Below are 60948 nucleotides of genomic sequence, written 5' to 3'. Positions count from 1 at the left end.
TGAAAGACAATCCAGACATAACCACTTCTGGCTCAAATTTGTGAGATGGGAAAAAAAAAAAAAAAGACAATCAGTGGTGGTTAGGAAAGTACTCTGAGTAAAGAGATGATTGGGCCATCTTCATCTTCCTTCCAAGGTATCAACAGGGAGAAAATCCAGTGGGCCAGATGGATTTTTGGTCTGATGCAGTAGAGCCATTCCTACTGCTCAGCAATCTGTCACCATTCCCAATAGAAGGCAGAATGATTGGCTTGAATTTGCTCTTTTTTATTATTATTTCAGTTAAGCCAGAGAAGTGAAAGCTTCAGTGTAAGTTCCTCAGTCATAGCCCAAGTATGTGAGGATATGAGATGTGTCTACTGGACTGAGATAAAGTTTATGGACGATGTACTGACAATGCCTGAGGAGGAAAAAGTGGACGCCTGCAGGGGCCCCTTGCAACAAGCAGAATAAAACAGTTCAGTACATTAATGTGAAATCCATGTTTATAAATCTGAGAAAGAGACACACAGAAGAACAGGAAAAGTATATTTAATTTTCTATTAAACTTCCAACCAGAATACATTTTCCCAAAACAGAACTTAAAGCTTTTACATAACTGACAAGAATTTCATCATGATCAACACCAGATTTTACCAGGAGAAAACAGGTAACATACTGATTATATTCCTTCTCTGCTCTCCTGGCACATCTAATCTGTTTTCAAAGTGAAATATTATCAAATCCTGTGAACCTCAAAGCAGCATTCTAGTTCCTGCTTACTTCTGGATATTTTATTTATTTTTTAATTCCAAAGTAGTAATAAGAAAAGTATTTTATAGCAAATTCCTAAAACCTATTCTAAAAAAATGTTGTTAGAGATCCCCTTTACAAGATCATTTTAATGTAAGCAGCAGCAAATTGGTTAGAATGGAAGTCTGAAAGCATTTGTATGACCTGCTATTACAGTCTTTAAAAAATGCTCATTCCATTGATAGGCCAAACTATTTATAACTTTCCTCTCTTCCTTCCAACTAACCTCAACAACAGTAAGCAGCCTAATTCAGCTCTAATTTTTACAAAATTGTCCACATTGATTAGAACAAAAGCTGTCACAAAGCCCCACCATGTACCATTTGTGTTAGTGCCTCAAGCTTAGCCATAGAGAAACCAATGGAAATTGTTAAGAGAATTAAGATCTCTAACCACAGAATTTAGGTGAGAGAGGTCCAATCAAACCCAGCCTGTGCCATATTATTGATAATGTCTAGTTTTATTCTACTTTTTTTGTCAAGAATATCAAGTACTGACTGTTTACTGAGCTCAAAGTTTAGCTTTGCCTGGCTGAAGCTGTAGATTCTGAAGTTTCATTGCCATGCCCATGTTCCCAGAAATCTTCAATTTGCCTTGAAAGAATGCCTGAAAAGAAAGCAAGATTCTGTGAAATGCAGTACGATATATTATCCCAAATGCACCCCTCCAGACAGTTATGGGTTATTATGGATGAGCAGTTTGGTAATTCCAACAGTTCTTGCACACACCTCACATCCAGCAACAAATGCATTGTCTGACTGTAGAACTGTAGAACAGTAAACTGAGGAACTCTTATTCTCATTGTACTTGTGATACCTAAAGAGAATAAATTTGCTTGTTTCTTAAAGATTGTCACAGCATGTACCTGGAGCAGGCAGAGCACCCCATGTTTGGGTGGTGACTGTTCATAGCAGACAAGCTGATTATTTCAACTGCACACAATAAAGCCACAGTGACAGCAGGTGCCACAACTGATTTCTCAGCTCAAATCCTCCTCAGCCTTAACTGGCTTTGTTCCTGATCAATTCAATTTTACAGATCTCGTTTGTGAAGCAGACATGCAAAAAATTTGGATTTTTTCCTCCAGACCTTGTAGGGAGATAAACTGCATGCACCAAAATATCCAAACTGTAAAGCTGGAGTTGCTTCTGAATTTTCTACATGTATATTACAACATTTCTCTAATGTGCTTTATCTTAAAACTTCTACTAGACACATTTCAGTTTGCAAAATTTACCCCATAATTACCAGACCAAAATCATGAAACAGTTACCCAGAGCATTTCAAATTTGGAGGCACAGCAGAGCAACTTAAAATTAACTTAAACATCTGGTTTACTTATACACTATGACTATTTTTGGCATACAGAAGAAAAAAAAATATGAAACCAACCAAACAAACAAACCCCCCCAAACTCCCCACTCAACAACTACAAATAATCACAGACATTCAGTGGATGCTCACCTCAATTTCTACTTTTCAGCATCAAGATGACACCTTACACTAATGCTAACTTTGGGGGTAAAGCCCTCCAAACAGAGGTCCACATTCATTATTTCTTATAGCATGCTGCAAAAACTGGATTGCCCCTCTTCTTTGCAAACCAAGCACCATTGTATCTCCTTCTGGGATATAACACAGGACATATCCCTGCAGGATGTTTGACATAAATCCCTGTCCTTCTTGATGAATCTCACATTGGCCGATTTGTTCAGAGCACACCATTAATTGTTATTTTTCAAATCAGCCATGGCAGTTTTGGATGAAAACATTCAAATGATTTCAACTTAAACACATTCAAAACAAATCAACCAGTTCCCTGATCAGATCATCTTTGCTGCACTTACTGTCTGAGGGTTCATTTTGCCAGTCATGAGTGCCAGGAGATCAGCATCAGCCATTGTGATTGTACAATCTGCCTTCTTATCTGCAAGACAGGAGTTGAACAAAGACTCAAACTGAGAAATTAAACAGTTATAGGAGCTACAACTACGTGGAGCATCCCTTCAGACCACAGATCAGCAAATGGTACCTGAAGTACGTACAAGTAAGAGCCATTAAAAAATATCAGCAAGAGGCCACCCAAAGCCAACAGGCAGCTGGGCCACCTTGTAGAACAGACCACCCCAACACTGAAGAAAGATGGGCCTTCCTGAGAAGCTAGGCAAATTCATTCCTTGAAAATAATCTACTTGTATCCAGACAGAATGTTCATTGCAAGCACTGATAATCATCTTTCAGTTTTATCAAGCTTATATTTGCTAGTATGAAGATGAGCTTGGAATAGATGAGTTTTCCCCTGTGACACTTCCTGAGGTATTCATTACTGACATTTCAGGCATTTCCTGCCCTCTCCTTCCATGGGAACAACATGTGCATTCTAAAAGCACTCATTTGAATTAATTCAAGTACAGAAGTTTCTAGGATCTTTGTAACAGAAGCTGGAAAATTATTTCAATAAGCTCTGATATAAATACTGATACATAAATCAAAGGGCTAAAACCTGCACACATCGTTTCCTACACTCATCTTATTATTAGATTGAAATCTTCGATAAATTATTGTCCATGCAACAGAAGACTGTGGTCTTCTTTTTGTAATAACATAACAATGAATTTCTGAATCAAATCCCCTGTCATGTTTTTCATTAGAACTTTGTGATGCAAGTTCATGGATATATCAGATTTTGAAGACTGTCTCTCATCTTCATTTTTTTCATTTTCATTACTAGGGTGTGTGACTTCAGATTTGAAACAAGACATTTTCATGGCAAGGGTACAAATCCTGTGTTTTCAATATTTTTATGGGGTTCCCCAACACTACCCAGTCTGTTTCTTATTTCTGCTGTTTTCAAAATGGAACTTCAAGTTTACGTCAGCTGGTACAGCACTGAAACCAATCAAGTTTTGTTGCTTAACTACCTGCAGAGGAGAAGTAACTTGACAAGGCAAACCAGTTTACTGCTTACCAGTGTCTCCAACAAAGCAACTGAAGAAACAGCTGCAAATTACTTTTTTGGCCCAAATTTTAAGAGGTGAGAGCAACAAAATCCCTGAGGTTTGATTTCCACTTTTTTTTCCATTCTGATTCCTGTGAAATCATATGACAGATCTGCCTGTAGCCTCTAAGAAAACACACTATTACCTCTAGACACATTCAGAATAGAAGATGTTTATCTTGGTCTGAAACACCATGGATTAGAAGTGTCAGTAATGAGAAAAGTTTAAAATTAAGGTAGCTCTACATCATTTTTGCTCAAGGTCACTACAGCCTGAACAGAACATGAGTCTGTATTCATTAGTTTTATGTGTGTTCTGCAATGACATAATGCAAGAGCACTGACCTGAATTAAGTGCCACAGAGCCTTTACCATTTTTCACATCTACTACCCAAGTTGCTTCTTTCCCATCAGGACCATCTTTTACTTTGAAGGCAAAGACTCCACCAATTTTCTTGACAAATTGCTCTCCTTCCTGTAATGACCATGGAATAAGAAAGTAATTTACTTCAACATAATTTTCAGCTAGTCTTAATTTAACAGAAGTAATCAAAAAACTTTCACCATTTCTACCAATATAAAAATATCTATTGCCCCATTAGGCATCATTTAAGCAACCATCAAAAAAATCTAAACAAACAACTCAAACTATGACTCTGTTGAAATCTATTAAACTAAGAATAATCCCAATAGCCTTGTCCTGACATAAGTTTGACAAAATGTGATTTCTTCCTCTGACCACACTTACAAAGCAAGCACCTAAAACAAAGTTTCTTTGGCTAGTTAGCTCCTCACATACAATCTAGATTTGCCTCCACTGAAATACCCTTATGCAAGTAGGAACTATCTGGAAAAAAAGTAATTTAAAATCATGGCACAGTGTTAAAAGTTTCTGGCAAAATCCAAATCTGTAACATCTGCTTCAATGAGCAGTCCTGAAGAAGTGATGGATGCTAATACATTCCCAACAGGTTTCACACACATTCTGCTATCAATTAAAAATCTGTCATAGGTAAAAGAAGTAGTCAGATACCTCTTGGAGCCTCTTTTCAATCTCTTTGAAGACCAGGTGTGCCTTAAATCCATCAACAGCTGCACTGAGAGGCACAGCCGCAATACGGCTGTTGCTGAAACAAAAACCCCATTAATTTAAACACTTTAAACACATTTTCAGCATCTTCAAATGATCACAAATAGGCCTAACACCAGCAAGAAACATTTTAGCAGTACAGAGCAACTCTAGTATCAAAGTAAAGCTTGCTTTCTTGACAGCTTGAATTACATTCACTCCAGATATCTGGGTGTTCCGTGTGTATAAACTGAAGATTAATTTTATAATGAAAGTAAATCATTAATCTTATTCCTGATACTCTGGAGAAATCACCCTGCATGGCCTGATAGCAACACAGAACCCAATTCTTGATTTCTGCAGGGCACACAGAGCCAAAGTGCAGAGAAATGTCCAAAGAAATGTGAATTCAAGCAGCAGAAGGAACAAGTTCACCACTATTACCATCTCTTGGCAGCAGAATCCAAAATTGTGGTGAGGTTTGATACTGCAAAAGTGACAGAATTGCTCAAGAAATGTTGCTGGAACTTACTGAGGTGGTACTGGCACTGCCCTGCAGATGTGTGACAGGACAGCAAGAGTGGGCACAGTCTTGTCTGAAGGAGACACATCCATTTTGCCAACAAACCACGGCTCTAAGGCTCAGAAAAAGCCACCAGACAAAAAGCAGAACCGTTTCAAAAACTAATGCAAAACGATCAATTCCTGCTGCCTTCATGCACATTCTTGCCAGCTATTACTAAAGCCACAGGCTTGACCTGGAACCAGTGATTAACTGTATGTCCACTGCTGAAGGGAACTGGTGTGAAGGATATTCATAAACATGGAGGCTCACCACCTTTCCCTTAATTACACAACAAACATCATCTCAGTTACATAAGGGGTGTCTGAGCACATCAGCCACACTGTTCCATTCCAAAGTCTGACACACATTGGTGCAACTCCCTGTGTCAGGGATCTCCCACACAGAGCCTTTGGGAGAACTAAAGGGTTTTAAGCTTCTCTTGTGTAAGAAATGAGTATTGCTAAGATTTCTGTGGATTGAGTTGTACTTAAAGTATTTTTAAAATTCTGAACACCAGTGAAGGTGAAATGACCCATAGTAAATTAAATTTAAGCTCTCACTGACTGGAAGGACTACTTCTAGCAGGACCTCAAGGCTGATGATATAAAAATAGCAACAGTCTTTTTCCATAATATGAAATATATTTTTTATAGACATAATATAGACATTATAATATAATTATTATTATAGACATTATAATATAATTTTTATAGACAAAGCTCAAAGCAATGGAAAAAGGTGTACCCTGTAAGAGTCTTTTCCCCTCAGATGTAAAACTGTACCAACACCCACTGATTTTGTGAGCATGTTTGAAGAGAATCCTTGAGAAGACATATTTTTCCTTTTTTTTTCCTCACATGGTATAACCTTTCTTATGGATTTAAAAAAAGAGACAGAATTATCACTCCTGACACTACAAAAAGTCACTGCTGCAGCCCATCAAAGGTCAGTGGCTTCTCTCATCACCTCTTCCACAGGTTATATTGTCACCTCCCAGGAATTGCACAGTTCACAATTAGCTGAAACAGATGTCAGAAATATGAGCTAGAAGAGAGGGGTATGTTTATTTCTGAAAGGCCAGCACATGACAAATTCTGCTGTTCACAGGTTTTCAGACAAAATAAAGCACTGGGATGGAGCTTTAAAATCTATAATGCCCATAAGAAGCAGGTCAGTCTTTCTAAGGAAAGCTGAGAGTGAAAACGTAAAGGTAACTGTATTGTAAGTCTTCCCAGAAATACCAGAATAATACAAATTTTAAGTGCTTTCCTCTCGATTCCTGTCCATTTGAGCACCGAGCTACAGCAGAGTGCAGACAGCTTCACAGCAGTGTTCTCTCACTCTCAAACAGGCTACAATTGCAAGTGCAAATTCTGTAGCCAGTAACACATCTGAATTCTAAGGAATTACAATATCACATGAAACAAGGTGAAAGCAATCCTTCATAGAGCTAAACCAGTAACAATTTTAGCAGTGAAAGCAGTGGTTTCTCTGTTCCCATGGATATCTTGCTCGTTTTGGCAGATCCATAATTTCAACTGGATTCATTTTAACGTGGCCTGTTTTATTCTTGGAATGGTTTTAATTTGTTTGGTGGCTTTTTTCCTCCGAGCATTACTCTTGCTTACGGACAATCACATGAGCCATTTCTACAAGCCAACTGGAGCTTCTCAATAACTCTCAGTGCACAGTGTGGCACAAGAGTGTGAGTTTTAACCTCACTACAGACCTGCAGTTCTGCAAGTACACAGGAGTTAAACGTGCTGGGTGTTTTAGTTTATAGAGCAGTCTTCTCCTTGAGCAGCGGCAATAACTCTAAAACAGCCAAGTTTGGAGGGCACAGGAAGCCGCACATCCAGGCTGGGCCAGCTGCGCTCTGCCCCAGCTGAGCGCTCCGGAAGGCCTGGCGGTGCAGCCCGCGGTTCTCCCCGTGCCGGGTGAAGCCCCGGCGTGTGTCAGCCCCGGCTCACCTGCTCTCCCGGGGGAAGCCCATCCTGTAGAGCGTCAAGACCACGGCCCCGCCGATGCCCAGGTTGTGCTGCAGCGCGACCTTCGCCCCCGGCACCTGCCGCCGCCCCGCCAGCCCGCGCAGCTGCCAGCAGAGCTCCACGCACTGCGCCAGCCCTGAAACATCGAGCGCAGAGCGCGCCGTCAGCCAGCCGCCTTCCCCCGCCACCCCGCGAGGGACGCGGGATTTGGGAAACTTCCAGGGATCCGAGCTGCCAGGAGTGAGCTGGGTGTCCTTGGGAAACCCGAGGGAACGGGAAGCCCTTTGCATCGCAAGCCTGACACTCTCCGATTATGCTCGCCCTCAGTCTCCCCCCGCTATTCCATCAGCTCTCTCTGCTGTCAGGGTCCCACCGCACGCACAGAATCACAGAGTTAATCAGGTTGGAAAAGAGCTCCAAGATCATCGAGTCCAACTTACGACCAAGCACTGGGTGCCAATCATTCCTGCAGCACTCCACCACCTCCCAGGGCAGCCCATTCCAATGTTTAACCATCTTTTCTGTGTAAAAACTCCTCTTGATGTCCGGCCTAAACCTCTCCTAGCACAGATTGAGGCTCATCCTGTCTCTGGCTGTCTGGGTCTCAACCTTTCCTCAGGGAGTTGGAGAGAGTGAGAAGGGCTTCCCTGAGCCTCCTTTTCTCCAGGCTGAGTCCCCCACAGCTGCCTCCGCCATTCCTCCCAGGATTTGTGCTCCAGACCTTCCCCCAGCTCCATTGCCCTCCTCTGGACATTCCTCACACATCTCATTTCCCCCATCCCTTCCTCCCCCTTCCTCTGGACAATTGCACAGGTCTTTGGACAAGGCAGACAAGGAATCTGCATTTCATGCACTGAATTTTACACATTGCCAACTAGAACATTATGAAGGAGTAAAGGAGTTTTAAAATTCCAGTCATAGATGAGAATGAACAGGTTTCATTCATATTCTCTCGGCCTCGAGGAGAGAGTGTGTACTGTGGTGCAGCCTGCCCTGGAATGGTTTGAATATTTAAGAGGATTTACATGGCCCTTGTTTAGCATGTAACTGGCCCCAACACTGTTTCCAAGGGAAATGAAGCTGACAGGCTGAAGAATTTACTGACTTTTTCTCCATCCCATGGCAATGCCAGTAAGTGCCTCTGCTTTTATCACTGTGTAACAGACAAAAATTAACACAAACCTGGCAATGCAGTACTCTCATGCTGTTACAGATACCCACAGCATCATTTATCTGGAATCCTTTTCCCCCAAAGTTTCCTAAACTTCCCCTGGCCCCCACACTTAACTGCATATTGTATCTCACTGTTACAACTGTTTAGATTAAGCTTTGGTGTTTTACAAAGTTTCATTTTCTCCAGTTTTCTGACAGCTTCTCATTTACAAACAAGGAGGGTGAATGATCTCCAAAAATCCAAACACATTTTGTCCAAGAGCCAACTAATTTAGAAACAAGCACAGCAGTTTAAAAAAAGAAAAAAAAACACAAACCAAAAAAAGGGAAAACCTGTGTTGGTGGGAAATGGTGACCAAGTGAGTTTCTGTTGTAAACATCAGATAAATATTTTGACATCCAAGACGTAACAAAATTGGCTTCTAGTACAGCTAACAATGGTACAAGGCTATTCAGAGACACTATAAATCTCCGAAACCAGAATTTTAAGGATGACATCATATTAGAATAGTTATTCAAATACTATTCAGGAGTTGTACTACTGAGCAATTATTTAGGAAAGGTTAGGCTGTGTTAACCTGCCCCAACACTTGGATTACTTGGCAAGAAAACTGGGAAGAAGCTTTGAGGCCCTCATGTGTCAAGCACAGGTGGGAAGCACCTGCCTGCTCAAGAGCTGTGTCTCTTATCTAATGATAATAATCTTTTATCTAATGGGTGTGATTAAATGAAGTGGTTTTGCATACCTGTGGCACCAAGAGGATGTCCCTTGGAAATCAAGCCACCACTGGGATTAATAACCCATTTTCCTCCATAAGTATTGTCTCCTCTGTCGATCAGGTCACATGCTCTTCCTATAAAACAGTACTTATGTAAGAAAAATGCTCTTTTTTAAATTATTATTTGTAAGTGATTTTTCAGTTCTGCTGTAACTCACCAGAGATGCTGCATGTCAGTCAAACCCTAGGAAATGTTACAGCTCATATTTCACAAAGAGCAAAAATTAGCCAAACTACACCGAGACATGCTCATACCACTGAAGGAAGCATAACATGGAAGAGAAGCATTTGGTACAAAAGTTGTTTTTAATTTGCAGTTGAATTGTTCTGTTGGTATATACAGCATTATGATATAATCAGTTTAATGAAGCTATTTATATTTTGTTCATTAAACTGCAGTGATAATTATGGTTTTGGTTAGCTGTAATTTGTGACCCCCAGGACTTGCAGGGTGAACACACCACAAGCCCTTGCCACAAAGGCCAACTAACAGTACCTTGGGCTGTATTAAGACCTTAAAATAGTAAATAAAACCACTCAGAAGACTAATGCTTGGAAATATTTAGCTTTGCAGACTACAGACAATTCTCCCTTTTAACCAGGCTTTTACTCATTTCTTCTTGTACCAGCTTCTTCAGCTTACATTATTAACAATGAAGTCTAAAAAAGATCTGTGATGGTTCCATGGTGCCACTAAATGAGAATACCAGGTTAGATTTGCCCATCTAAATCTACAGTGGTTTGTACCATTTCATTAATCTTTAGGCCTCATTAGTCTATCATTCCAAGATAAGTTTCATATAATATTAAGGCCAGACCGACTAAGGGTTGTGAGAACAGCACTATTAAATAACTATGCACAAGGCTAATTAATCAAATAGACAAGTACCACCAGGATTATTCTGCATCAATTAAAGGAATGAACCTAAAGAGTTTAATGTACCTGTTTAAATATGTCAAACATTCACCATTTTTGCTGCAGATACCATAAAAACACAGCAAAAATGACAGTAGAAAGCAAACATTCAAAGGCAAACACATAAGTCTTCCTGGAGTTCCAAAAATGTCTGTTTCAGTAAGAAAGCTCAGACTTAATATACCACCTAGTGCCAGAATATGGTATTTTCTCACAATTTAAACAAATTAAAGAAAGATTATATGAGGTGATAATCTATGCAAAGCAAGAATATTTTTAGAATTTAAATATATCATGAACTGAAATAGCAGTTCAATGCATTATTTATTTGAAATCATAAAACACCCTCTTCAGCAGAAAATTTTAATGATTTTACTTACACAGAGCTAAATTCCATGGCCATTGAATCTGTTGTAAATTCAGCAAATTCACTGACATTAAACTGATCTGGACAGACTGAGCATATTTACACAGTTGACTTTAGATGTATGTTGACAATTTGCCAACAACTCTAAGGCAAAGATGTTCCAAAGATCAGTGTCTTGCTAAGGCCCCCCACAGGCAATTCTTGTCCTATTTTTATCTTCTTAAAAGGAAATACATAGATGGAGGGAAATCTTGGGATAAGATTGTAATAGAATACAGCTCCAAAAAAAGGACCTTAAGATTGAGATCACAGGAGTTCTTAATTTGGGTATTTTTGGTGCTTTCCATTTTAATAGAACAATTATCTCCATTGCTGCTATTACCTTCTGGACACAGTCCCAGAGCTTCATAGGTGATTAACTCATTAACTGAGAAGCAGTCATGAAGTTCAATCACATCAACATCTGTAGGTTTCAGCCCTGCTTTTTCAAAACATTTTACTGCAGCTCTTTTAGTCATATCATAGCCAACCTGAAAAAAAAGGAGAAATTCTATATTAAAATATCATTACAGAAATATAGCTCACAGTTTAATTTTTACACTTAATTTTAACTGTGCTTCTATAGATCCTGTCTGTGAAAGAAGGAGAAGGTATTCTGGTTTATTTTAATGCATCACATGTCAGAGTTTGATATTCATACAATAAAAACTGTCTAGAAAGAAGTAACACATTCTAAGGCTTATTGCTGGCATGCAAAACCTTTCTGGGGAATATCCTCTATTTCCTCAACCTTGATCACAACCCAAATTGTTCCTTTTGCATGACTCAGACCAACAGCCTTGAAACAAATCCTCAAGCTGTCTTGTTACCTTTTTCTGTGATTCACCTGATTGTTTTAAATGTCATTACTTTTATAAAGAGAAAAATGAAAGGAATTTTCTTTTGCTGTTCGAGTTGTTTAAAAATCAGCCCATAAATAATTTGTTAAAAGCTACGTTTCTGAAAGCCTTACTCCATATCTCTTCAAATAAAATCAATTTTACATTGACCACAAAGCATATGTTTGCTCACTGACACAAAAATGTTTATAGCATCACTAGGACTTGCAGGTACTAAAAAAAAAACCAAAAAAACAAACCCCCAAAACCAAACAAAAAACCCCCCACAAAACACCAACCCAAAACTATAAACAAAAAAACTCAGAAAAACCACTCAAATTAATACCGGGGAATACAGAATTGTAAACCTACCATCTTCATACAACTGTTTCCTTCAAATGTGCTTGGATAATCAGTAGCCATCACCTGGGCTATAATTTCCACAGCTTTTGCCTGCAACTTATGCCTTTTCACAAACTCCTCATTAGCCAAAACTGCAGCTGCAGCACCATTTGATGTTGGACTGATTGAAAGAAAAATAATGATGATATTATTCTAAATCAGTAATGTCAATATTCATTAGATTGCTGATCTTCCATAGATTTATCTTTTAATACAAACCAAGAAAACATCAAACAAAACCCCACTTTCTTTAGCTGATACCACTGAAACTATAAATTCCATCAGTGCTTACTGGACACTTTCAGTAATATTTATAACAGACATTTGAAAATCATGACATTGAAATAGAAATGTATCATTAATGTTTTTCAATTTAGGACAAATCAAAATTTCTACTTGGCTATAAACAAATACATATACACCCTCCAAGACTGCTTAGGAAAAGCTGAAGAGAAGAATTAACACTTGACAGCAATGGATGCATATTAGTAAAAGAACAGAGAACCCCAAAGTACAAAACTTATTCCAGCTCACTGTATTACACTGAGAGCAAGTATCTAGTGTTTGGTCATGACAGAGTTTCCGCATTTGTTTTATTTATTATAAAAAGCTTTACTTAAAGCAATCTGTAAATTATAACTGACACACAAACAGACTTTTTTAAATAGATGTCCTAACATATTTGTCTTAACATCAAGACCTATTTCACAATGCAAAGTCCTCTCCTTACCAACACTGTAAGACAGTCAAGAAATCAAAAATTTTGCGAGAATGCAGAACTTGATCTAATGTGTAGGTCTCTTGGAACTGGGAATACCTAAGGAAAACACACAGATGCCATCTCAGATTGAGCAGTAGACATACTAATATCACACTATATAGGTAGCTTTAGAGCTCTTTTTACAAAGTATAAGGCACTGGATAGAGAATTAATTTTTATATATTTATAAAATAATTTATTTATTTTCTCATTCCATAATTAAGAACACATGCTGAAAATATTCTGAACATATTCCAAAAATACTAATTTGTTGTGCTTGAATTTTTTTTAACAACCAGAGATGTTGACTATAGAGGCAGAGTACATGACTTACGGGTTGTTGGTTGAATGGCTGTGGTTCTTCCATGCAACTTTCGCAAAGTATTCTGGATTTGTCCCTGAAAGGGGAAAGAAAGCCGTGTTGAAATACTTTGTTTACTCAAACAGTGCTGACATAACAGTTTAAATATTGTGTCATAAGAATCATGACCCCTACAAGTATCTTTACAAGAGACGCTGTTATGAAGACTTTCCTTAGAACTCAGCTGATTTTTCAAAATTAGATAAAGACTACTAAACATGGCTGAGTTTTAGCTGACAGAAGAACCTACTTGCATATTTAACACTTACATAAAAACAGAGAAAACAAGTGCATTTTATTTGATGTATTATCCTATTACTGAAACTTAAATGCTCATTTTCCTATCAGTGTGAACAGCTGCAGTGAAATATTAGATTCTAAGTTTATATTTTCTTCATATAATAGTCTAAAAGTGCAAATAAAAGATGCACAATAGGCCAGGCTGTTACCTTGGAGCCAATTCCCTTGTCTGGTCAGGGGGTAGCAAAGAGCAGTGGCAGCAGCCTTGTACTAGGTACTAAATCAAATCAAATACCCAACAGCTTTTGCCAAATAGTTCAGCCCCACGCCCATGTACCTATCCTAAGGCACAGGGATAAAATGCAGGGAGTTATGCAACCTTAATGCTACTATTTCTTAAAACAAAATCCTATTATTTTTAAATCACTTCATAAAGAGAAGGCAATGAAAAAAATGTATTTTAACAGACCATATTTGTTCATATATTCTTTGCCAGCGCTTGCAAACATCTGAGGTGCCACTGGAGCACTTGATAGGCCATATTTCTTTATCATAATTTCCAAATGTTTGTCTATAGGATTAGTTCTGTCTGCAAACTGAAAACAGAAATACAAAGTAAATAATAATTTACTTTTCAACATCACCACAAAACAGATTTCAAGCAAATGAGAGATTCTTCTAATATTTCAGCAAGTCCCTGAGCAGTATGTTGCACTTCAGTGCCACGTTCAGAAGTATTGATAATTTCCCAGGTACAACAAAATGAGTAAATAAGCAGAAAATGCTTAACATTATAACCATTGCACTGATTCATGGCAAGAATCACTGCTACATGATTTCTATCAGTCACTATTTTCAACAGGGGACTTTGGGTATTTTACACCTCACTTAAAATCCTACAGTTAATATAGTTTCAAGTCATAAAATTAATTAATATTCTATTAGTATTTTCAATGAGCTTAAATGAAATCTCATAAAGCATGTTAAAAAATAGCTCTCATTTCTATCACTTGCTAAATTTAACATTTTTCACCCAAAACTCTTGAATATATTATCGAATTTGGCAGTTCTGCAGTTAAATGACATATGGGCTCTAATATTGCTTGCCTTAAGGCAAAATACAAACAAACCCACACACATTCTCCAGTAAAAACAAACAAAAGTCAAGAAGCCCTTAGTTTTTGGGAGAGTGTATTAACAAGTCAGCTGAGTAAGCATCAGGCCAGTAGACCCAGAATCTTTCTTTGATGTACTGTGTTGTTTGAGGAAGACACTTCAGTTACTCAAAGCTTCGGTATTTTATCTGGTATTTTCCTTTATCTCCATTAACATAATCTTGGCAAAATACAACAAACATGACACATGAATTTTGCATGGAATGTTTCAGAATTTATTTTTATAGTATGTCATAGCTGCCATCAGAATCACAAAACCCACTAGAAGATTATTTAGATCAAACTAATGATTTCTTTTGTCGTCATCTACAGCAACACAGTAAAGCAAGAGGTGTTATTGAGAATACATCTCAGAGAATGAGGAAGCGTATCTCATCTACAAACACAAAACATATCAAGTGTTTCAGACACTTACACCTGAAGAAATAGATCCTTTTGCCATCTTCTCAAAGCCAAGTGCCAGAACACAGTCTGCCAAACCTTAAAATAAAATGTGGGGCTATTTAAAGCACAATGTGATTATAAACGACACTATGTACTAACAACTATTCCATTACAAGATATGTACACAAACACCTAGCAGCTGCTCTTTGTTCCTCCTTCATTTTTGAAAGTCAAATTAAGATGGACAAGATATTGATACAAAGACACTGATACCTAAGAATGAAAGATCACTACAGGATTGGGGTTTGACAGCAACTCTCATAGACAACCAAGCATTTATGTCTCAGCTACAAATGCTAAACCATCATACCCAGTGTTATTACAGTTCTCATTACAGAAACATCAGCATCAGTGCAAGAAAATATCAAAGTCCACAAAGGAACTGCAAAAACAGGAGGAAATACTCATCTGCCAGTTCAAAGCACCGTCTGTCAGTCTGCCCTCTCTCACCTCCTCCAAAAACGTGTTAGTTAAACACTAGTATTAACTTCAAGTTAAAAGAAAAAAGCTAAGCTTTTTAGCAGATTCTTCTTTCCATCCTGGAGAATCTAGTGCCTGCAGCACTATAATGCCACTTGTTCTGCACTCCTCCAAACAATTATTGAGAGACATTTAACTGGCAGAACTGACCAGGTTCATACAGCTCATGACACAGGAAAGTGCATGGACATCCACATACACCATCCTGCTGCATCCCAGACAATCTCTTAGGTGCACAGAGCAAAACAACCCACCTCCTTCTATAAGCTGTTTGGCCATGAACAAAGCAGTGGATCCAGTAGCACAGTTGTTGTTAACATTGATGATGGGAATGCCAGTTAGACCCAGACCATGGTAGATTGCCCTCTGCCCAGAGGTTGAGTCACCTTCAAATAGAAACACAACATTAAAATAAGGTACAAACTCACAAAAAGAAATCCTGCCATGTACGTGCAGTGCTACCAATTAAACTGTAAACTTGAACTTCTGAGCTCTCAGCTTGAGTATGGCTCTATCACAGTAAAGAACCTCAGAAAGAAGATGAAACTCCTCAGATTTTAAACCAGAAGTTTGTCCTGTTTCTGTTTTACAGGCTGTGAATCAAAGGGACATAACTGGACTGGACAGAAGGGTCTCAGAGGTGTGGCTTGGGAGCTGCTCTAGGTATCACAGCAGACTGACCCTACTTCAGTTGCCTCAGTTGTTAACAGAGAACCTGAAGGAAAGTAAATGAAAAAATCATTTTGGAATGGAAATATATTTCCCCTTAATAGAAAGCTCATTCATGGCATTCCTCATACTTTATCCACACATCCACAGATGTCTGCAGTTGTCACAGAAGTCATATCCCAATCAAACAACAATACTCACCATAAACATAACCCACACATGCCTGCTTCACTGCTGAATAAGGAATCCCAGCATCAGCTAAAGCTGCCTGGCCTAAAAAGACAGTTTAAAAGTTGGAAAAAAAGTTTAAAATTGAAGGTATAAAAAAAAGGCAGCTCTCACAACCATAATAAGCAAATCTAGAGTAGTATGTATGAGTCCTATTCACAAATGAGAGCTGTAGAAATTCCTCATTATATGGTGCAAATGGTTAATATATTGTACCTCATAAGGACAACTTCACAGTACCTAGAATTCTGAACAAGCTTCTTTATCAGAAAATTTCACTCATTTAATTCTGTCTTCATGCACCAAGGTTGTTCATCCCAATGAGAGTATGTTTTGAATAATATACGTAAGTATTAAACTGTTTAAGTTTAATACAATCCAATCATATTTTAAGCCATCCTGGCTTCAGCCTGGAAGGGCTGACCTGGACACATCAGTTATGGATTTGGTGAAAGTTGTCTGAGTTTTAAATCTGTTTTTTAGATTTATCTCTTTATTGAACAGTAGCTTTCCCTTCACATGTGTAATAAAAATATTGCCTGTAAGACTTAAAATAAGCGCCATCAATCAAACAAAATGCTTTATTACTAAATTACCTGCTTCCTTAGCCATTTCAGGATAATCAACACTCTCCTCATTAGGCTTTGAAAACTGACAAGAGAAAAGGAAGAAAAACAAGCTGAGAATAAATCACAGTGAGATTTAATTAATATTTTGCTCAAACTGGTATATTTAAGAGCTTTATATTTAATTTAGAAATAAGTTTGAAATAATACAAACAATGTAATTTCATCAGCCCAAAAGTGCATGTACAAAATCTTTACAATTCCCAAGTGCTGCTGCCAGACCCTGCAATGGCTTAAAAAAGAAAAGGGCAATTTTATGGGAGCTGAGGGGAATTTCTGGTCGGTGTTAAAAAAGACCCATGACTATGGAGATGGACAATAATCCTGTCCAAAGCCTGTGGATGGAACAGAGAATAACTGCAACCTTTACCAATTCATCATAACACGTGACATAATATTCATGGAAGCTTTGATTAATATTTCCCTTCTACTTCTTTTTTTTTTTTTTTTTTGTTACACTCATATTTGTAACAAGAAAATGTTTTTTCTTTGTAGAGAATTTATCACACCTTACTCTTCACCATTGGAGTAGAGGTGGCATTTCTATTTTCTTTGCAGTGTGACTCATTAGAGACCACCACAAGTACATGTGGTTTGCATTTCTACATCACTAACAGAAAGTGTCACTGCTAAAAGAAATCCTCATGTTAACTACTTATAGTCCCACAAATTATTTGATGACACCTGTCATAGCATATAGAAGTCAATTTGCTGCCTCCTTCTGCATATCTCCCTGACTCCAGACATTTGTAGCACTTAGCAGACCCTTACCACTTCCTGCAGTGCCACCTTTTGTTAATTTAGACAGAGAACCTATACAGCAAAGGTCGTAAGAAAAAACAGTTGGTGAGCTGATCATTGTAGAAGTCTGTGAGAGGGATTGATAGTGCTTGTGCTAACAGAGAGGAGAAAAGAGTACTGACAACTCCTCAGGTCATGCTCAATTGGTAACTGAGATGATCCACCTCTGAAAATGCAGAGCACTGGGGAACTGACAGTTACAGAAAACTGTGGACTGTTGTTGTGAGAAGATATAACAAACTTTAGCAGTCATTACATCCTTAATATTAATCAAAGAGAAGCAATACAGTCCCAAACGGTTTCATTGCAAAATACTTAAGATGCAATATGGACTCTGACAGGTTTTACTTGTCTCTTCCATGAGGACATCACAAGTGAGCTCAATAACTTCTATTACTACATTCTGTGATCTAGTCCAATAAACGCAATTAACAGAATTGTCTTTAACCTTTCAATTCCTCCCCTATCACATCACATGCTGGAGAAATACTCATGCAGCAAAAAGACAAAAAGTTATTATTTAAAAGGTGGCTAGGGGAGGAGTTTCTGACTACTCTGGAAAATAGCCAAGTTGTCTTAAGATTCAACTATCAAGACAAAAATGGTTCTTTTACAGTTCCTCTTTGGAAATCATAAAATCGTTTAGGCTGGAAGAAACCTTTAAGATTAAGTCAAACTATTACCCCAGCACTGCCAAATTCAGCACTAAATCACGCCCCTAAGTGAAAACATCTTCGTGTCTTTGAAGTCCCCCCCAGGGATGATGGTTCCACCACTACCGTGCGCTGCCTGCTCCCGGGTTTGACAGGCCTTTTGGTGAAGGAATTTTACTTAATCCTAATTCTAACCTTAAACCTTGCGGAAACTTGAGGCCGACTCCTCTTGCCCCGTTACCTGGGAGAAGAGCCCCACGCCCACCCGGCTACCACCTGCTCCCGGGGAGCTGTGGAGCTGAGCGGGGCGAACCGTGCGCCCACAACCCAAGGTCCGGAACAGAAACGCCGCAGGACAGACCCTGCAGGGCCCTGCCCTCCCTGAGCCCCTGCCCCGGGCCCTGGGCCAGCGGCTGCGGGGACACGGGGACACTGTGCCCGCTGCAAGGCTGTTGTATCGACCTGCTCTGTGGAGCACCACGTTCACCTTGGCCGGGGTCGGGCCTCCCCCACACCCCGAGCGAGAGTGAACTTTGCGCGGAGCCGCTGCCGCCGGGCCGGGACCGGGCTCTGCCAGCGAGCTCCTGAGGGGCCACCGCGTCCCATGAGGGGCTTCAGCCGCGCCGGGGAAGGGGCGGGCGGCTCCCGCAGCACCTCCCCCTCAGCGCCGACAGGGGACAGCCGGGGACAGCCGGGGAAAGCCGGGGGCCGCCGCCGAGGCCGGCCTCGCACGGGCCGCGTCCCTCCGCGCACACACGGGTGCCGGGGAGGGCGGCGGTACCTTGGTCATGGCGACGCCCACCACGAACACCCGGCGCTCCATGACGGCGATGACGGCGATGACGGCGGGACGAGCGCTGCTGTCCCCACTGCTGCTGCTGCCGCGTCCCGCGGGCCCTCAGAACCGGCGGGGGCGGAGCGAGGGGCCGGGGGCCGGGCCCTATAGACCCGCCCCTTAAAAGCGCAGCCCTTCCCCTGCAGCGGGCCGTGTAAGCGCTGCCGAGCTCCCTCTCCGGCGGCCGCTGCCCCTGGGAGGCGGGGCGGAGGTGCCGGTTCCGGAGCGGCCGTGCTGCGGCTGTGGCGGGCGGTGCCCGGGGCGGGGCGGAGGTGCCGGTTCCGGAGCGGCCATGCTGCGGCTGTGGCGGGCGGTGCCCGCGGCGCTGCTCGGGGCGCGGGGCCGGGCGGGCGCGGCCGGGGCGCAGCGGGGCTCGGAGGTGCTGCTGAGCGCGGCCGGCGGCGGTGAGTGCCGGGACTCGGAGTGCGGCTCCGCTTCTGCCAGGTCCTGGTGGAAACACCTCGGCCTGGCGTCAGCGTGGCCGTGTGTTCCCAGCGCGGCGCAGCCCGAGCGGGGGTGACAGCCCTGCCGAGCCCGGGGCGGTCACTGTTGTTTTGCTTTCAGTTATGCCCTGTATAACCTTTTGTTCAAGAACGCTGCTGCTGAATGAATAGCTAGATACTTTTTTTCCCCCTAAAGTTATTGTGTGCAGGAGACTGCAACGTAAAAAGTTCTGGTTTGCATACTTCAGATTTTTCTAACAGCATTAACGTGCAGTGATAAAGGCGGGACAGGACCTTGACGTGTCTGTGCACATTTATTCATGAGAGCCACCAAACAGTTTGAGGTTTGGTTCAGATTGCCAATGAATTTACTTTCTGTGTAACTGTTGCAGGAGCTTATAACCAGTTCTTGGTATTTTGCTGGTTACAAAGACATTGAGTAGTTACCAGCTGTACATTTCCTTGGCTGGTGCCCGCTGTTCACTTGTGTCTCATTTCCAATGTGGCACACCCCTGGTTCGATAGCTGGCCACTGCCATAGGCAGAGGGATAAACAGAGACCTTCCAGCAGGGCAGAAAGACCAAGGCAGGTGTGAGGTACAGCTGTGCACCTACAGCACAGCAACAGCAGCTTCCAGTGTGAAGGCCTGGGAAGGGAGCAGAAGTCCAGACAAGGAAATAGGAGATGTTTTTTTTCTCTCCAAAGCATACGGAAGCCATTGGATAATAATTTACAAATCACATGTGCAAAGGAGAACTAGGTAGATGGTGTGGTTTTATTTTTCTGCTTGGACTTAGGAACTTTGAGTGAATTCCTTTCTGCTGTTGAGCTTATAATGGTGAAATTAAATGGAGTTCAATTTCAAAAAGGTTCTGGAACATGAACTGAGAGTGACCTGTCTGTGCTGTTCACATGCAAACAGCAATCCCAAGAGGATGGTTTCCTTCATTAGGGAATGTACTTGAACACAGTAAGACTGTACAATAAAAAATAAATTAAGCAACATTCAAAGGAGAAACCTAAGATGAATCTTTTTTGTTTGTTCGTTGTTTGGGGGTTTTTTTCCCCCATTTCTGCAGTGATTCTAAGAAAAGTTATTGGATGTCCTGTTCATTTTCTTTTCTAAATGTCTGCTTACTTACAGTCTTCTACAGTGCTACTGAATTTCTCAGTTGTTCTGCATAACTGGATTTTGTAGACATGATGTGCCACCTCCAGTTTTAAAATAACTGATTGTTTTAGAACATACTTTATATGCATTTTCAGGAAGGAGAAGATGCAGCATATGCAGATATTATTCCCAGTTGAATTACTGTGTCAAAGAACTAAATGAAGTATAACTGAAATTGTCTCCTATTACTAAGGTATTGCTGAAATCCTAATGAACCGACCCCACGCGAGAAATTCACTGGGAAAAGTATTTGTAAATGAAGTGAGTATGGGCCTGGCCTGTGAGCGTGTTTGGAACCATGATCAATAACTAACTGCACTGAGAACAGTTGTGGGAAATCAAAAAAAACTTAACTCATGTTGAAGGGAAGTGGGAGATGGCATTGGGGCAAGGCAGGTGAACCTGGAGAAAAACAGATTGTAACAGTTACTGCCTCAGATGTGGACAGAGATATCTGGGTTATTTAAATTATCTGAGTTAATTTATTGTAGTTATCTCAGATGGAAGTTAATGTCTTAAAGCATACTAATTGTCACACCTTAGCAGGTGAACTGTTCAACGATGACACATCCTAGAGAAAGTCTGGCTCATGCCTGGACAGGAAAGGGAGTTTTAGGTGCAACAAAGGTTCATCTCTGAATGGAAGGAAAAAAGAGATGGGGAAATGTGTCATTCTGAATTTGTTGTGGAAGAACCTGTAGGTTGCACTTACATGATTTCCATGAATTTTCTGGCACCTGCAGGGAAAAAAACCAAACTACTTCTATCATTGATTAGGCACTTGCTATAATTTCAGTGTATATACACATCCATATGCCTACTTTTTTTTTTCTCTCATTTGCACTCCCTCCCATGTAGCTGTTCAGTGTCCTGGAACAGCTCCGCTTCGACGAGCAGGTGCGAGTGGTGGTGTTCAAGAGCCAGGTGAAAGGAGTGTTTTGTGCAGGTGAGTAGCAAAGGCTCTGCAAACTCTTCTCAAAAAATGTGGTGGCTCTTAGAGCCATGAACCAATCAGATCATGCAGAAAAGCAGTTGGAAATGAATGCTAAAATAAATTTTAAAAAATCTGTCAAAAAGGCACAGAGGAACACCCTTGTTACTGCTGCAGCCCAAATGTCCACACTTCAACTTCCATGGACCTTACTTAACTGGAATGCTGTTTCTCAAGACTTTTTAAATGGTCTGGCATCTGAGGGGGACTGGAGAGAACACTTCAGATGTCTTTTCCTAGATTCTAACCTTTTTCTCCTTTATTCAGGAGCAGATTTAAAGGAACGTGCAAAAATGGATGATACAGAAGTTGGAGAGTTTGTTAGAAGACTGAGAAATCTTATGGATGAAATAGGTAAAGGATTATGTCAGTTGGAAAATTTATCTAGATCACCTAGTGAAATATTTAGAAATGCTGTAGGAAATAACTAGCAGGTTATCCACCTAGGATTAGCTTTCCAAATGGCTTCAGCTTATGCCTGAAAGAGAGATCCAATTAGAATTAAATACCAACCATCCTGCTGCCCCTCCCAAGGACAAGATGCATTTCTTATCCACAACAAAGCACATACATACCTATGTAATAAATACCTGCTCTAAGTTCTTTATTCCACACTTCTGTGGAATCCTTGGGAAGCAAGTTCTGTGTTGCTTGTCCTACTTCCAGTACATGTTTCGAAACACTCAAAATATGGCAGAGACCTAAGAACACGGACTTGAATCTCTGAATGGATTTGCTAAATGGATTTGTGGAATGTCGGGGCGGGGGTTGTATCTACAACTCCCTTGCCTCCCTTTTTCTTTTTCTTTGCAAAAGGAATATGAACTTCTGCAATTAATTTTCTTTCCCTATCTATGAATTATTCTGCTCTCACTAGGAAGAAATGAAATACCAAAGTCAAATCTAAAATACCAATCAGAATTGCAATAATTTAAAAGAAATTACAGAAGCAGTCAGGGTGGTTACAGGAGAGAACTAGCTCACCTCTGAAGTTTGCATCCATCTGTCTGAGTAGTTAAAGTATCAAGCAGCTAATCTCCAGATACATCAAGTTCCTCAACTATGAGGCAACCTGGTTAAACAGTGTTTACTGTTCCTGTTTTCAGGAGCCTTGGCTAACAAAAGCACCACAAAAACTGAACATTGTGACAGGGCCTAGGGAGGGTGTCTTCTCTTTGGCTGTTTTTAAGTGTAACAGATGAATATACATGTCATAAATTTGCAAGGAGAGGATTGATCCCGTTTGCGTTACACCACTTTGTGTTTGCAAGCTTCTCTGTATGGAAGAAGCATGTTTTGCATTCTTACTAAGAAAGGAGAAGTGCACAAAGATAATTTTTACTGTTTTCACACCGTAAATTTGTGTCAGAAGAAAACGAGTTTTTGAACAATTATGAACTGAAAGCTTTAGAACGTAAGGATTTAAATCGCAGGACCGTGTGAAACAGAACTTGTGGAACACAACTGTGCAATCTGTGCTCTCTTCTGTAGCTGCTCTGCCTGTGCCCACGATCGCTGCAATCGATGGCTACGCCTTGGGTGGTGGATTGGAGCTGGCCCTGGCCTGTGACCTCCGAGTAGCAGGTTTGTGTTACTCAGTGTAGCAATCTCCTGGCAATTGATGGCTGCATTTTTAAGAGAATTTACACACGTGACAGTGGATTGTTAATGGAATCCAAGAGCTTGAGAGAAATTTAACAGAAGGTTGTACAGAAATTGGACATTCAGTTACTATTTGGAAAGTAGTTCCTATGCTTAAAAAGTAAAGCCTATTTTTAGGTAAAATTAGGTTTCCTCTAGAAAACTATTTATTAGTAGGATTGAATAGTTATTGTTAACTTAATACTGGATCAGATATACTCTGGCTAGATCTAACCTTCCCAGCTTAAATCATTTTGGGTTGAAAGAAATTTCTTCTGTTTCCATGCTTCCATCCATTGTATTTCATCAGGGACCTGAGGTTCATTTTTCTAGCTAAAATTGCTATATTGGGGTAAGCAGACTTGAGATGGACATTGAGAAAGTATTGTAGTATTCAGAGTTTTGGGCTACGTGGAGAAATGGAGTTCCAGTTCAGCACTGACAGTTTCTAATTTTATTGATCAATCTGGAAAACTTCTAGTTATACACATCAAAATGTAACTAACCTTACATTTATTTTTTTAATAGCTTCATCAGCTAAAATGGGCCTTATTGAGACCACACGAGGACTTCTGCCTGGAGCAGGTAAGCTTCATTAAAACTTAATCTTCATTAAACCTTCATTAATATTCATAAAATCTCACTTTCTCAGCTGTATTGTAAATATTTTGCCATTAGAGTATGTTCTTGAACACTTGAAGTGTTTTGAAGGTAAATTAGAAGTAGCATCTTACAGTCATGAAAGAGATCTATGAATCAAGAGTTCTGTCTCAGACATACTCTGAATTTAGGGAAGTCCCTTTACACCTTTTCCTTTTCAAAATACTGAAGCCTTTCAGATTCCTCAAAAAATGTTAATGTATTCAGCCAGTAGTTATTAAAAAAACATATGATCCCTTTATTTTTTAAGCCTCCTGGTTTTATAAGGAGACAAAATACTGTCAGAATTTTGTCAGAAATGAAAAATGGTGTTTTCCCTGTTGTCCTAAGGTGGAACCCAGCGCCTGCCCAGATGTGTTGGAATAGGTCTTGCAAAGGAACTCATTTTCACTGGCAGACAGGTTGATGGAGAACAGGCGGCCTCCATGGGGTTGGTAAATCACTCAGTGCCACAGAACAGCGAGGGAGATGCAGCTTACCAGAGAGCTTTAACTTTGGCTAAAGAAATCCTGCCCCAGGTAAGTGCATTGTTCATTGGACCAATGTAAAGACAGCATTTGTGCTGTCCTTAAGAGAGAGCAAACAAACACCTGAAATTCCTTTCTCTGAAATACTGAAGTCTTGGTTCCTGATCTTTAAGTCTGTTCCTTTTTGTGAATGCAGTTTTTGTAGGAACAAGTGTTCTAACATCCAGCTGCTTAACCCACAGGACAGTTTTACCCCCTAGCTGCAGCCAAACAGACCTGCAGGACACATTGAAACCTCACACCATATTCATCTGTGAACTGCAGACAACACCAAATTGATTTTTTAAAAAATACTTAATAACTTACTGCAAATTTCTGTAGACTAAAATGTCATTTGGAACTAGGATGATAATAATACAACAACTAATCTATTATGAATTAATTTTAATTTAATTATTTAAAAATATTTGTTGTGGTTTGTTTTTGTTTTTAATAAAGGCACCATTTGCTGTGAAAATGGGAAAACTGGCAATAAACAAAGGAATAGAGGTAACAATTATTTCTGTTTAAATACTGAGGCGAATGAAAAGATTAGCAGCTCCTACAAATTACTACATTAAAAATGTTTAGAACTGATTATAAAGTTATGAGTTATAAAATTTTCTTTATATCAGACATTTAAAACCATTTCAGAGGTTTTAAAAAATTTGTTTAAAGATAAAATTAAAATGGCAGGGTTGTTTGTTTTTTTTTTTTCTACAGATAGTAACATGTATTTCTAATATTGGAGTGAAGATCACTTACTATGACTGAGAGTGACTGACTGCTGTCATTGATTTGAGAGTTATGAAGTAGCTTTGAGGGCTGTACTTCAGATAAACCTCACACCTTTCCTCTCCTTCCCAGGTTGACATCGCATCAGGGATGGCTATTGAGGGGATGTGTTATGCCCAGGTAAACTGCCTTCAGAATTCATTCCTGAAAGGAACAACTGTACATTAGTTATAGAATGAGCTTTACAAATGGTTTTAGTTTAATAAATTCAAAACTATTCCTCTCGTAGATCTTTGCAGCAAGTTTTGAGAGCGTGCACCTTTCTCAGCTAAAGGAACGATACAGGGTATTACAATATAATGTGTCTCTCAGCATCTTTTAAGATGATGAAGATTATGGAAAAAGGTTTTCTTATATAGATCTATGAGGTTTTTCTTAGGTGCTTTGTTTGTGAGTTACACTACAACCCTGTCTCTTTATTCCTAATTTCAAAACATGGAACTTTATCATTGAAAGAAATGCAATCTTAGTCTTAGACCATTACTGCCAAATTAGTCAGGACTTAAAAACACATCAGACTTATAAATGGAAAACATACCTTTCTTTTCTTTCTTTTTTTCTCATGTAGAATATTCCCACCAGAGACCGTCAGGAAGGGATGGCTGCCTTCATGGAGAAGCGACCACCTCAGTTCACCGGCAAATAACACTTTCTGCTTCCCCTTGAGTCTCTGGAGATAAAGCAGGACTGAGGAGGATCCACTGATTTCTTACAATTATTTTTATGACACCATTCTGTGCACTTAACTCCTTGCCTAGGACTGCATTTCTAACTACTCCACTGGATCGTTTTTCTGTACAAATCTCCAAATAAAGATTTAACTTTGTACACCTGATCTTTAAAGCACATTCATATGAAGTCAGTAGTTATGGCTCTCACACAGATGTCAAGTAAGGAATATAGAGAAGCTTTGGCTCACCATAAGCAAATTAAAAAAACCCAAAACACAGTGCATCCTAACAGGAAAAACAAATACTGGAGAGAAATTCGTTTCACAAAGATGTATCAGTGCTCTTCCAACTGCTTTGACAGAACAAGCAGTACCAGCACAGAGCAGTGGCCCTTCATGCCAGCTCTGCTGAGAGTAGTGCAACACTGACGCACTCCAGGAACCCAAACTCACCTCCCTTTGGAACCAGTGCTTGAGAAAACACAGGGCTATGTATGTGCACAGATACATAAGGCCATCACATCAGCCTATGCCAGACAGGCCAAGCACATAAATATCTCTCCCTCACCTCTTTTCCTCTGTTGGCTGACTGGAAGTTGAGGTTATTTTCTCCCTATGGTTTGAGTTTCTCCAGCACTGAAATATGCCACACAATTTAACTCTACAGCTTCTTACTTCCCCCTTACTGGGGCTTTCAAGCTTAAGTGAATTAATTGGCATATGTAGTTTTAGAAAATGGTTTATAGCTTATCAAAATAAGATGTGGCTTACCACATTAGAACTTCATGCTATGATAGTATCAAAGGAAACCACAGTTTCACTTTTGCCAAAAGTGTGTGGGAACCTTACCAAATTATACACATACAAATTTTCAAAGTAAAGATCTGTAAAGGTAAAGCAGAGTCAGGATTTTCAGCCTTCACAAAAGATGGCAAATGCTACAGGTGGAACACAAAGCTTAAAAGTTGATTCCAGAATTATTCTTTCCTGGCAGAAACTCCTGAAGTTGCACAGGAGTGTGAAGAGACCTTTCTATAAGTGGCATATACAAATAGATACAGTGCATTTATACTTTGTAGGCATGCAGAGTTTTCAGCTTGAGAAAATTCAGCTCACTGATTGCCTGAAGTGTGGGAGCAAAAGAAAATGGGTATTTAGCATCCCTGTGCTTGCCGGTTGCAGAACTTCATGAAGTGACATGTCTCTCAGAGATGTGATCTGATGCCAACATCATCCTTGCATTCTGTGCTGCATGGAGGAGTAATTTACTTTTTTTTTCAGTTAAGTTGCTTCAGCAAATTCTCCTGTCATTAGGAAAAGACGGCACTGTGAGGAGAGTTGTCATCTTTATTTTAAAATCTTGTAGCAATTGATTTATATTCATTCTATTGACACCAATTTTGACAAGTTTTGTGTTCCATTTCATGTAACGGAAATTCCATAGCAGACATCTTAGAAGGGTGGTGGGTAAAAGCCTGTAGGCTGTTTTTAATTTTTAAACCACCTTCATAATTCAAAGCTACAGCCAGCTGAATTTCTGTTGGAATTGAGAAAATTTTATATAACCAGATCCACAGATGAAAATGATGCCAGCCAAAATTATACCCTTGTACAAAAAACAATTACACAACACTGATTAAATTACTGGATCAGTACCTTTTGAAGTCACTGAAATACATATTAATTAGGTTATTGAAGATTAGAGGTGGTGTTTTCATGTCATGGATGGGAGTTGGGAGGGAAAGGATTAAAAATAGTAAAATATGGTCATCATGAAGAAGCCATTTCTGCTACTAAGCTACCAAACATAAGTTTTCTTTTTAAATTCAATTACCCAATATTTACAGAAGAGTCTCTGAATATCAATCAGTTGCCATAGAAATATGGAGACTAAGCAGATAAACAAAAACAACACCTGAAATTAAATTGAATTTGAATGGACATGCAGTTTGCTTCCATCACTTGCATTGTATCAGGCATCTGTACACTGTGCAATATGTTTCATTCAACACATGGTTTGACACCCAAAGGTAACCAAGAAAGAAATAAGTTGTTACAATTAGCATCTTTATGTAAAATTTCACACTCCACAAAACAATGCAATTGACACAAGGGCTTACACAGAACATTGGGCGATATTTTGCACTCACTGTGATGGCTTGGAAATATAATTCACTGCACAATACTGACAGAATATTTACAGAAAATAAGAGCAATCATTAGTCTCTTATAAATAAGGTGACCAAATATCCCAGCCTTCTGTGAATACATGCAACCCCTCCATGATGAAGTCATGTCAGTTATTGTGCTCTAATGAGCCTTCTCCTATCCCCATCAGTATTCCAAAAACAAAAGAAAGATACCACACACAACCAGAAGTAGTCACACAACAAAACCCCATTCTTGGTATAAAATTTAAATTCTCAAACATCCTTTTAGTACTGTCTCATTTTAGTTCCGTTTCTACTGCTTTACTTCAGTGGGTTTCCCCTTTCCCTGAATGTGATGCTGGTCCCCACCTTGACAGGAGCATGGAGGACTCTGGAGAAATGAACTATAAAAAGGCATCATCCCAGCAGTAAGGAAAACAAAAGAACATGGTCTGCAGGCAAAAGGAAAAGGAAGATGAAGACCCCATTTGCGTCTAGAAGGGTTATGAGACAGTGGACATTTTGGTCGCCTTAGTTACAAGTCTCTCTGTCACCTGCATGCATGGACTTTTGTTTTAGTCTGTAGTTGTTGATCTCACAATCACACACAGTTTTATTCAAACACCAAACTGGTGAACAGTGTTATGAACAATCACAAGGATGGAATAGCCTTTTCTCCCAGAAGTCACAAAACAAGATACTCCTTGAAGTCTTCTTACCAGCTGTGCAAATTGATCTATACAAGTCCCATCTCCTGGTAGCCAGCACTAACCCTACAGGCATGACCAGCTCAAGCTGTGACCCTTTACAAGTTGTGTACGAGGTTGCCATTAAGGTGACGTTCAGCAAGGTTACCACACATGGCTTGGGTACCACAGTTACCAGCAAATCACTTTAATGGTGACCAATATATTATAAGTTACTCCAGCTACACACATATCAGAGAGGATTATTACAGAGACAATACTTTACACTCCTCTACCTGCAGCTTTCAGTTTGGTTTGGTTTGTTGCTGTTTTCTACACGGTGGTGGTCTCCCATGGCGCATAATATGTTTTTCTAAACTATCCAGGATGGCAACAGCAATCCTTTGGACATGAGGATCAGTGTGGACATTTTCCTTGATGTTGTACAAATGCTGCAAACCACCTTCTTCAATTAACATGCTGCAGTATCTGGCAGCTGCAATAGAATTATATAGAGGGAATTAAAACCAGAATTATCTAGGGTAAAGGTAGCACATACTTGTAAACACTGATTCAAATTCACTTTTGTCTCCAGGCAGTATTTAAGACACTCCCTAAAGTGTCCACAGAGGTGCATGAATACTATAACAAGTGACAACACAACAGAGTTATTTGGACAGGACTCCAGCTGTAATCAGGTCTCTTACCAGTCTGTCTCAGCTGACTGGAAAGTGCCCTGTGATATGCACAGCATTCTCTTCCTCCCACCTCCTCTACAGGCATTTAAAGTGCACGTAAAAAAATCCAGAAGAAATGGTAATCCAAAGCACTATAGTTTCTATGACTCTAGGTAATAATAGCCCTTTTCCCAAAAATCTCAGTACAGAACAGTTACCAAAAAATGGGATCAGATATACCACATCATCTCTCCAGGCTTGGAGAGTGAATACAAACTAGTTCCTTCCAATAGTTTGCTAAATGTATTGATGGTAGCCTCTCATTAGTTTGAAGTTTCTACAAGTACATTTCCAGGGCTTTTTCCACTTACATCCTGGAATTCACTAAGTTGAAATCACACCCCCATCAGCTGCAGCATTATTAAGAGCAGGGAACAGCTATAAAAAGAGCTGTAGGGTGAGTGTAATGTGCAAGCTCCAGAAGTTGTTATGGAAAGGTCAGGATGACTGTAATGCAATCCACAGGGCATTACCTCAGATGGGCCCAATTTCACCATTCATCTCAGTGATGCAACACCAGACTTGTTTTAATGCTGATGTTGAGCATTTCGCTGGGGATCACATTTACTGTGGCGCTACTAAATATTTCAGCTAGGTTACCTCACTGAGGTCACTATGACACAAACAGCAGCAGAAGAAAAAAATATACCAAAAAATTAAACCAATTACTTCCAGACTACTTTACACTGTCATCTATAAGAGAGGGTCAAAATAAAAAGCATCTCCTCTCCATGACTACTAAAAGCTTTCTTGGTACAAAGCACCAAAAGCTGAAGATTTCCCCCCTAAAAACAACTCCTTATTTCAGAATTAAACAAATTTTCCTCCAGAGTAGGTTATTATATTTGCTACTAAACATTTGGTTTCTCTGCAACTTTGTCCAGAAGCTTCTGCCATCAACTACTATCAGAACTAAAGGAATTCTGTCTCGGTCTCAAATCAGGAGTAGGCCAATACAAACCTCTGTAGCATGTTAAAAGCTCAGAGGTGAGGACAGACAAAATACTAAAAATAAATAGAACAAACAGGACAACACAAAGTTAACAGGACTGAGGCACAAAGAGAAATTACAGGGCCTTATTTAAAATCTGTTATCCAGATCTGATCAGTAAAACAACTCTGTCGAAGAGTCTGACTTCAATGCGAAAAACCTCACAGATTTCTGCACAGTACCCTGGGAACAGAGGCTCATTATATTTATGAGCTCTATGAAGGGCAGCAAAACAGTATTCTCTGTGCAGTTATATATTATGTCATGCTATTGGTTGGTCCTGAATAGATTCCTTGTCACTGCAGCAATAGTGATTTATGGGACAGGGATAAACAAGGCTAGATACGCAGCCATCAAGGAGATTAAAAACTGGCACAGAAAACACTTCAAATACTTTAGAAGGAATCTGCTTTATACAGATATATTCATGCCAAAAATTTCTGTTAAAAAAAACCCCACAAAAACATTAAGAGCAAGGTTTATTCCCTCCTGCATTTAGGTATGGTTGGGGGATTTAGTTCCTTTTCCCAACACTTGTGCGTTACATCAAATGCTATCAAATCATTCTACTTCTCATTTTGCAGATGGGAAAGAGAGATTAAGAAAGTGACATTTATGTCACAGCAGGTTACTGCAAAAAGCCAATTAGTGATGACGATTAACTATAGCTTCTGTTCCCATAGCAAGACACTGCTACCTGCCATGGTCATTGCTCTTAACTTAAAAGAAATTTGTTGCCCAGCATTAATATTTGCCTATTTTATTTGAAATAAAAAACATGTGTAAGCAAAAAATGTAGTTAAATCTTAACAAATCCACATTTTGGAATTAATACTATGCATCTAACAGTAAAATTTCAGTTAATAGAAGAGATGTAAGGAACTTTTACTTCTCTTTTTCTGCCCCACTTAGTCAAGCCCCAAATGTAGTTTCTCCAGAGGATTAGGAATGAATACCCAAGAAATACTTATTTTTCCCACTTCATGCTAGTGAATAACATACCAAAAAATAAGAATTTTAAGTGTAATGTTCTCTCAATACATACGATTTTTGCTGCAGACGTGCTGCATGGCCCACACTGCCCATAACTGGACACCAGGTGTCATGAAACAGCCAAGCAGTGGAAAAAATGGATTGAAAGACCTATTAAAAAAAGAGAGGAGAGAAACAGTTACTTGCTTTATTACTAGATACTATTACTTCAGAGTAAGTCTGCTCATTCAGCCATATGTTAACTACAGGAGACATTGATAAACATTAAGAGGCTGGTCTGCTGCATCTAACACTCATTTAAGACAACTACCTGCAAATATCAGAAATAGTAAATATGTGGTATGGTTTTATGTATTTTTTTTCCCCAAACTCTTGACCATAAGATAAAACAATAGTTACCTGTATGCCACCATCTCACATTCTGGGGTTGGCCAATTCAAAATGGCAGCATGCTGTAAAATACAGAACCAAGAACATTGATTGTTAAATACAAACATTGAAAAAAGAATAGAAAAGACTGTGATAAAATTCACCATCATTTCTGTACCAGCTGTTCAAGGAGAGATGTCCTCTGGCTGCGACTTAATGTCCAGGCCTGCTCTCCTCGAGATATCAGATGAGCAATAATCCCTGCTGCAAAGTAGCTGACTTCCACCTCCACACTGTGCAACAATTTACTGATGTGGTCTATGAAATCCTTCCACATTAATTCAGAATGGAGTTCTTTAACTTCAGCTATGTTATTCTGGAATGGGGAGATAAATAATAAAAAAAAGAGAAAATGTCAACAGAAAGAAGATGGTGTGAGGGAGATGAACTATATTGTGTGAGTAGGCACACATAAACATTCAGATGAGATCTCTGTACATCCAAGCGACCACCACATGCCAAAATACTACTTTTGCTTTGGGAAATTTTTCCAGTCTATGCAGGAATCTGCTTCAAAACATAGAGGTTTTCTCCTAAGTGATTTTATTCCATTAACATGCAAATTACACTAAATCAGAGGCTGTTTTTAACATTCTCAAGCTCAATTGAAAATAATTTCAGCAGTGCAAAATTCTGCATTCCACTTACTTTCAACCTACTTTTTGCATTTGGACTCATGTGAAGCCTCACTCTCCTACATTAAAAGCTCTTTTTATTTCCTATAACCATCAATTTCAATGTAACTTTTGAAGAAACATGGAACAGTCCAAAAACATGTTAATTGTGAATATATACATTATAAAAATTAAAGAAGAATGTAAAAAATATTAGGACATGAAAAAATATTTTTTCAGATTAAGATAGGGTAAAAAAAAAAAAACCTGTCAAAATAAAATTTTTAAAGTACATATTTTAGATTTTTTTTTCCTTTTTCATCTCACCAGAAGTCCAAGAACTTTCTGTTGGATGGATGATTCAGACGGAAAAGACTGTGGATAAAAGAAATAAACAAAAGGTAAATGTTTATGCTAACTATTGAAAAAGCTTTAATTATAAACCAGTGTTGAAAATCCACCACCAAGCCTCCCCTTCTCACCTCTAAGACTCTCATGAAAAGTTCTAGCCCTTGGTTTTCAATAAAGTGCCGACACGTTGTTGGAGATTCATCTGTGAGGTTCCAAAGTGCACTCAGTGTGAACTTGAGGGTGGTATCTACAAGATTCTGATTTGTTTTCTGTTTAACTATTTGTAGAAGTTGCTGGGGGAAAAAAAACCAAAACATCAAAATATCAATATATGTATTAACTCCTCTGCTTTTTCTACACTAATTGGGCAATGCATAGCTGTCATTTATACACAGAGTAAAGATATACTTGTTTAGAGTCAAACTATACAAAATAAACCAGCTATTAAACTTTTTACGTCCCCTCTGAACATAGTTGCCTGCTAAAGGAATTCCTTTTTTTCCACAGTAATTACATGTGTAGGGCTATCACAGATGGCACAAAGCCATCCACAAAACTTGCAACCTTTACAGCAGTATTTACTTCAAATATTCTCATTTGGAGCACCTTAAACACTGAATTACAAATCAAGATAAGTCTTGCTATATTACTTTGCAGTAACTGTGTTACGTTTCTCCACTTGAGCTTACCTTCTAACCAATTTTCACATGAATACGTGCTAATATGTTAGAATTTTATCTCCTTATGTTTACTTTGTATCTTCAGGAACACTGTTAGTAGGAACAGGTGGAGAGGACTGGATGGCAGGAAAGCATCAGACTTACCCTAACAATGAAGAGTTCTGCACCAAGCTGAGCTGTTTGCTCTGTTGAAAGCTGGAAACAAACAAAAGCAGATCAACATTTTTTTTGGACTTCAGAAATATTATCCTATCATCTCAAAGCTTAAATCCATACCTTTGCAGCAAGAATGGAAATTATGGCTACAGCCATCCTTTGCATGTTTTGATCCTCGTGATTACACAGCCACTGCATAACAAGTTTGGCTGCTTCAAACCTGGAAGTTAAAAATAAAATTAATTTTTGTAAGTCTTAATAAAAAAAAGATGTACACAAACAACAGAAGAAGTATTCTTCATACCATACAAAATAGAAAGACACAGTCAAATTGCAGGTATTGTATGAGCCTCTGTCAGCTTTAAGCTGTTGGCTCAGGGTCTCTTACTTCTAATTATGTATCAAAGTGCACAGGAATTGCTCACAAGGAAGGAAGAAAAATTTGATACAATCTCCTGAAACATCAGACTATCGCACTTCAAAGTATTTGAACAAAACATTTGAGTAGAAAAATGCCTGCAAAAAGCAACCCCAGAGAAATGCTGACTTCTGTTACATGGAACACCTGGATAGACCTATCCAGGTGAAGTAAAAAAAAACCTGTATAGCAAAGGATTTTTTCAGACCTATACTCAATGGTATATATTTGGGTCAACAGACCTAAAACAATATAGGCCAGATAAATTCAGCATACTAGAATGATTTAAACTGAGCAAAACTGGGGCCAGAAACAAAAGCTTCTGAAGAAAAATATTCTGCAAAGCTACAACTCATTTCAACTGACATCTAAAACTTGCCTGTTAAATGGGACATCCTGGAGGATTCTGTCACTGCATAGTGAAAGAAGGCAATTCTTTTGCAGCTGTGAGAAATTAAAAATAATTGCTTCATTAGAAACACACAAATTTCAGAATACTTTCTTGCTATGAACATATTTCTATGAGGTCCTGAGATGTGGAGAAACCTTTTGTTAAGGCCCACAAGACAGAGAATGCCACAGAAGGCAGAGAAGCTTTGCCTCGTACCTGCTGGTGATTTGGGAAGTGCTCCATGGCCTTGAGGAGCAGGTGAGTGACGTCTGCCAGGAGCCGCACGGGCATCCCGGCCGCCAGGTCCTGCTTGGTGAGGTTGAAGACGCAGGCGCTCGCCGCCAGCTGCACGGGCAGGTTCAGGGGGTGGTTCCTCATGCCGATCACCACCAGCTGCAGCACAACAGTTTGGCCCACGTTAGCTGCTCACACGTTTGCACACAGACCCCAAGAACAATCTGCCTCCTGCTCGAGGCCACAACAATGACTCACAGCACACAATTTCTGCCTCCCTTGTACTCGAGTGAGAAATCCATCTGGTGTGATTTTAATGCTCAAGGAATAACATTTCCTTCTGCTCAGCGAATCAAACCTGGCAACTTCCACTGCTCCAAGTCCTTTGCACAGCTTGTAGCAACCTCTCACAGAAGAGGCTGCACAGATTGCAAGAAATTCCTAGAAAGAGCCAGGCTGGGATAAAATCACCAAACCCTTTCAGAGATGAATGAAGGAGGACAGAGTTTCTGCAGTGCAACGATAATGATGTAGTGCCTTGTTTGGTGATGAGCCATTTCAAATCCCATCCTGAGCTGCTACATCAGGACAGATTTTTTGCAGCTTCTTCCTGAATGATGTTTTTGGCTACGTATGTTGATTCTGATCTCACCTAATAACAGTATTTTTCTTGTTGCTAATTAAAAAATGTGTCCTACTGGTGCATCTTTTTAGGATCCCTACAAAACTTAAACCATCTCTGATGTTCTAGACATGGAAAGCCAATGCCTAGAGTGGATTTCTAAGGAAGTTTCTGGGCTCCATTTTCAGCCCCATGCAGAACACTAACAATTTCCATTCACCCATTACCACACTGGAGGGTGACAGTGGAGGAACTGTCACTGAATTCTTTCCTTATTATTACTGTTTTGTGAGCATCAGCAGAAGGCACTGCTATGTCTGCTGAATAAGAGTAGACAGACCTTTGCTTAGAACCCCAACAGATATGATCTAATGACAGAATTCAGCATCTGAAGAATATTTCATATCATATTCAAAGTTATGTGACAAAATTAATTAATATGCTACTAAATTTAGATAATTTACATTAGTACAGGACCATTTTACCTAACATAAAACACTACAGGGCATCTTCTACATCACTCTTGTTTAAATAGTTCTTTATTTTTATTTAACATTATGATTTTAATCTTAAAAAAACACAACAAAAAAGGTAGAAGCTTATAAACTAATTTCTACCAGGGTTTTGGGGATGAGCTCAGGAAGGACACATGAGAACCATCAAAACTATCATCTTACCTTTAAAATTTCAGGTTTAGTTTTTTCCATTACATGTGTCAGGCTGAATAAATGAAAGAGTGCTTCTCTCACAAAGAAGGCCCGTTCACTGTAACGCTTCAGTGCTTCCGAAATCTGAGTTTCATTTGCTTCTCCTGACACCTGTGAACACAGAAATAATCTTTAGTTCAAGATGTCAACATTTTACTTTCAAAATTTTCTTCTCAAAAAATGCAAAGCTGCAGTTTCAAAGGCAGTGATTTGGCCAAGTCCTTCAGTAAGTAAATGACTGTCAGCCTGCTCCAGTTTCAATTTAATGATATTTTCTGTTTATAACTGTAAGTTGTATAACTAAAGATGGTTTTTTTCCTCAGTTGTTTTATTTAATGAATCATTGCTGCAATCACTGTTTTTTAAAATTCTTAGGGAAGCACGCACAACCTGTTCTACTTAACACGGCACATACAAAAAAAGTAAAATGTTCATAAAGTGTCACATTCTGTGCATCCTGTATTGTATACAGGCATATTTTTTGAAAATTCTGAGATCAGGAATATATTACAGTCTTGAGAAAACTGATTGCATCTTGGATTTTGTTTTATATTCTCTACTGATTAGAACAGGGCAACCCTGCTTACTGACATGTTATACAGCCAATTATACCCTACATGAAAAATTTCCACTTAGTTTCATGTTCTCAACTATAATATCTGCCTAGTGTTCATAATCAAATTTCACAGGGCTGCTGTAAAGAGAGTAATATTTTACCTCTGCTGTTTCCATGAGTTCTGTGTCTTGTTTACTCTTTAGCAGTATTTAGACTAAGCAGTTGAATATTTCAGCAGAGTTACTAATGAATTTAGGTCACCAAAAAAAAAGGAAATAAAACCAATCATAGCCTACAATCTCTTCTTGGCAACTATGCCTTAAAAAAAAAAGGAATGCAAACTGCATTTTGCTAGCCACAATGCCACAAGACCACTGTGACTTTCATATTACTAGAACCTTCTTCCCTCCTGCCTTTTCATGGCACAGATAGTTCTATGAAGCAAGTATTCTTAACAGCAAGGATTACATTGTATTATTTTATACCAAACATGAGGTATAACCTCCTGATGCTGGATATCATCATACCAAAAGGGAACTTGCTTTCTCCAACCACACATTTCAACATTCAGACACTTCCCCTATCAGCTGTGACAACTAAGTACTCAAGAGACCTGGCCCTTAACAGCTGTCAAATGTTTCAGGGATAAAACCCACAAAATTGTGTAGCTGTGTTTCTCCACTTGCCTATAACAAGAGCATTCTGAAATTTAAAACTCAAGTGTGAAGCTAAACTTGCACAGGGCAGACTAAACTATGGACACAATAGGCTCTCTTCCTCATTCCTTCTGCAGCTTCCATCATCCTCAAAACACAGCAGAAAACTCAGTGTCAAAGATGATATACCACTGAAATGTATAAAACAACTTTTTTAAAAATTAATTCTGACCTGCTCATTCTCCAATAACTGCATTCAGATTCTACAAAACAGGGAACCATGTCTTTGTCTTGTTGCCTGGCTCTAAAAATTAAATAAATAAGTGCACTTGAGAAAACATCATCTCATCCTAAGGGGCTAAGTAATTGAGGACTTTCTCAAGAAGAGGAAATCTTTCATCCTTAGTTATTGCTTCTTTGGTGTTGCATTCATCACCAGAAGACCTTTCAAGATGGGTAGAAATACTGTAAGAGGAAATATCAGTGGTGATGGAATATAACAGCAGCTGAGTTATTCAGCTTTATTGTATCTGCTGTGTTAATCATGAACTGCTCAAAGCTTACGCAAATTCTACCTCCACCCCTTACACATTGCTGACTTATGCCAGGTACTGTCTGGAATCCAGAGAGTATTATCCCACTAAATGACTTCAGACCAGACAAAGTTCAGCTCTCTTAGATTTGGTAAATCAGGATCTAAGGTTCACTGAAAAGGCACAGAAAACAGATGGCTCTTACATGTATATGTATATATACAGTATTATGTAAATTTAGCAGTTTGTGTCAGAATTAAGTAGGAATTTCACCTAAAGCCAGTAATTATAATTAACAGTTAAAAAAAATGAACCTACAGTCTCCTATTGAAACACACACATTCATTTGTTACAAACAATTAGGTCTATTTTCCCTGCACATTGTAATTTTCAGTGAAATTAATTCCCCCACTTAACCTTCAGGTTTCCTTCTCCTGTTAGGAACTCTGAGTAGCCGGCATCAGTAGCTAGCAGTCCTACAAACTGCATTGTGGGCCTCTGCAGAATGAATGCTTGTACAGCTTTATCTGTGACATGTTTTCTTCCAGAAATGTCCAAAGACACAAGGTTAGGCAAGATATCTTTCTGTTCCAGTAAACGAAGAGCTATGTCCGACGTGAACTGTTTGTCGTCCGAAATATCAAGGTGATTCAGGTATTTTAGTTCTCTTATAACATCCAGAATCTGGGTTGTGGTCATTTTCAAGCATTTCAGGTGGTGCATGGTCAAAGACTTGAGCCGGTCTTTGCAGGTGAGGAGTGCTGTTATGTCAGTGACAGAGGTGTTGGATATATCCAGACTTTCCAACCTGGGAAGTGAAGCAACATCTGCCAAGTCCTCGTTGTAGAACAGCACGTTGGTGATGCTCAACGCGCGGAGCCCGGACAGCTGACTGAAACACCTCTCGTAAGGGTCTTCCAGGGAGAGAGTCAGTGAGTTCAGCACCAGGCACTGCAGATTCTGCTGGATCCACTTATTGCTGCCCAGTCCACTGATAATGTCTGTGATTGTTATATCTGCATTCACCCCCGTGGCATCCAGCTCCACCAGCTTGTGATGGCAGAAGGCTTTGCGGAAAGCCACGGCTGAGATTTTGGCTTTGCGGATGCAGGCGCGCTTCAAGCGCATCTGGTTGCCTCGGAAGATGCCCACGGTCCCATCGTTCAGAAGCCCTGTGGGAAAACAGCATCAGTGCTTGGCTCCAGCATTACACACCACCACCTTGACATTAAGAACCCAAAGGGCACAAAGTGTTGGAAGAGAAAATGAATTACAAAGTAGTTTGCCTTGGATCATTACACTACCGATCCCAAAATCACACGTTTTGAGTTTTCGCTTTGGACATTATGATGTCATGTTTGGAAAATTCCAGGTTTAAGAATAGAACAGATAAATAAGAAGCAGTAAATGCATGTTACCTGATTGGTTTAGAAAATGGAACACACAATAAATAAAATATGGGTATGATTCAAAACCAATCAGACTGATGCCCTCATTTGCTGTATTTTTCTCACTGAACTGGATGGAAGCATGGTAAAAACAGAATTTCAAAATTTCTGAGTGTAGTTCTCCTCTGGCCACAGTTCCATTAACCTCAAGATTGTACAACCTAACAATGACCTGTTCTCATCTTGCTTTAACTACATAATCTAGCATTTGATTGAATTCATAAGTAGGATCGATACTAAATTAAGCTAATTAAGTTCTATATGAAGAAGGTAGGAGTGTTGCTCAGAAACAAGCTGAATGTGAGAAAGAAACCTAAAAAGTGATTCAAAGAATAGAAAGAGAAGGGCAAGGAAAGGGTGGGAAGGAGAAAAAGACAGAAAAGAAAAAAGAAAAAGCAACAATCTTGTTTAGTATCTTTTTACTCTGTATAAAGTAGCCTTTTCTTGCAAGACACTGGCAACATCCTAACTGAAAAAAATACATTAAGTTCCCTGCATGGAATTATCAAAAATGCATTGAATATACAAATATAAAATCTTGGTATCTTATCAACAGAAGGATTACAAAAAGCCATGTGAAAGGTACAGTTGCACAAGCATCCACACAAAAGCAGTAGGAAGAACATGTCCTACTTTTGCCCCTACAGGGTTATAAATGTGAAAACTCCTAGCTTCTTATCTCCTATCTTCATACTTCCTTAGCAAAGACAATGAAAGAAAAATGCAATATATTTGAATAACATCACTGCCACTACAGTCTGGATTTAAGTCATGGGCTAGTAATTGCCTCTGGACAAAGGCAAATTATAATAAAGATCTGCTGACCTTTCTAAGGAGCAAATGGTTCAGGCATTTCTGACCATTACTTTCCTCTTTTGCAGGGAAAGCAAAAATATGGGATGAAACAATGGATATGGAGCAGAAGTAAAAGCAGTAAATCTAATTTAGTTTGGTTAAAGTATCAATAAATTATTTCTTAATTTTTGCTTATCTCTTCATTTAAAGACCAAGCTCTCTCATTGGCCTGCCTTAGCCACTCCATGTTTACCTGTCACACACTTTTTTCCATCTTCCATTCTCTTTGTTTGGGACATTTTGGTGTCTGGAAGTGTTTTCACCACTGCCAGCACCAGTAATAAGTTTCTGGTAATTCAGTTTCCTTGAATCTGACTTCTTGGGACTACACTAAATAACTCCTTATCAGAAAGTGTATATTAAAGATTACCTTTTTTTTTTTTTTTTGAGCTTGTCTTTTTTACGACCATTCCTTCTGTTCCTTCTAACCAGAACAACTTGAAAAAAACCAGAACACCAATACTTGCCCAGTAAGACCCAAATAAAATCTGCACCTGTAGGATAGGGTGTTTGGTCTTTTTACAGTAATTTTTCTAGTGTCATGTCTCATTTTTTAACAAAAGTGTCCAGGATCCCAAGGAACGGGCTTCTTATCTCTTTTCTAGCACAATTTATACCTTTACTTTTTCATGCTAAGTTTTATTAGATAGATTTTACCATGCTTAAAGCAAGCAACCAAGAAGACAGCCCTCTCCTCAGAAATACACTGACAGAGAACCAGTAAGCCAGAACATAAAATGTAAGAATACCATAAGGTGTTTATACCACTCTAAAACTGAGTGGTCTGAAACAAATAATTTCATGTCAATAAAAGTGTTAAGAGACATGAGAAACCGTTTTAATGAATCACAAGGTTATTTTCTAGCTTAATTGCAGGGGCACACAGTAAAAAAAAAATTCAAATGCTCTTCAAGAGGTATTGTTGCTAGAAGCAGTAGAATCTTTTTTTTTCTGAAGTGATTGAAAGAAGACTGAAGAATGTTCAAGTTAAGGAAAATTAAAATCATAAACCAAGACCAAGAACTTTCTATTTAGATCTATGTGGCAATGCAAAGGTCAGCTGAAGCTGTGTAAAGCAAAAATGACACAAATTCTCTATTAAGGGATTACAGAACACAGTTTTAACAGCTGCAGCAGCAGATTCTACTAGAAAATATAGCAGAACTGCAATGTCACATTCCAGTGGAGTATTTTCACCACTGACCCACAAATGATGGTTTTTACCATGAAATGCCATCGTCTGCAGCAGTCGATCAGCCACTTCTTGAGGGAACATTCCTGGCTCCTGCAAGCAAAATGTTCCATCTTGCCTTTCTGTGCAGAACTTCTCTAGGTTGGCAGTCAGGAAATTCAAACAGATATCAAGTAAAGAATATGGAGAAGCTTCCTCCTGTCATATGCAAGAAACAATGAAACAAAGGAGATTTAGTCACATCATTCTATGAACCTTCCATTATTCTATAATGTCTTTTTTGTTAGTCTGGCAAATATTACAAGAGGAGATGTCTCCCTCAGAGCAACACTAAGTCAGGACACACAACAAACAACTGGCCAAACCAACAGCAGCCTCCTTCCCCAGTCACCCCCAGAACCACATCCAGTCACATCTGCTGTGCTTCGAACGCGACTTGTGTTCCCAAAGGAAAAAAAGCAATTGCTGAAAAATAATTTTAATTTATGAAGTCTACTGGGAATTAATCAATCAAGACAGACTGAAAGAAGATTTAAAAATCAAATTATACTTCTGGATTTAAAATATTTCTTTTAAGCATTTAAGTCAATGCATATTAGAAGTCTACTACCAACCTACATAAGAAATGCAGGTACTGCAGATAAATTGCATATATAAGAGCAATTTTTTGATACTGAAAAGGGCAGCTAGAGCTTCACATCAAAAAAGGAAACACAAAAAGAGCTGGTTTAATTTCAAATTTTGTGCAGTAATAAACTAATATATATTACAGTAATCATTTTCCTCTTTCCAGGCACACTGCACCTGGAAATCATCTATAGCAGAGGTCTGGGTTACAAAGGACAAGGCAGAATATAAACTTGATCTTTTCCCCCAGAGTTTGAGATTGGACACTGATACATGAAAATCTCTAAGGGTTTGGGTTTTTTTTTTCCATGTCTAATAATAACCTACTGTTTTCAGCTACACAGATTAATCAACATAAAGAATGACTCTCAGCACTGTGAATCATCCCCAGCACCACACAAAAGAAGGCCGAGTGACTGGTACATACTCCCCCAGACAATATTGAAAATAACAGCATCAACTGTTGCCAGATCTCATCTGTGGGAAAAATAGTAGCTTCCCTTTCATACAGAAAGTTCTGGATAATTTCACCTCTCTTTCTCAGCTCATTTAACTTCTGTTGCTTCACTTGCCTAATATGCTGATCACAGGAGTACTGAAATATGTAAAAGGTTATAGAGAAGAAATATAAATAAGTTCACAGAGATAAGTCTTCTAAAATAAGGTGCACATATTTGAGGACTGGGAGGTACCACATTAGAGCAAAGACGGAATCGAGTCTATCTTTAATGAATCACATATTGACAACAATTAGAGACTGCAGTTTAATAGCTCCTGAAGACTTAAGTACAGGCTTGGGAAATAAAATCTCCAAGTTATTCAAATGCAAGCTCTTTCTGCAGCTTTTGACATGCAACTTTCCATTCCTCTAACTCAGTTTTGTTAAATGCTTAAGTTCCATTATTTTTTTAGCTTTATTATTACATTGTATTGTTATAAAAACAGAGTTACTTTGTGATGCAACTTGCTCCCATACCAGAAAACACCAATTTTGGCTGCCTCAAATCTTAAGCGGCAAAGAAAACGAAGGACAGAATTTGGAATTGTGAATGTCTTTTGTTTCTTTTTGTTTCTTTGTAGTGTGCAATGATGCCTGATTATTTTAAAATAGTACATTTTTTTATATGAGATGGGAAAATTTCCTTCTGAACTTGAAATCAATACATATTCCCAGGACTTCTACAACAGCTGATGAATCAAACAAGAATCAGAATCTTTACTCAAAGGTGTATGAAAACCATTCCCACTGAAGCAAAGACATTCACATCTCCATTAGATCTTGTGTTTCTAATTTGATGCTCAAAGATGACAAAACCAGAATACTCGATCTCTTCATTCCTCCTGGAACTGTTCCTTCCTGTCTGCCAGAAAAGCTGAAACACTTTCATGTATCAGTGAACAAACTCCAATGAGAATTTTTAGCCCTGTAGATAGGCCACTGGCATATGACTCAGAAAACTATTTTTTCAACCAGTACCTCTGAGTGGCCAATCTGTCCTTTGGAAATGCAAGTTTAATTTTTACATAATCCCTCTGGAAGTTCACGCAGGGCATATCCATACAATCAAGGAACAACAACCACAAGCAGGGATCAATTACACTTGCAAACAACACAGTTCCTTTTTATTAATTCCACTCATTCCCATTATAGGAGACTTTTGTAATATTTTTCAACTTGCTGCCAAAAGGCTGAGGAAACACCCCTAACAAAGGCTCCTGAGGTACCCTGGGCAGACAGGTAAAATGTTTGTTCTGTATCTAATAAAGTCCTCTGACAAGCATCCTAAAAACAATTTCCTAGACTGTGTGCTACTGAAACAGAACAGCTCAAACACATCTGGAAGCCTTTCATGTGAGCTGGAGGCATTCTTTTTCCCACTCCACTATACTTCAAGACAATATTGCCCAGATTAAGTTGTATTTAAGCTCTTACAAGGCCAGAATTTAAGTGGTTCCTTTCTCTAGCTCTGCTTTTGAATGTCAGGTTGAAGACAAACCTGGCATTTGTTTTTAGATCACTTTCTGTCTAATGACACTATAAATGTATGTCAAACATAGAAGAGCATTTAAATTTATCTTTTTTATTTAATAAACATCACCCAGCAGTTTTTGAGTAGAACTTCCAATATGCTATTTTACTTTTTCATAGTCATCATAACTATCTGATACTTCAATTAACTTCATTTAGTTTATTTCATTATATCAAATTAATTGAGTAGCCAGGAAACAGATATAAAAATTAATTCCCCAAACCACAGAACTATGCATTACATGATGCAAGCTGGGGTGCCTTCATTAACTAAAACATACATTATGAGAATAATGATACACATCTAAAACCTGGCTAGCTTATGGAATAGCACAAGAAGTAGAATAATTGCATTTAGATAGGCTTTTAAAGGCTTATTTTAATTAATTCTTTTTTTAAAAAACACTTCTTAAGTGCTCAGTGTAATCAAGGCAAACCAAAAGTGTGCATGGGGATGGGGTAAACTGCCTGGCTACTGGCCTCTAACAGTAATCCAATACAGTGATGAACTGAAATGCAAAACCTGCTTCAACTTGATGTTACCAGTTCAACTTCGAGCTCACGCCAGGGCAGCTGGAAAGGTTCTCCCAAAGAACATTATCCTCCACATTTTGAGAATTCCATGAATCAGCTTTAAATACCACTAGAATATACTCAATACATATTTCAAATGCAGTTATAAAGCAAGAGCTTAAGGGAACACATTAAAGCACCGTAAGTTGGAGACTCTTAAGCCAAACATTATAAACCCAGATTAACTGGTTGAATGTGAGTATCAAAACAAAATCCTGTTCCTTTGGGGAAGCATCACCAGGCAAGTACCTGCTTATATAACAATACCTAGAAAAAGAATAAGAAACAGGTATGTCGCTGTTTTCTGTCAGTCATTACAATCAAGCTTTGCAAAAAAAAAAAAAAAAAAAATTAAATTTCACTGCTGTGTGGGCCTTTCTCACTACAGGGGTTGTGACCCTACCAACTCCAGCCTGACAGATTCAGTTCCCATGGGCTCTGTTTCTCAGACTCATTAAAAATCCAATTTTTTTTTTTTTTCCATTGGTAGTGTTTTGTTTTGGCTGGTTCTTTTTCCCCCTCAATAAACCAGTATGTAACACAAGAAGACAAATACCAATCTCACCTCTAACAGAACCATGTCTATGGTCTGCTCCTCAAGTTTTACCCAATTGCAGACTCAGTATGAAAAACCCCAAACATGCCAGGTCTCTGTAAGCCTGGCCCACCTGCTTTTCCTTCTAAAGTCCCAAAGGACGAGATGGGGCACAGGGTTAGGGACTTTTCAATTTGTGGCAGTCATTTCTCTCAAAACATTAACAGGAAAATAAGAGATAATTTAGAACCTCAGTCTTTGGTGCTGGATGCTGGACCATGTTTTCCAGCTGTTTTCCACCTCTCCACAGCTCCAAAACTTTACTTACTTTCTTAAAATTAACATTATTAAAACAATTAAGAAATAGAAACAGCCATCAAAATTCTTCTGAGTGCTAATAAAGGAAAGGCAGTGAAAAATAAACAGCTTCATGATTAATGCTACTAAGAAAGCTTTATGATTATCCTATTTAAATTAAGTTAAATGGAATTAAACAGAAGTAGGTGATTTATTAGCCAGACTCAAGGAAGGATTATGCTCAAAACTCCAATTTAACATTAACTATTCTGGCACAAGAAGTGGGAACATACTGATTAAAGCTGCTACTGATACAAAGCAGCAATCACAAGAGGCCTAAAATTAAATAGTGCCCCATTAGAATGACACAGTAAAGCCACTTATTTCAAGATTAACATCAAGAACTTCAGATACAAGTTCATCAATTAGAAATGACAGAGAGTGGAACCAGAGTGATGTGCTGAATTACAGAAAAAGGATAAAAAAAGAAAGAAGCATAAAAAAAAAAAAGAAGAAGGAAGGATTAAGTCACTTTCAAGACACTTGGGAGATCTCACAGGGCTATTTATGTTAAAAGGTTCCTGCACCATTTCAGTTTAAAGGTAACAGCTACTAGAATGCTCTGGGAAGCAAAAGTACCTTGGGAACAGGACATAAACCCAGCTTTTCTTAGCCTAGAAGATCAAAAGGTGAGAGATACAAATGCTACCTATAAATAAACACAGGACAATGAACATAAACTATAGACAGAAAAAAGCCATTAAGGAGAAGCACACTGTGAGCACAGCAACTAAGGTACGTAGAAATGCTGTGAACTGTAAGTTTTGCCATATATTTAAGCATCAGTACATAGTTAAACAATTAAATTCTACCCTAGTTCACTGATTAGAAGAGCAGGCACAAAATGTAGCTACTTCAATAACAATGATACATAACTTTATTAGGGGATTGACTGAAATTTGGCTTTTAATGACAAGGCATAAGACTAAGATTGCCCACGAAGCTCCTGCTAGTCCTTGAAAAGCAAATATGCACACTCATGTCTGGAGCAGAGGAGCAATCCAAACAGCTTCCATATGTTCTGCTCCGGCCTGTCTGGAGCAGGGAAAGGCTGCTCCTTTGGCAGCTCCGCGCTGCAAGAGCTCAGCGAGGCCCACGCACCGTGCCTTGGCACGGCTTCCTCCAGACAGACCCCGGACAAAGCAATTCCCAGTGGGAAGGTGCTGCTGGGGGCTGGGGGAGGCGGCAGCCGGAGGAGGCTGGGCTGAGCTGTGCCGGGCTGTGCCCTCACGCCGGCCGGCCGAGGGGCTCTGCCCCTCTCCGCCCTGGCGGCTGCGGCTGCCCGGCCCCGCACGGCGCTGTGAGGGGCCGGTCAGGGCGGCGGGTCTGGGCCGGCCGTCATCGCCCTCCCGGCTCCCCGGGACACCGAGCCGGGATCGAGCCTGCCGTCTGCCGGGTCCCGAGCGCCCTTTTACATAACGAGCGGCAGCGCCGCGGTTACACAACGAACGGCGGGGCTGCCCCGGCCCGGCCGCGGTGCCGCCGGGAGGGAGAGGAGGGGGGGCCCCGCCTGAGCCCCTCAGCCGGGCTTGCGCCGCCGCCATGGCGGCCCCTTCCCCGGGGTCACCTCCGCTACCTGCGCCGGGTCCGGCACCCCGGGGCTGCAGACGAACAGCTCCCCTTCCCTTCCTGCTTCCCTCCCTGCCCGCCGGCATCCCCCCATCGCCCCCTCACCATCGCGGCGCTGGCTGCCGCCGGCGAGCGCCCAGCCAGCCGGTCCCGTCACTGGGCTCCTTCTCTTTTCGCTTTTTTCTTTCCCTCCCTCCCTTCCCCCGTGTTTACTCCCCCGACCTGGAAGTGAATGGTGCCTCAGCCGGCCGGGAACCCGCCTCCCTTAAAGGGGCTGCGCCAGCACAGGTTCGTGCCGGGCTCGGGGAGCGGAGCCTCAATGCTCCTTTTAACACTTGCGTTTAGGGTTCCAAGTGTGGGAAGAAGGGGCCATTGCGCACCAAAGCGCCTCGGCCTCTGTTGGTACGAGTGTGTGGGACCTTTTGTTCGGCCTGGTTGTTCCGGTAGTGGAGCCGGGACCCGGGAGTGCCCGGCTGGAGCAGGTGAGCAGCAGCTCTGTGGCCCTGGGGACATCCCACAGCCACCAGCTGGCGTCAGCTTCACGCCTCGTGTTCTCAAGCCTCTGCAATTTAAATGTTTCCTGCACAAACTGGTTTATTCCGGTAATATGATTAATAACCTGCACCAGTACAATAGGTTTTGCCACCTGCTTTGGAGGGAAGCTTTGCTGTAAGCATAAACCATTCCATACAAAGTAATTTCAGCTTTCAGATAACAGTAGTAGTGAAGAAAACCTGTCTCCCAACCAATACATACAGTGTACTGTTGGTCAAAAGAATACAGTTACTTCTTGTTTCAGGATACAAAGTAAAGAGTAATACAAGTACCCTGTCCAAATAAAATCAATTAGAATATAGAATTTATGTAAAAGAATTGCTGATTCTACATACAGAAGCTTTGAATAACTGTTGTTTGCAAAACACATAAATATTTAGGAACAATTGCTAAAATTATTTATGTTTCGGTCTTTACAAGATGGCAAAAGATTCTATAAATACTATGAAACACAGTTTTGCCAGTTTAAGGACTGTATAACAAAAGTAGTTATAGTTCCAATTCTTTAGATTAGGCTGCTGACATAGAAGAAATAAATTACATGCTCAAGACCTGACAAGCACAGAATTAAGAATCTTCATGTTCTGAACTGAACCACTTAAAAACCTAATCTGCTTAGAAGAAACAACTTACATAATTATGGACACAGATATTAGCTTAGATGAGGAAGCAGCTCATACAATTATTCTTAGTCCATTACGTGTTTCTTCCACTTCATAATGTCTTTGCAAGCTTCCAGGATGTTCTTTCAATGTCTTTTAAATTCACTGATTCACTCTGACTTATCACCAGATGTCTTGTTTTCTGAATTTATGATAGGAACTGGGCTCAGACAATGACAGACTGACCCCCTGATCCCAGTGCCTGTTCTTTGCTGTACTCAGGAATCCTCTCCACTCCTGATATGGAGCAGCCATATGGTTGAGTTGGCACAGGCTCAACATTGGCATCAGAAACTGCAAAGACAAAATCCTGGCAAGACCAGACTCTTCAAGGACTTTAACTAATAAACTCAAGGAATTTCTACTGAGCCTGTGCAAACTGAAATGTTTTCAAAGCTGGATTTCCAGAGAAACAGTATTGCTGGTACAAAAGCAGCTCATCTTCTAAAGGCCCCATCCAGAAAGGAGATTCACAGAAACGCTCTCAGATTGCAGCCAGCACTGGCCAAGCAATGTGCATCTTTTTCCTGCAGTCTCACACACATGGCAGTGGGTTTTGGTCAATACATATTGAAAACAAGACTGTAGCTGCATATGGAAAATGTGTTTTAACTTCAAGCCAACTTTTAACCGTCTGAAAAAATTTAAGGAAATACTTTAGAAGCTGTAACTGGTGTTTCAACTATGCACCTGTAGGTTTGCTGCCAGTGCAGCTGGCGATGGACGGTCACAATTAGCTCTAGCCCTTAATAAAGGATAAAGCTTCTTCCTATGGGAGACCCTGCACAGGATTTAACTGCGTTTTATTTATCCCAAAAACTCAACAAGCTGGTGTTATCCTACTGAAATAATTTGGGGCAAAGCATTTGCAAATATTGCAAATTGTATTTGAAATTTATTTTAACTCAAACTCAGATTAATTTTAAGCAATTAAACACACAGATTTCTAATGTGCTACTTTACAGAAAATTCAGTTTGTGCTCAGAACTGCTGGACTTGGATACTGTGCCATGTTTTGTATAAGTATTCTTTTATCACATTTAGATTACATTAATCCATAAAGTTGTGAGTGCCCATCCCTGGAACTGTTCAAGGCCAGGCTGGATGGGGCTTTGAGCAACCTGTACTAGTGGAAGGTGTCCCTGTCCATGGCAGGGGGATGGAACAAGATGGTATTTAAGGTCCCTTCCCACCCAAACCATTCTGTGATTCTGAGATCATCGGAGAACCAGGGTTCGTTGTGTGTTTAGTGCTTACCAGTCTCTGGGTGTCCCCAGTGCCCCTGGCACCGCCTGCTCAGTTCAGGTTCCAGTACTTCAAAAAACGCCTGTGAGAGCTTTTGTGGTACCACAGAAAGGAGCTGGGAGCAGTCTCTCCCAGGAACACCCCTGTTCTAAAACGGATTCGGAAATTATTGAGCTGTTAATCCAGACAAAGGCGTGCAGGAGGCAGACTGAGGAATGGGGAAAGCAGCCCAGCTCCTAGGCCATGCAGAGCGCAGTTAATGTACTGTCATGTCTCGGTTTATGGGTTGTGCTGAATCGGACCTCGGGAACACGCATCCGGTAGGGCAAAACTCTGAAAGTAAAATTCTAACAGTGTGTTACCGCGTAAAACTGCTGAACCGTCAGAGTTCCCGGTGACCCCGGGATGGAACCGTGCTGCTGAGCAGTGCATGGGAGGAGCCGTAACGGGAGGCGTGTAAAGGAAGGTGCGCGAAGAGAGGCTGGGGAAGAGGCGGGGGAGTGGCCGGAGGAGCAAAGGGGCGGGAGGAGCGGCTGCGGGGAGGGCGGGGAAGGGGCGGGGAAGGGGCGGTCGGAGCGGCCGAGGCGGGGCCCGGTGCGGGCGGCCGGAGCTGGCGGGGAAGGGGCGGCCCCGCGGGGGCGGTGCCGGTGCCGAACCGAGCGCTCGCGGGAGCTGCCTCAGCCATCGCGGCGTGACCCGGCGCGGCCATGGCCGGCTTCATCAACTTCGCGGACGAGGAGGAGGTGCGGGCGTACCTGGAGAACCTGCACGTGGAGTACAGCTACCAGTGCTTCAAGGAGAAGGACCCGGAAGGTAAGGCCCCGCCGCCGCCCCCCGCACGCCGCGGCGGGGCCGGCGGGAGGCTCAGCCCCTGTCCCGTGCCGTGCAGGCTGCCAGCGCTTCGCCGATTACCTGGACGCCGTGAGGAAGGACTTCGTGGCGGCGGCGCGGGTGCTGCGCGACAACTGCGAGGTGCACGGGCACAGCGAGAGCTGCTACAAACTGGGGGCCTACCAGGCCCTCGGCAAAGGTGGGCAGAGGGGTTCTGGTTGTGACTCCACCACCTCCCTGGACAGCCTGTCCCGAAACCTGGCCACCCTCACATCTGCCTGTCCTCCTGACCTTGAAGGAGCAGCTACCTGTCCCGCCCCTTTCATGGTCACCTCGTAAAAGTTGGGGGAGGGTGGAAAATCTAAAATTGCTTCCTTCTGAAAAATCAGCTGTATGTTAACTATGTATTACTTTTTTATAATCACATCAGTTTAACAGGTAAGTACAGCCAGTGCTCAGTGTTGCTGCATATTCAGTTAATAACATTTCTTCTTCTCAGTGAAATAAAATAAGAAAGAATCTCAGACTAGTGACATGCATAACTAAGGAGTCTCCAAGTCTGGTCAAAATGTATTTGCTGGCACAGTAACGGATAGCAGTTAAATTAGTCAGAGATCTTCCAAATGACAGTACTAATAAAGAACAATATTTTTACCATAGTTCAAAACTAGTTACAATCTTGGTGTAGGTACACTGGCAAAATAATATTTGCCTAGTGTAAGATATTAAATCCATAGATGTATTAGTGGAGAGTTTTGTGGGTCTGGATTATTTTTTGGTTACTGGCACTGTTGTGATTATTCGTGAGTGGAGGAGAGTTTTCAAAGTCAAAGACATTAGCAAAATGTTTCTCAGTGAGACAATAGTAATGTCTCTGAAGTCCTACATGTTGACTACTGCAAAACAGAAAGCTCCCATTTGTTTTAACATGTCCTTCCAGTAATGTTTTGGTTCTTGGCTGACAGGTGGACTCAACCCGGATTTGAAAGCTGCCTACAAATCTTTCGTGAAATCATGTGAGAAAGGTGGGAAGAAGTCAGCAAATGCATGTCACAGCGCTGGGCTGCTGGCCCAGGATGGGAGAGCCAACAATGATCAGCCTGACCCTGTTGTCGCTAGAGATTATTACACAAAAGCCTGTGATGGCAATTTTGCTCCCAGCTGCTTCAACCTGAGTGCGATATACCTGCAGGGAGCACCTGGGGTCCCCAAGGACATGAGCCGTGCCTTGAAGTACTCGCTGAGAGGCTGTGAGCTGGGGCACGTGTGGGCTTGTGCCAATGCCAGCCGCATGTACAAACTGGGGGATGGCGTTGAGAAGGATGATGCTAAGGCAGAGGAGCTGAAAAACAGGGCAAAACAGCTGCATAAAGAACAGAAAGAAGCTGCAAGTTCTTTAACATTTGGGGAGTAAAACTGGCAGTTGCAGATACTAAGTCTGTTTTTTTAATGGCAAGTGGACTTGTTATTTAAATTATGAGTGTAAAGTTTTCATTTAAATAAATATCCTGTATTTGGATATACAAATAAAATTATATTTTTGTTTATACAACAAGTGACTATCTCTGCTGTGCCTTTCTATGTTTTAGAACACACAAGTTTTGCTTAGATCCTTCCCTTCTTTTTAAAAAAGCCAAAAACTTGCGGTCTTTTGGGAGTTTGTCCCCATGGTTTCAAGAACAAAGGATCTCTTTTGTGTCCAACACTTCAGTATCCAGGCTTGTGCTCTGACCAGTTCTAACACACACAAAAATCACAACTGCAGGTAATCCCAGCATGGATAGTCTCAACTGTTCCATTTCTCACCAGCATTTTCAGAACTTTGATAGCTGCACACTTGTGTGAGCTGCTCTAAGGCATGGATATTCATCTGTAATTCTGTAGGTCTAGGCCAATTCCCAGCTCCCTTACTTCCTCCAATTGCCAACTGATTTGTGACTGTGTATCTGCCTGTCATGTGCCTGAGTGCTTCAGACTGCTCTCCCAACATACTTGAGTGCCCCTCATTTGATCACACAAATTGTTTTACCTTCCTGCCACCTTCTGGGATATTATGTTCTATTTTTTCTAATACAAATTTAGGGAACAAGGTGCTAACTCATCAGATCTTGGACTCAAATCCATAACCTTTATATATGTACAAACTGTAGCTAAACATACAGATTCTGAAACAGCTGTTTAAATAAGCAGGACAGTGTTTGTAAATGTACTCATGAGCTGACAGAATACTTTGTAATTTTAGTGTGTGTAAATATATATGAAGTTTGTGGTGTGTTTTACTGTATATTTACTACTCAGAACCTGAATCCCCTAGATTAAATAAAGATACAAACTTCACTATTGAAATAAGTGAAGAGAGATTAAAAGCAACATTACATTGGCTGTGGACGTGAAAGCGGAGTTGTTGGAGTCTCACTGCATGTATGAATTAAAGCAGTTCTCCAATTTAACAGCGTTCTTGGGTAGGATGTTTGCTGCTGGAACAGAAACCCAAGCAGCACAGCACAGCACAGCTGTGACACAGGCACCCTGTAACAACAGATGGCAGTGTATGAAAACATTATTGCACACTGGTGTGGCTCTGGTATTCAGCAGCCTGGAAAAAAAACAAATAGTGGTGGCAAAATGAGAGTAATTTTTCTGTTAACAGTTATTATTTTTTGGCAGTTCAAAAGGGTAAAGCTCTTAGAGGAACACTCTTAGCCTGATTTTTTGCTAGGTACTATTCTGGGCATTTGTTTCACTTGGGAAAAGTAAGTAAATGCTACCTCTGTGGAGTGTAACACTAGCAATAAAACAGTTTGGAATCCATGTGTTCTGGAGTAGGCAATTACAGGTGGGTCAAGGCACTGGAGAATTGGGTGATATTTTAAGCTCTGTAATGCTCACTGCCACAGAGTGCCTTGTTCAGATCCTCAGCCCAAGCAGCAGAGCAATTTTCTTCCAGCAGGACTAATGACTGTCAGTGATCCTCCCAGGAACTTCCAATCAACACAGCAAACAAGCAAACATCCACCAGAGAACTGTGGATAATTAAAGCCACATATAAAGTGCATGTTGTGGGGAGGTTTTTTCATAGCTCTTGAGAACTCACAGACTAGCAGAGCTTAAATACTGTAAAGCAAACCATTTTCATAAAAGCTGTGAAGTGTGTAACATAAGTTTATGAAGTGTCATCCAATTTTGCACCACTGGTTGAAAAGGCAAACCCAAGTTAAGAAAGGCTCTTGTGTTTTCAGGCTGTCTCTGAACAGTTTGCTGCCTGCTCTGGGCACACCAATATCTTTTTTACACAGATACTGATGATGCTGTAACAGATGCATTTAGATAGCTAAGGTCCTCGCCTATATGACTCTTTTCCCTCCAAAGTGACAAAGCATCCAGAAAAAAGGTCAGCCAGCCACATTTCAGTGTACTACAAATTATATGTGGTTAATGCAAGTCTGTAGCATTGAATAGACTATATGAATAGCAGTCTATTCTCAGCATCAAGATTCTTCTCAGGAGACATAATCAAAATCTTTAAGGAGCTGAAAATTTTCCTGCAAATCTTGGCTTATAACCATCTTGCTCTAGTATTACGGGGGTATTACCAAAATGCCAGTTTCTTCCTCCTCTTTCTTTTTACCTGATGTTACAAAGGCTAAATTTTATGTTCTCCTGGGAAGAAAACTTTCTTCAAAGTCTCTGAGGTCATAAAGAAAGCATGATAGATATGTGATCATGGCAGAATACTTGGAAATATGGAAGAACCTGTTGATCTCTTCAGGATCAGTGGGTTTTCTAAGAAATGAAGGAGTTTATCTCAGCTTCACAGCTCCTAAACCACTGTCTGCTTTCCCTTTCATTTTTTTGCATTGATCTAAGTGTACAGCCAACCTCCATTAATAACGCAGCAATATCCTTCAGAAGGCATTTACCCTAATTAATTAAATAGACATGTGAATACATTGCTGTAAATGATGAAAGCATTCTCTGCAGGATGCTTCCTGCAGCTATGAGAAGATCACCAGTGGAGGGCTAGTTTTGAACTGAGATTAAACACTGGCACCACATAATGTGTCATTAAGTGTCATTTGGATTAATCCTGGACAAAAGATGCTGTTGGGTAAAGAAGCCACATGATTTTGTAGAAAAAGAGACTTGTTCTAGTGGTTCTGTTTATGTGGTATATTGTAATAAAATCAGTTTTGCAGCTTGCTGACCTTTTGTTCAGCCACCAGTAACAACTTCTCTCTGCAATGTATGTGTGAAGGGAGTTCTTGTGGCTGTACACACCCACCCAGGGGGATGGTCTGGGAGATTTTGTGTCATCGTCACACCAAAAACCAAAAATAGTAGTGTTCCTTGTTATAGCACAAACTTTTTGTTCAGTACAGAAAGAAATTCACTCTGTTAGCAATTTTTCACTTCATCATGTGAGACAGAAGAACTCTCAAGTCGCTCTTCTTCTTTGGTAGGTGGAGAAGGAAGAATTCCTCCTTCCCTCATGCTTCCCAGCCTCTCCTCCACTAAACCTCAGAGCAACACAGTTCTGCTCAGGATTGGCTTTTTTTTGGGGGGGAGTAAAGCAAGAAGAGAGAGGAAGGAAAAGGAGTCATGGCACAGCAAGAAATAGGTCAGAAAATTAGCAACAAATCTTGTTGTATCATTATTACAGTAATCTGTGCTGGGGTGACACCCAGGGGTTCAATTCAGATCCTGACATTAGAGCATTTGTGTGCACCCATAATGACATCCCTGATGCAGAGACCCACAGACTAAGAGTCAGGGTTGCCCAAAGTCCCTAGCACATTTTTCAGTCCTAAACACTGGTACCCTGCTCTCATTTTCCAGACACTGTATCAACAGTACAGTGCAGAATCTACACAAAACTGATTTCCCCAAGAATCTTAAGACTACAAGGATCAATTCTGTGCCAAATTTTTGATGTCTGATTTCATTTGCCAGTTCTGTAGCCTCCCAGTGCTTTGATTTTTCAGTATCCATACTTGAAGCGAGCACAATAACCAGTAATTACACTAATTTTAGGCTATGTCACATATTTCTTATTTGTTGTTATTGCCTTCTACTCTTAACATTAGTTACAAATTGCCATTGCTATATTTGTTCCAAATGTGTTTTATACTTCTTATAGACACACTCCAATTTTTGCAGTCTTGTTTGTAATAACTAATATGGTTTTGTAATATTTTTAAAAATATTTTTGTAATCTTTTTACCCTAATCAACTAGTCAGACATTTGTGTGCTATGGAATTATAAAATTTAGGCCACTTTGGAGTGGTGATTTCAGATGGAGATTAGTGAACAGCATAATTGCATTGCATTCATGTGCTCAAATTCACGAGTGTGGTGGGAGTTCTCTACAAGTTCTCATTCTGTCTATGCAAAACTGAAGTACAGTGCTTTAAAAGTACACTGGAGAGATTTTCTTAGCAACTGGTAAAAAAGAAGAAAGAAAGAAGATGAAATCCCTGGATGTTTATACAGGAGTTTTCACCCACAGGATTCTAGTGCACTTCACCAAGTCCTTTCCAGCTCACAGAGAGCCATTCCATACAGAGCTGGGGCAAGAAAGCCATTAAAGAAAAATATTAATTGTTTGACTGTGATACAATTTTCCATCTTGAAGATGAGACTGAATTAATGTTAGAAGTTCCTTATTCTGACAGTCCTTTTTTGACACATAATAGCCTGGTGAACACTTCATTTTCACCAAGAACACTGAAAGAAGTGGGCTGGTTTCCTTCCAGCTCTCCTGCCACTGGAAGCACGCCATGTTCCTATAGTGCTTCCTGCCCAGGAAACTCTTGTTGCTTTGCAACAACCTTTTCTGCAGACTCCTGAGAAGGAAACCTGGATTATGTCTATAGTTCAGAACAGGAGGACAAGCCACTGACTCATTGCAGGACACACAATGTCAGTAGGGGCCCAAACTGATTATTCTCCACACGACCTTTAGCAAGGCAAGGATTTATCAATTCTTTACAAGCCAAGAAACACCAAGATGGGAAACTGGCCTTTGGATGCTATTCTGATAATATTTATGGAGTATTATTCCAGAGAGATGTGATAGCCACCTCAGCACAAGTGTTATCAATAATGACTGAAGAGAAAATAAGAAGCTGCGACATTCTCAACGCTGCAAGCAGCCCTTCAAAGAAGTTATTTTCTGTGCCTTTTTAAGTGAAATGTTTTCTCTACAGCATTGTTTTACTTATTTGTTCTGTAGCTGACACAAAGGCAATATAAAATATCTGTCAGGGAGGGTGAGATAGAGTGAGTGACATCAGCTGTCACAGGGACCCAAACTTGCCTCAGACTGGCAGCTCACATGCTGTGGTATTCATGAACAGACAGTGGCCCTCAGAGAGATTATATATAATTTGAGGTAAAAAAACTTCAGATATTTTTGAAATCCTGAGCTTATTCTAAATTCTTTTCTGTTGGTCTTGTGAGTCTTATATGTTCCTCAGAACCCAGGGGCTGATACCAGAAGATGCCAGGGACTGACATGGTCACAAAAGCCACAGAATATGTGAACAAATTCAATACAAGTGAAGGTTTCTGCGGGAGCAAGCAGCATAAAAGTTTTGTTACAGCAAACAGTAAAAACCTCCCACACCCTTTAACACTTAACCAAAACATCTCTGCAGTGTACCTGGCTTGATAAATTCTGTTTTCTGTGTACTGCAGCATGAAGTGCCCGAGTGATGTTTGCTGAGTGTTCTGTTCATTGCTCCCACAGCAGGGAATGGACATTTCCAGATCACACTATCACACCATAGTGACAATGCTATCCACTGATGGTTTAAACTGCAGCACAAGTCAACAGCTAGCTAATATAGTTCTATAAATGACAGGAGATAGGTGATCTCTAGTGGCTGGTTCTAATTCTCTATGACCTTTCTTTCCTAATCTAATGCCATCCTGATATGTGTCAAACTAAAGCCTATGGTCAAAGAGTATTTTCTTATGCAGTACCTGTACCCTTTAGGTAAGAATTTAAAGTTTTCAGTCCTTTCAAATGAAGGATGATTTTACTTGAGATATTGTACAGTTACAAGTTGCAGCCTAAGGCCATATTTATACACTAGAGCCCTGGAAATATTGTATATGTACTATTTTCCCCATTGTAGTCTTTGGGGAACAATTTCAATAAAGCATTTTGTTCTATGATTTGAACAAATAAGTAACCTCCACTTGATTTCAGTGGCTGTTTTCTCCCCTGCATTTTTCAGTACTGATCCAGAACTCTTGCTGTCATCCCACAGGCACATACATTACAATAATCAGTGAGAGCTTTGAGCCGAACTGTGGAAAAGTCTTATTTCTTTGAAGCTCCAGTTGAAATGTTGCACTCTGGAGAGCCAAAGGCAAGGTCATTTGGCAGGGTGCAATTTCATGCACACAACCTGGGAAAATGGCATCCAGAGGCAAGCCAGGACACCTGGTACTCAGGAGCCTGCTGCTCACACTGCTGTGCACGCCTTGCTTGGTGTTTTTGAAACACATTAATGTTGCTGGAGGCAGAGGGTGACAGAAAGAAAGTAACATCTTCCGATGTTTAAAGTGTGAAAGAATAAAGCTTTCTGATTCAGTTCCCATTCCCTAGGCTGACCAGAGATATTGTGAGGCTGGGAAACAGATGCACCCTTGCACATTGAAGCTTAATGCTTGAAAATTTTCGTTTAGGAAGGCCCTTGTGCAATATGGGATTATGGGCTATTTCTCTGCTTTTGTCCTGCCACTGCAAATGGACCAGATGAATGTGTGGAGGGGAATTGATCGAGAACTGTCTGTACTTGGAGGCTTGAACTAATCAGTGGCAAACATAAATGCTGTTTCTTGTTAGAACCTGCTATGTGCAATCCGGCTCAACTGTGAATACCGTTAAAACCAAAGGGACTCCGTGCACTTCCTGCAGCACATGAAGCATCAGCTTCCCCCACCTGGGAGCTATGTGATTGCTTTAGGGGGCTTGCTGGAGTGTAATTCAGCTTGGCCCAATCACTCCAAGAAGACAGCTCATAGCAGAGCTGAAGATAAACAGGATCTTTTGAAATGGAAGAGTCTGAAAAGAAGGGCAACTTCACAACAGAAATGATCAGGAATAGATTGCATAGGAGAGGAACTATTTCTAGCTAGAACCTACTTGTCCTTATACAAAATGAGATCATATGATTAATTAATTTGAAGTGAATTCTATTTTTTCTCATTGCTCAGGCAGTAAACCAAAAGGACAAGTAATTTAATTTGGCCATTGAAGCATCTCTTGATGTCAGGAAAGGGTCATATCAAACTGCTTTTTCCCCTCATGTCTCCAGAGTGCAGCAAGAGCTACAATTATACTGTGTGCAACAGGGAGCCTGGCAGGACTCCTTAGAGATGCTGGACTACCTTGTTTAGCTTTGGAGATAAACAGATGATCATTTTTTCCAGCTATCCATGTTCCTAAAGGAAATCATCTCAATCCTAATTTAATGAAGGAACCAGATCCAGATGATGGCATATTCAGATCAGGTATTCTCTGGAACAGAATCCCAAATCAGATCAAATTATTCCTCAGGTATCTGCAAGGTGTCTGGACAACCTGAAACAGAAATCTTTCACAATTCAATATTTCCCCTGTTAATTAACCCTACAATCCATACAGAGTGAAACTCTAGGCAGGAATATGACTCCATGGCATAGAGTGGGTGTTGATGGGCATTTATTAAATACAAGCCAGGCTTAAAACCCCTGCAGGCAGAGGCAAGGGCTGGGCCAGAAATGTAGGTTTTCCTCATGGGGTTCTTCACTTCCCATCTGTAGCCAGGGCTGAACCAGTGGGTAGGTGCACACACACAGACACACCTCACACACATGCATCTGAATTTTGGAAACTGAGAAAGTTTTTCAGCTCAGACCCAGCTGTGCATTTACTTGATGGGATTGCAATAGCTGTTTGAAGACTTTTGAGGATCCATTAAAAGCTGAAGAGTACCCCAGCACTTTGGATTGAAGGCAGTCTGAGTGCTCTGAATGGATAAAAGACTAGAACTAGACATCTCTATTAAAAAAAAAAAAAAAAAAAAAAAAAGAAAAAAGAAAAAAAAAAGAAACAACTCTAACCCCACAACAAAACCCAAATGTTCTCAGGATTGGGTGAGCCTTTTGTGCTCTGTCCTCTCTATATGCTGCTCAGCTGTGCTTTTCTTATTTTCCTGTGGGAGGACTGTTCCCTTGGCTACCAGTGCTGGCCTCTAATAGTTGACATTTGGGCACAGGATGAAAACATTGCTCTGTTTTTCTTTCATTCCTGCAGGAGCAGTGGGAACACAACTGAACAGGTTTCTGGTAGGCAACTGCTCCCTATGATACCACTGAACCAAGTTAGGTGATTTTGACCTGCTGCACCCTTCCCTTCCAGGTGCTGCTCCAGCCAATCTCTGTATTCCTGCTGGTCACTGCCTTGTCAGAGAAGTGCTGAAAGGAGGTGAGGTTTGGGGCTTGTTCCTCTGCCCTCCTGCACAGGAGACAGCACAGGCTGCTCCAGCCACAGCTATTTCCTTTTAGCCACACGCTGCAGCAGGAGACACAAGGTGCACAGCCAGCCTCATGCTAACAGGAGGGCAGGTCACTGCAGGCACAGCTAATGCCTGGGAGCAGTAAGCAGTGTCTCTTAATCTTGCTGGCTTTCTATATTAAGGACATTGTTGCTTCTGCATTAGAGGAATTAGAGGAATTAGAATAGTCTTGTCTCCTCTTGAGATCTCAAGGTCCTGCCTTCATTTGTCATTCTGTGCTCCATGAAACTCTGTTTCATTAAAGCCTCCACACAGTGACCTTTGCACAACAACCTGCTCTCTGTAGTCCCTTCATGGTCTGAGGCTGCTCTCATTCAAATTACACTTATGTGGAGGGAATCAAATACATCTTTTTCTCTACTTAAATGCCTGGAGCAAACGAATGTTCTTCTGCAGTCATGAAATGGGACAAAGGGGCCATGATTCCAAGGACAAGGTGAGGCTTACAGTTTCTGTGGAAACTGGAGACCGATGTGATGAAAGGGGCAGAAGCGGGAAGCAAGAACACAGGTCCACCAGATGAACAGAAACGATTGTACCTCAGACAGAAGTTGAGAAAATGAGGCAGTAAATGTGAGTGGATGAAGAGCTGTACATTAGGTAGCTGGGAACCTGGTAAGGACTTGAGGTGACTTATAACACAAAAGCAATAAGGATACCAGTAATTTGGGATTGGGAAAAAAAGAGGAAAACTCACACATACAGAAAGGCTCTACTGCTTTTATTATTTTTCCCCCCTGTTTTCTGTGGTGGCCATACCAGATATTGACATGACCAATCTGAGAATTCAGAGTCATGCCTGGTGCACAGGTAGATCAATCCCATCTTTGTACACAGGACTGCTGGCTTTGCCCATCAGAAAGGTTCAGAGGAAAGAGAAGGCAACTTGTGGAGGGAGAACATGGGAAGCATTGGTGCA

General features: G+C 40.4%; 4 protein-coding genes across 5 annotated transcripts; 2 read left to right on the top strand and 2 right to left on the bottom strand.

The window, feature by feature from the left end:
* Window positions 1-515: 515 nt before the first annotated feature.
* Window positions 516-19319, bottom strand: SCP2 (sterol carrier protein 2). 2 transcript variants are annotated; one of them, XM_058843355.1, is made up of 16 exons: window positions 19146-19319; window positions 16881-16935; window positions 16258-16329; window positions 15642-15773; window positions 14879-14943; window positions 13758-13884; window positions 13022-13085; window positions 12658-12744; window positions 11898-12048; window positions 11030-11177; window positions 9332-9439; window positions 7395-7548; window positions 4824-4917; window positions 4136-4265; window positions 2640-2719; window positions 516-1398 (listed from the first exon to the last, which is right to left on the bottom strand). In XM_058843355.1, exons 1-16 carry the CDS (start codon window positions 19185-19187, stop codon window positions 1303-1305), a joined length of 1605 nt encoding a protein of 534 aa, XP_058699338.1. In that variant the 5' UTR covers window positions 19188-19319; the 3' UTR covers window positions 516-1302. The 2 variants fall into 2 exon arrangements, with proteins under 2 accessions (XP_058699338.1, XP_058699339.1); XM_058843356.1 differs by having other exon boundaries at window positions 4824-4911.
* Window positions 19320-19437: 118 nt separating this feature from the next.
* On the top strand, window positions 19438-26242 carry ECHDC2 (enoyl-CoA hydratase domain containing 2). Its single transcript, XM_058843357.1, has 10 exons — window positions 19438-19603; window positions 21008-21075; window positions 21673-21760; window positions 22073-22159; window positions 23297-23389; window positions 23975-24031; window positions 24437-24624; window positions 25072-25122; window positions 25480-25527; window positions 25976-26242. The coding sequence occupies exons 1-10, from the start codon at window positions 19492-19494 to the stop codon at window positions 26051-26053; spliced, it is 870 nt and encodes a 289-aa protein (XP_058699340.1). The 5' UTR covers window positions 19438-19491; the 3' UTR covers window positions 26054-26242.
* Window positions 26243-27404: 1162 nt separating this feature from the next.
* Window positions 27405-47387, bottom strand: LOC131581269 (protein zyg-11 homolog B). The gene is made up of 14 exons (XM_058843354.1): window positions 47272-47387; window positions 41509-41674; window positions 38399-39153; window positions 36207-36347; window positions 34890-35066; window positions 34662-34726; window positions 33985-34084; window positions 33853-33903; window positions 33160-33321; window positions 33005-33052; window positions 32182-32379; window positions 32034-32086; window positions 31687-31784; window positions 27405-29409 (listed from the first exon to the last, which is right to left on the bottom strand). Exons 1-14 carry the CDS (start codon window positions 47272-47274, stop codon window positions 29219-29221), a joined length of 2208 nt encoding a protein of 735 aa, XP_058699337.1. The 5' UTR covers window positions 47275-47387; the 3' UTR covers window positions 27405-29218.
* A 2808-nt stretch (window positions 47388-50195) lies between these two features.
* LOC131580868 (cytochrome c oxidase assembly factor 7) lies at window positions 50196-52010 on the top strand. Its single transcript, XM_058842568.1, has 3 exons — window positions 50196-50441; window positions 50518-50658; window positions 51425-52010. The coding sequence occupies exons 1-3, from the start codon at window positions 50336-50338 to the stop codon at window positions 51871-51873; spliced, it is 696 nt and encodes a 231-aa protein (XP_058698551.1). The 5' UTR covers window positions 50196-50335; the 3' UTR covers window positions 51874-52010.
* Window positions 52011-60948: the final 8938 nt, after the last annotated feature.

Source organism: Poecile atricapillus, chromosome 7 (assembly GCF_030490865.1).
Source record: "Poecile atricapillus isolate bPoeAtr1 chromosome 7, bPoeAtr1.hap1, whole genome shotgun sequence".
In the NCBI taxonomy this organism is placed as follows: Eukaryota; Metazoa; Chordata; class Aves; order Passeriformes; family Paridae; genus Poecile; species Poecile atricapillus.
The sequence above is the reverse complement of the archived record's forward strand: the minus strand, read 5'-3'. Positions and strand labels throughout refer to the sequence as shown.

What these genes read in the sequence shown, in the direction of transcription:
- LOC131581269 (XM_058843354.1), bottom strand. An exon ending in TTTCCATTCTTGCTGCAAAG is followed by an intron (nt 33,904 to 33,984) that starts GTATGGATTTAA and finishes GTTTGTTTCCAG; the next exon opens with CTTTCAACAGAGCAAACAGC. An exon ending in TTTTCATGAGAGTCTTAGAG is followed by an intron (nt 33,053 to 33,159) that starts GTGAGAAGGGGA and finishes TTTTATCCACAG; the next exon opens with TCTTTTCCGTCTGAATCATC.
- ECHDC2 (XM_058843357.1), top strand. Translation starts at nt 19,492, where the DNA reads ATGCTGCGGCTGTGGCGGGCGGTGCCCGCGGCGCTGCTCGGGGCGCGG. An exon ending in AGGACTTCTGCCTGGAGCAG is followed by an intron (nt 24,032 to 24,436) that starts GTAAGCTTCATT and finishes TGTTGTCCTAAG; the next exon opens with GTGGAACCCAGCGCCTGCCC. An exon ending in CAATAAACAAAGGAATAGAG is followed by an intron (nt 25,123 to 25,479) that starts GTAACAATTATT and finishes TCTCCTTCCCAG; the next exon opens with GTTGACATCGCATCAGGGAT.
- SCP2 (XM_058843355.1), bottom strand. Translation starts at nt 19,187, where the DNA reads ATGGAGCGCCGGGTGTTCGTGGTGGGCGTCGCCATGACCAAG. An exon ending in AGAATATATGAACAAATATG is followed by an intron (nt 13,086 to 13,757) that starts GTCTGTTAAAAT and finishes TTCCCCTTTCAG; the next exon opens with GGACAAATCCAGAATACTTT. An exon ending in TTGAAAAGAGGCTCCAAGAG is followed by an intron (nt 4,266 to 4,823) that starts GTATCTGACTAC and finishes TGGTCATTACAG; the next exon opens with GAAGGAGAGCAATTTGTCAA.
- LOC131580868 (XM_058842568.1), top strand. Translation starts at nt 50,336, where the DNA reads ATGGCCGGCTTCATCAACTTCGCGGACGAGGAGGAGGTGCGGGCGTAC. An exon ending in CAAGGAGAAGGACCCGGAAG is followed by an intron (nt 50,442 to 50,517) that starts GTAAGGCCCCGC and finishes CGTGCCGTGCAG; the next exon opens with GCTGCCAGCGCTTCGCCGAT. An exon ending in CTACCAGGCCCTCGGCAAAG is followed by an intron (nt 50,659 to 51,424) that starts GTGGGCAGAGGG and finishes CTTGGCTGACAG; the next exon opens with GTGGACTCAACCCGGATTTG.